The sequence below is a fragment of the Patagioenas fasciata genome, chromosome 1 (assembly GCF_037038585.1).
Source record: "Patagioenas fasciata isolate bPatFas1 chromosome 1, bPatFas1.hap1, whole genome shotgun sequence".
NCBI lineage: Eukaryota > Metazoa > Chordata > Aves > Columbiformes > Columbidae > Patagioenas > Patagioenas fasciata.
In genome coordinates this window covers 161,290,326-161,362,414 of record NC_092520.1, presented here as the reverse complement: position 1 = coordinate 161,362,414, position 72,089 = coordinate 161,290,326, and positions in this window count along the sequence as shown.

Below are 72,089 nucleotides of genomic sequence, written 5' to 3'. Positions count from 1 at the left end.
TGCTAAAGAAACTGCATTCTTGACTACAGTGGCAGCTGGGTTTTGTCACTGAATACTGTGTTGGCAGCATACTAATGACTCATTTCTGACTGCCGACAGCTTCTCGAGTGACTTTGTACAGTGATTTAAAGCCTGCTGCCAAGCCCCTGGGAGTCACTTTGCCAGACATGGGACCTGTTTGAAGTCAGTGGGAATTATGCTGGGGAGTACAACAGGACCACGTTTTGGGCTAACCAGCACTGCAATCAACTTCAGTGAGGCTGGGATCAGGCAGATAACCTGAATTTGTTTTCTCACCTGAGAAACAGGTGATGCAAAAAGGCTGCATTTGTGTTTGCAGCTGGGTTAAAACTTGGGGTGTTGTTGTTTTCTGTTTTTGTTTTGTTTTGTTTTTTTCGAAGGTGGGAAAGGGAAAACTGAGGGAGGTTATTTAAGTTATGAATGGTGAAATACAGATGCAACTCACAGAAAACCTCTCTTTCACCCACGAAGACAAGAAGATAGTGACATGGGCTACCACAGAGTCATCCCCATCCTGGACTTGCCATTTTATCCAGTGCATGAGGGGTGTGCAGGTGTGGTGTGGTGGACGTGAGATGGTAATAGTCTCTTAAATAGTATCTTACTTGTTCTTACAGGGAGTCAGTATACACATAGGGGTTGAGGGGAAGGCATATCAGCAACTGCTGGTTGGTCAGATTTTTCTTCCTAGCTCCTTCCCAGGACAGAGTCTGCCAATATCTCCATCCTCTTAATACTCACAGTTCGTAACTGCACATGCTTGTTCTCTAAAGGACAAAAAAGAGCCCTGATATGAGTAGATACAACTCCCTGGAAGCCGTGTTACAACTCGAAGGGGCCCAAACACAACATTGGAGCAAGATGTTCCAGTCAAACATGAGTGCTCTTTTTATTTAAAAGGTAATTAATACACAAAAATAACTCTGCATCCAGCTGCCTTGGTGGTACAAAACAGCAATAACAATAAAATGAGGCCAGCACCACCTGCAATTCTGAGAGTAGACTATATTTGATATCTGTATATATTCCTTTCCTTTGTATATTCTGTATGTATCTCTTTTAAGGGAAAGAAAAATCCAGGCGTAAATGCCTTTGAGGCAGTGGAAAGCTCAAGTTCTCTTGCACTTTTAAAAGGAATTGGACTTTGGGTCCCAAAAGTTTAGAGTTTGTTAATAATGTTTGGGGTTTTTTTGGTGGTGGTGGTGGATTTTTATATCATAATATGGATATTCTCTTTCTTCAGGACTTCAGAAAAAAACCCTGAAGCATGTTTATTTCCCACAGCTATATATAATGAGAAGTAAGTTATTCAAGACCTGGACTCAGATAATTTCATGTTGGAGGCTTAATGCTAATTATTGTATCTAACTTTCACCTGGTGTAAATACAGCAGCCTGGTGACTTCTAGAGCTGACCTCATGCAAAGTACCAAGCAACCTGTCCCACTAAAGCCTGTTAACGTGATAGACACTGCCTCTTTAACGTGGCTTGTGTTGCATTAGTTATAGCATCATAGAATAGTTTGGGTTGGAAGAGACCTCCAAAGGTCATTTAGTCCAACCCCTCTGCAATGAGCAGGGACATCTTCAACTAGATCAGGCTGCTCAGGTCCAGCCTGCCCTTGAATGTCTCCAGGGATGGGGCATCTACCACCTCTCTGGGCAACCTGGGCCAGAGTTTTACCACTCTCACTGTAAAAAAAATTCTTCCTCACATCTGGCCTGAGTTTCCACTCTTTTAGTTTAAAACCCCTTCTCCTATCACAACAGGCCCTGCTAAAAAGTCTGTCCCCATCTTTCTTGTAGGCCCCTTTTAAGTACTGAAAGGCCACAATAAGGTCTCTCCAGAGCCTTCTCTTCTCCAGGCTAAACAACCCCAACTCTCTCAGCCTGTCCTCTAAGGATAGATGTTCCATCCCTCTAGCTAGTTAGCTAACCCTCCTGGAGCTGAATCTCACCTCTGTGTTGCATGACTAAGGTAAACTGTGCATTGATGCAGAAGATAAATGCGTGGCAGCACCCAGTATTTGCGAGGTGCCTATAAAATAACTCATCACTCCGCAAGGCTCTCACCCTGGCAACGCATCCCCCTGCCACTTCAGTCTGCAAATGCGTCCCCCTGTACCCCGGTGAAGACAGATGTCTGGCTCTCAGGAGGTGCAGGTAGAGTTGTGAATGTGCCCCAGTCTCTCGTGAGATCTGAGAATATCCTCAGTCCACATGGACACGAAGGCCTTGGGTGCAGAGCGATTTTGGTGGGACCAGTCGGCACAGATCAAGGCAGTGCCAGGAAGCGCTGGCTGCCATCTGCTTCCGCCGGGCCTGAGGCATCAGCTGCCCAGGAGACAGCGTTGGCACTTGCATTCGAAGCAAACATGGGCTTTTGTTTCCAAAAGCAAATAACCTTATCTCTGGGAACCTCTGTTTCACACAGTTATTTGAACAAAACAGGAAGTCTGTGTTTTTTTACTTTGGTATTAAAATGAGCATTTGGGCTGTTTTTCCGGATGCTTGATGCATTAGTGAAATCGACAAGCTTCGTATTTTTTTAAAAAGAAATTTTCCACTAGATTCATGCTGCTCTATTATATTTACATACTTGTAATTACGTGTACTTATATCGCTCTCTCTATATATACATATGATTATATTAGTGCACAGAGAGATCACAGAATCATAGAACGATTTAGAGATATATATATATACTTCTACTTATTCATACTAATAGATAGACCTGCAATATTTACTCCCTTATGTTAAAGCAAGTCACATAGAAAATCCGTAGGTGCAGAACATCTCTGGAGGTTCATAACTCATGGTGAGGAAGGAAACAAAAGAGAAGGGAGAAGGTAAAAGGAAGAAAAAAAGAACACAGAAATTTCTGCATTAAATTTGTTGCCTTCAACAAAAGGCACCAGCACTGCAAGAACAGATCAGAGGAGAGTTGGAGAAGACAAGGCTTTGGCTCAAAGTAGATAACCAAGCTGAGACAGGCAGGAGCAGACTGGAAATTTCTGTAGGCAAGATGAGAGCAGCACTACAGCAAGAAATTACTCCCCTGGAGCCATTGGGGTCCATTGAGGTGCCTCCTTCGGCAGCCTTGGGGAAGCAGGAAATAAATCTCACAGGTTGGAGAGGGAGAATTTGCAAAGAATGGTTTTCCTCCCGCTCACCCCTGCAGAAAGGTGGCTTTGCACCTTCCCCAACTTGGGCCATAGGCTAAAAGCTACCACTGAAGCCACAGAAGACAAGATTAGGTGTGACAAAGGTGTCAATGGTTTGTACAGGTTGAAAAGTGCAGTAGAGAGCTTCATCAAGTAAAAGTAAACCCAGAAAATACCAGCAGAAGAAGTGTCCTGGGTTTTAAAATCCCTAGCAGTTTTCCAGTGGATCCTTTTGCATTTTCACCTCATTAACTTTTAAAGTTAATTTTCCATTAACCTGAGTCAAAATTGTTGCAGGGTAACTACGGGCTCAGGAAGTCAGTTCTGCTGGTCCATGTTTGTGTTATTTTTATACCTCAGCAGATTACAAAAAGGCTTCTTTTCTGATGTTTCTCTGCAGAAATCTTTAGGAGTGATTACAATCCAACAGCAATTGCTCTTCCTTATCCAACACATCTGGAAATCAGTCATGCCCTCTAAGCACTGTATTCCACAAAAACAACAGTAAAATCATAACTTCTCAATCTGAACATCAGTATCTTAGGGCAGGGGTGGTAATGTATTTGCTCAATGCCTCTGTTACAAACCTCTGGCTGTAAAATGCTGATGGCTGTGCCAGATATACCCATCAGACATGAAATTTTTCATGTTGAGTGTCTGTCTGAAGCTGATTTTTCATTTTTAAATTTCTGCCAAAGTAGTTCCACTGTTTTCAAGAATGGAGGCAGAGAGGAACATAGTATTTTGCCTGTGTTAACACATCCTGGCAGAACTGTATACTTGTGCAAGTGAGGCACAGGCGAGGCCAGCATACTCAGGGAGCCACACTGGTGTCTGGCACTTCAGGGTCCTTTTACTGCTGGCAAATACCAGCAAAACCCAGATATATGCCAGCACAAAGCGTCTTGACCCGGCTCTGTGTATGAGCAAGAGGATGTCGAACACGGTGCTGCCAGCAATCCTGTCAGCTCAAGTGACAGAGGTCCCTTCATTTGAGCTCTCAACTCCCCCTTGGGAGGTCTCCGTGGAACCACGCACAGCACAATTTGTGGCCTGGGGATGGGCTAGATTCCTGTTTTTTGACCCCAGAAAATGGCAGGCAGTTCCATTTTAAGAGTGCCAGGTTTGCAAAGCCTGGGTAACCTTACTGCAGATCTCTGGGACACTCTGATAGAGCCTTTAATTACATGGTCACACAGTGTTTCCCCTCCACAGGACTCCTGTGTCTTTCAGGGCTCGGGATGGCTGGTGTTTTTCTAATGAGCAGCTGTTCAATATTTGGTTTTCTCCTCCTTTCTCAGTATGTGGTTCTACAGACATTATTGAAGCCTGGCTATGAACACAGAATTATTAATTTCTTTGTAAGCTTTTCTTTTTGCAGTGCTCCTTGTTTAATACCTCTTTGCTTCAGAAATGTGATTTTGCAAGACTCAGGTGAGGGTGGGAGTGGAGAAACAAAGAGTAAGGCAAAGAAAGCCATTCAACTAACGTGAGGGGACTTGATTTCAGATGTGTGCCTTTCAAAGTAAATATAGCAGTAAATCTAAGCATTTAGCTGTTTATCTAATTGTGAGTCTGTGGGGGACAGCATGCACTGGGGTGCACTTGCTGGCAGCAGGAGGGATGTATGTGACTGTGGCGATGATAGGTGAGCAGCCCTGTGTCCCCTTGGATGGGGTGGTGGTGGTGAATGGTTTCCGACTCTCTTTACCTGCTCTCTTCCCACTTGTAAACCTGGCACATTTGAGCCAATTCCAGATCTTCACAAGGGTGAGAAGGAAGGAGGTGACAACTGTAATAAATTCAGTAATTTATGGCTGCTCTCGTAGTGCATGCTAATAAAGTAAATGGTATTTGAAGTTATGTGCTGATAACACTTGGATTAGACTGTTCAAAACAGGCTGTTTAATCAAATCTACTTATTGTTATCGAGCTTTAAGATTAACAAGTTCTTGCAGTTTGCAAAACTGAACTGGAAGTGTTTTAATTTTGTTTTGGATGAAGTCCAATAACTGTTTGAAGGGTGGAGCTGCAGAGAGCAATACTGGCTGATTCCAGGTGACTAAACTCCTGAAGGTAGATCAGGTCACCAGCAGTCCCTGGCAACTGCTTAATATGATTATGAGTTAGGTCTAGTTTTCAGAGTTTCTTGAAACAAAGCAAACACATATCAATCCAAGCAAGGTTGCAGACTCTTGCTGGCTTTCATGCATTCACTCACTTTGTCTTCACAGATAAGATTTGTCTTCAGGAATTCCACGTCACTGAAACCAAAGGGTAAGTCTATAGCAAGAAAGACTTACCATTGGCAGAGGAGGATTGGGTTAAGGAACATTTAAATGAACTAGACACACAGAAGTCTACAGGACCTGACAGATGCAGCTGTAAATGCTGAGAGAGCTGCCAATGCCACTGCAAGGCTACTTCCAATCATCGAGGGGTCACAGCAATTGGGGAAGGTTACTGAGCACTGGAAGAGAGCAAATATCCTGCCTTCTTCAAGAATGGCAAGAAGGAAGGTGCAGGGAACTATAGACCATTGCCTGATCCCTGGCAAAGTGATGGAGCAAAGCTTTCTGGGAATCATTTCCAAATGTATGGAGGACAAGAAAGTGACTGGGAGTAGAGAGTATGGATTTGCAAAGGGAACATTATGCCTGACCATCCTAGTAGCCTTCTACAGTGAATTGACTGGTTTTGTGGATGAGCAGAGAGGAATATGTTGCTTATCTTGACTTTAGCAGGGCTTTCAACACTCTCTCCCATAACAGACAAATTGATGAAGTACAGGCTACATAAAAGGACAGTGATGAGGGGATAGGGCTAGATGGTCTCCAGAGGCCAGTCTCAGTCTCAGCTATTCTGTGGTTCTGAAACGGGTGCAGGCTTTGATCACCCAGATTAATACAAGTGATTATATTTGCTTTTCAACAGGCAAGTTTTAAAATTTAAAATACTTTTCTGAGTGCATCCAGGGTAATTAGATCAGTTGCCTGAGCCGCCACTAAATTTTGCTTTGACTTTTTCCCTTGATGGAAATTATGATAAAACCTTAAGTGAAGAATGAGGGTGGCTAACACTATCAGTCATTGGCAATGCAGCCTTCTCCAGCATCCAAGACTAGCAACTGCTTTTCAGGGTGCAGCACCCTGGGCTGTTAACCCCATCTGAAAATCCAGGGTGGTACCTGAATGAGAACACCCTACAGCCAGCTCCCATGGGTATGGGTGCAGCATGAAGCTGCTTGTAGCTCTCTGCTCTCAATGAATACTGGCTGATGGGTTGGATGCAGGCTGGGAATTGGGTCAACCCTGATCTCTTTTCATATACTGTGCCACACTCCAGGTGAATTCAAGAGAAATGGGGGCATTTTTCTGGTTTGAGGGAGGCTGAGGGGCTTCCTGCTCTTGGTGGGGGGAGAAAGCTGCCAGCACACATCCGCCCCTGACATGGGCTGCAGCAGCTGGGAAGCCACTCATGCCAGGGATGGTGCCCTGGGACTGAATTTTACTCATGATCTGCAAAGTGTAGACAAGCAAGGTGAGATCAGAAAATGGCTGCAAAGGAATGGAAACACCAGCTGGAGCTGAGAGGAGAAAGTCTGACCGGATATCTGCACCCCGACAGCGAGCTGTTGGCTTTTCTCCCCAGCTGTGATAGAAAGAGAGATGTTGAGCGGGAGCTCCCCAGGATGGTGGTTACTATGGCTACCCCCACACCGTCCATCCAGGCATCCATCTGCTTGGCTCACAGGGCTGGAAAAGATACACTGCTGCTTTTGAAAGCTGATGGTAATCTATCCTCCCTGGCTGGACAGGGATGATATCCTCCTCTGAGATCAATTTTGTCCAGCGTTTTTTAAGCTATGAAAACCATTCTTACAGCAAAGTCATGCTGACAAAGACGGTGTTGTTTCCTTTTAATAGTTGTCTTATTGTTACTGAGTAAGGGGTACAATGATAACAGAGAGGTACCAGTAGGTCCCCAGCACACTGAAGCACCCACCATCTTTAGTGGGAATTTAACCCTTCAGATTTACTTGGGAGATTGAGTAGTCCTGCCAGCATGCTGTGGTGCTGGTTTGACATGCTCACAGAGAATGGAATAGAAGTTGGATATGCACAAGCTAGTGTCTGCATCTGTTTCTTCATGAGCCTTTTGGATGGCCACATACAGCAACTGTGGGATAAGTATATAGGTATTTTCTTCCTGCTGTAAAGTACTTGCTACTCTGCATAATTTTGCTGACAAGTAGGACCCATGGGAAGAAGTGTCACATATTGTGGATGATAGTATCAAGCAATGGTCTTGAAGCAGATGTTTCAGAAAAGCTGATCTAGGAAAACATTAAAAAAAAAGAAAAAGAAAAAAAGTGTTTAAATTTTAAAGAGCAAACAAACAAAACCAACCAACCAACAAACAAACAAAACCAACCAAAAAACCCGACTCTTTGCTGGGGAGATGATCAGATAGAGTTTACATATTCTTCCACTTGAGTGATCCTCTGTGTGAAATGGTCTTTCATTTAGAGACTGGTCTGGGATGAAGAAGATTCAGCCCAATATTGATTATCTTGCTCCTGGGCAGTTTTTAGGCCTCATCATTCAATACTACTGTGAATGTCTCATTAACAGTTTTACATGGCTATTCCTCCTTGGAAAAGTCCTGCAAAAGCAGAATTCCTGATGGACACACAGTTGACATTTGTGGACTATATGGGGACTATATTGTGCTATGCAGGTAAATATGAAAATCACAAATATGTATACAGTGCAGGCTTGTAGTGTGCATATTGTATACATCTTTTTGAGTTGTGTTCCTTGAATTCAGAGTGCAGTTTTGTTTACTTCTTGGAGCATCACTGCAGTTAAATACAGCAGTGGCTTCTTCCTCCCATTGCTGCTGTGCATTGGGGTGGTTGGGAGCTCCAGGAAGCTGAAATCGATTACTCTGTTTCCTCTGTTAGCTGTGTCACACAGAAGAAGCAATCATTTCACAAGTTAGTAATTCATCTTATCATTCTCCTTCCTGCCAATTTTATCTAAGCCCTCTGTCTTCTAGGAAACTGCAGTCTGTTATATTAGCAAGACAGGCTGTCCAACCCTGATTGATAAAGGTGTGGACTACAGGACTTACAAGCAATTTTAGCTAGAAAGGCTTTGTAACCAAAGCAAATAGGATGTAATGTGTTTAGAGCAGACAACGATTCACAACCCAGGCATAGAAGTGCATGTATGCATGTGTATATTTAAGTACACACATTTAGTTCTTCTTGTCAGCATAAATCCACTAAAAGAAACGTTCCCTCTCCTGATCTTTGGTGTAGCAGATGCTGGGCTGCAGGCAGTATTGCCTTTCTAGGGGAGGGTGGATTTGAGTTCCTAATCTTGCAGCCTTAGTCTGATTGTTTGGGGATGCTGAAAGGCAAGATGAACGGTATGCTCTTCCTACAGCCTGTCCTTCACATTCTGACTTTCCTGTTCACTCATTCCATATATATAAAGGGGTTAGAATACATTACCATTATTTTCAGATCTCTAATTTTTGACTTGGAAAATTGTTGGTTTCGGCTTCTCTGCCAGATGGCTGGGGAAAGAGCAGTCTGTGCTTTGTGCTAAATGTTTGTGTGAGAATCTGAGGAAGCAGAGTTCAATTAGCATAAAAATCCACTGTGGTCTTCCAGAATCGGGGAATGAGAAGTTAATGAAACAGAATGAGCAATCACCTGCCTAAAATATAATAATTAACTGCAGCTGTAAATCAGAGCAGCTCAGTGTATGGTACCTATCTAAGTCCACAAGCCTCAGAAGTGATTAGCCATCATGGATGACAGAAATGAAGCACTACTCTGGCTCTGATGTCAGGCATTTTGACTCCATCATCTATATGGGAAAGATTATAACATGCCTTCAGGAAAACCACCATCTACTGCATGAATCCAACTTCTGTCCTGGAAACTGTTTGGAAAAATCAAGAGGAAAAGGCACTCTGAACAGCAGATCCATGTCCACTCAAGTCCTAATGTAATCTACTCAGATAATAAGTGCATGCTTTTGATTTGAAAATGTGATGCTCTTCACCAAAGTTTGTTCCATTATTTGTGACCTCCCACAAAATTCATTTGTGATAACCAGGAGTGGATTTACTGGAGAGAGGATAGGGGCTGTGCCCCATATTCCCTGTATATGGCATGCCATCTGGGCTCTTGTGGGGAGGAACAGGCTGTATAAAGGGCCGCTGGAGGAGGACTTTGCACTTAGGCCTTTCAGCTCATCAAGGCTCCCAAAGAAAGACCTTCATAACTACTCTGCCTCCAGAGTAGGCTGCAGGCAGAAGCTGTGTGGGCTGAGCTTTTGGAGAGATCCAGTATGGAGAGAGGAACTGGGCAGTAGGTGCCTCCAAGGGGGGGTGTGATGTTGCTGAGGGCTAGGTGTAGAGGTGTAGCCCCTTTGTGCTCATGGGTAGGTATAGAGGTTGTCGTGTCTCTACAGCTATCAGAACAGCACACCTGCTACATCCAGTTCTACAATATACTTTTGCTTTTTAGAGGTGAGCAAAATTTGTGTGCAGTGTCCCCCAAGCCTTCTCTTACTGTTTTAGCTCAGAGGATACAAAATTTCTACATCCCTAACACAGATTTACTCTCAACAGCACCAGTGCTGCTTTGTCCCTTTCCTAATTTTAAAATTGATGCCTCTTGCCAGCCTTCCTCTGAACACGTACACACCAGAGTCCAGAGCTTCACCACAAATATTTCAATGGAGACACTGTTCTAGGGATACCCCATGGGGAATATACTTCTGTTGACATTTAGCATATCTCACAAGCTTTCCTGGGTTTTGCGAAACTATGAAGGGAATGTGCTATGCACAGAGCAATTTGAAACAATACAGTTGTCTCCATTTTAAAGGCAGGAAGTGAAAATGCAATATTAACTTCCCTGCAATTGCCGGTCAAGGTAGGGATCGTGTAACAGCGTTAGCTGGAATTTAACCACAGTTAATGAAAATGTCTCCATGCACTAGAAAAATGCCATCAGATTTCCAGTGACACAAGCAAAAAAGGTTGGGAGTGTCAGATCAGCTGAAATGCAAACCCATTGGAGTAGTCATTGCACAAACTCAGACAGAAATAAGGGAGAATTAATCAGGAGAAGGGACAGGGCACTCTCTGCATGGGGGTGTGCTGCCCATCATGGCGGGGAAGAGCCACACAGGTGTTCAGCTCCCCATTCGTATCATGGCTGGAACAAGCTTTAGTGGGAAAAAGTCCCTGGCCTGAGGGACATTTATAAAAGCCAGGAGAAACACCATTGCTGAGGAGGATTACCACCACTTTGCCTTTAGATTGCACCCCTGGGACATAGGTTAATAACTTACCCAAGGTAACAAATAAGCCTGGAGGCAAGCCCAGCAACTAAAACCCACAACCCAGCTCAGCACCACAGCTCTTCCCTTTCTGCTGGGATATGTGAGGTCCATGCCTCTGCCAGGGCTACTCTGCCCTGGGGTGACCATGGGCACAGGCAGTGCTGGCACTGCAGAGGGGGTGGGTAAGGAGACAGAGACAGGTTTCTATATTTTATGTACTTAGCACTTAGCTCAGAAATTACTCTTGAGATTAATAGTATCCAACAAATGTGCATTGCTGAGGAAATGGGCAGTAAATGGAAATGTGATGCTCAACCGGACAAATTCCTCTGTTGTTTCTCTTTTCCTTCAGCTAGGCTCTTAGCTCAGGTAAGTTAGTGTAATGTATACAGGTCTGAGATGCTCCTTCAGAGCCACAGCTGGCGGGAAAACAGGAAAAGAGAAAGGGCTGCAGTTCTAGAGGAGGAACAATTCAGCAGTATCTTTAGACACATTTATTGGAGCACTGTTCTTCTCTCTGTGGGACCCACATTTCACCATCCTTCAGCTCTAGCCACATCAGCTGAAGGTTTGAGTCACTCTTCATCTCTGGTTACCTTTGTGAATGAGTGTTGAAAACTTCTAAAAGTGCTTATAGAAAAATCAGACCTAACTTTTAATCTCAGAAATAAATCCATAAATGTCTGTAATCTTATTCTGCTAACATGTTTCATTTGAGGGGGGGACAAGAAAGAAAGTTAATATCTCTTCTAATTGTCCCTTTGCTTTTTTGCACTTTCTTTCTGAAAAACATCATCAATAAAGAAAACGTAAGACAAAGTCTTTGGAGGAAAAAAAATACATATTAAATAAGTTCCATCATTTCTTCGATTGCTGGAAAGCCCTGACTGCCCAAAAGCTGCAGTCTGTAGCAGGAGTCCAAGATAGCGCATTTTATCGAGTACATACTCTGGGTTTTAACTGATCTCTTAACTCCCTGATATTCTCCTTATGACACGTGATTTATGCCCTTGTACATCACTCTGAAATTTGACATAGTGCTTCTTTTCCTCCTGTGCAAGTTTCATCTTCTTTTATAAAAGTCATCTTCAGATTTATAAAAACCAGCTATAAAATAGTTTGGGCCCTGGTTTTAGGCATTTCAAGGTCAGATGCTTAATCCTTCTGAAAGCAGAGGGGATTACACATGAGCAGAGACATCTGTTCATGTGTGAGCAGCCACACCTGGCATCTTCAGGCTGCCTCCCGCCCAGGCCTCCATGGGGTTCTCAGATCATCTCCTCCATGGCCTCTCTCATGTCCCATGCTTGATTTTTTTTCTTTTTTTTTTTTTTTCTTTTTTTAAGGCATTCTGTAGAGCATATCTTCCAGGTCAGTCCTCACACAGAAGAGAGCTAAGAATGAGATTGGCTGTGTCTTCCCATTTTGCCCATTATATTGGTTAAAGCAGTGTACTGGGACAAATGAAGGTGAGGTGTTCTGCCCTGTTTGAAGCACACGTCATCATCCATTTGGCAGTCTGACCTACACAGGGCTTTGGAGTAATTTTGAGGTGTGTTTTCCTGAATTTTCCTGATCAGATCTGATTTTCTTTGAATGATTCACAGTATTGTGGGTTTGACTTTGCTTTTCTCCTCCAACTACCAGCTGAGTCCTCCTGCATCACTGTGGTGAGGGATGCTACTGGAGGCTTGTGCCACACAGCACCGATGGAGCTTACTCACGTATCTCCAGAAGTTCCACCTCTCCCCATATTCTCCAGCAGCCTGCCTGGATTGCCTGTCTTCTGCAGATTCCACTTGTAGGTATTTCAGTTTTGCTGCACATTGTTGAGGAATATCTCATGGCTTAGGGCTTTGAGGATGCCTGTTGTGGAGTGGGATGCATGTGGGAAATTAGGAAGTGCATTGCTGAAAGTGGCAACTCCTAAAAATCTCCTGTGAGTCCTGCCTCTGGAATTTTATTGCCTTTGAAGAGCATTCCCATTGATGGATGCACTACTCACTCCTTCGTTTCCAGTGTCCAACTGAAAGTGGCGTCTTCTTTCCAAAGCCCCATACCATTCTTGACTGTCTGTACAATCTGTAATGTAAGGGAACTCTGAATCAGCCTGTTCAAGTGATGAGCTTATGCCCTGGAGTACAATGAAGACTGAGCACTGTTTGCTTGAATAGCTGCTTAAGTTATTAATAGTCTTAAAAAACATCCTGGAAATTCTTTTCGGTCCATTCTTAGTACTCGTTGACCTCAGACTGGCAACCACATGAAAAAAAGTTGGGAGGGGAAGCACGGATTAATACAAGAAAATAGAAACCACATGGCTGAGGGAGGGAAGATCAACAAGGCAGTATTAATGAAACAGAGGACTCCTTCTCATCTCTCATCCCACCTCTTCTCCTCCTCAGCATTTTTGATCAGGGATTACTCTTTTCTAACTGTTGTTCTTTCTTATTCCTGTAAAAGGGCGAGTCTGTTGTGTTGATGTGTTTTTCTCCAAGCAAAAACCCAGCAGAGATGATATTTTTACTCTTATTAATTATTGCCATTATTAATCAGAAGGAAGGCCTGTCTGATCCTTGATGTTGCATTCTCAGATGTCTCATCTCATCCACTTGGCCTTGTCAGTAGGTTTCAGGGGGATTCTGAGGCATTTTGGTATCTTGAAGAACTGGGCCTGAATGAAGTCAGATTACATCTAATCCTGTTGAAAGACATTGAAAAGATATTTTGCATTATGAAAGCTGCACATTTGTACTACAATTGAATAGTAATAATGACAGCTTAACTAATAAAGATAGCATTTCAAAATACATTTTTCTTTTGCAGCCCAGCCTATAATTCTTAAATGGCTTCCCATCAAAGCTTTGAAAGCTAAAGATTATTATTTGTCAGCTATCAGAAATCATATGTTAAAAGTCTGATCTGTGTTTTGTGCTGTGTGCACTACAGAGCTAACAGCTACAGAAATATTGCTGCAGAAATATTGCTTTGGAGGCTTTGCACATACTGTATAACTGCAGGGAATTTGCTGACCCTGACCATAAAGTGGCAGGAAATTTCTATTTAAGCATGCATTTAGAGTATGGTTTTCTGACTGTGCAGCAGAGAGGCCAGTATAGCCCTTATTTAGTGCAAGGATGGGCAGCTGAGCTGCTACCACCACATTATGTGACATCAAGATATAGCTCATACTGGGAAATGATAAAACACCCTGATCCTCTGTGTAATCCTCACTTCCTTTCAATACTGCTGTCTTTTATTAGTGAATGGATCGTGCTAGTAACTTCCTTGTACTACTTTGTAGATGCATCTTTAAACAAATGATGGAGCTCTGATACTGACCTCAGCTTCTCGCAACAGTCTTCTTGCTTGTTTTTGGATTTATGAGTTTACTGGTAGAGCAGGCTGGCAATGGCCATTTTGGTACTGTGCTTTGTTCCTCACATATTTCAGCAATTAAACATTCAATAGCATTGCTTAATGGGAGTATGACTCTTGTAGTCTGAGAATCCTCTTTTATCCTGTATTATCTTCATTTTACCCCTCCAGAGGAGCACAACAAACACGCCCTGGCACCTTTTCCGCCCGGTCTTCAGTCTTTGGTAGTAACGCATGTGTCACCTCTGTGCCTGCCTTTGTTACTCCACAGCAGTATACAGTCAGTGTGTTTTTATACATTCTTGACTTACAGGGAAGATTTATCATAATGATGTCATTTGTTTTGTCATGTGACCAAAAGAGGAACCTTCTGAGATGTTAACTGATCACTATTGGCAGACTGGTTTTTCTGGAAAAATATTGCTCTGAGTTCACTAGCTTAGAAACAGGTGAGACAAAACGTGCCCGTTTAGATTTGTTTCATGGATTTTTTCCGCAATCCAACTTATTGCTTGTACTCTCTTAAAAATGTGAAAATAAAACATCTTTTTATCTTTCAGTGACCTTACATTTTAACAGTAACTATGGTCTTTATAATGAATTTTTGATCTTTTCCACAGTTCTCTAATATGTCAAGCAGAAAATAAAAGAATAAAACAAACCAGCTCAGGCCTCAGGTGATTCCAAGAGCACAAAAGTTGAACTACAGGTTGAATGTGGTGAGGATAGTGAGGTCTTGCTCATCTAGCTCCTTTCCCTGAAAACCAAACATACAGAAAAAAAGTAACCATCCAGCACTATCACATATCAGGACATATCCAGGCAGCACTTGCTTCACTTTTGAACTGTGCACACATCTGGAGTGAGCAGTAAGGACATAGAACATGAACCTAATCAAGGCAGAGGCAGAAGAGCATACAGATCCTTTTATGAGGATTAGCTTTATTTTCATAGAAATTCACATTACTGGCCTTGAGCACCTGAGCTTGTGCTAGCAACCCCAGCCAGATGATTAGAGGATGCATTTTTCTCTTCTTCCAGCTTTGCTGGATAAACCAAAGAGCTCTATTCAAGACTAATTTTCTTTGCTAAAGAGAATTGCTGTTTTCTGATGGCCGTTCAGCACCACCAACGTAGTCAACCTTTTGCCAACGTTGCAGTCAGAGGTCTTAAGAAATCACTCCAAAAGTTGTCATCAGAGAAAAGTGGAGATGGAAGGGAAATATCTGATTTTTTGTGGGTTTTGAATTGCTGTAGATGGCATGACTTTATTTGATCTGATCTTCCCCTGAATGATGGTGATAGATGTTGCATTTGGGATCACCAGGCACTTCAGTGCAAAAGAAGTTGAAGGCAGTGGGTCTCCAACCCTTAGCTTTGGTTTGCTTCAGATCTAAACTCTCTTATTTCTAAGTATAGTAGCTAACAATGTTGAGATTCATTTTCTTCCTTACAAATAATAAAAAAAAAATTTGACAATGTCTTCTGATCCTTATGGGTTTCTTCTAGGTTAGACTCTCCAGCGAAGAACAATAAATTATTACAGTTCTATGCAGCAGAAGTTTTACAAGCACATAAATTGGCATAGCTGTGAGATGTTCTGGATTCCCTAGTTAGGAATTTCAAAACTGATGTTCACAGAGGTCATGGACCTGTTAGCTAATTGAGAACTAGATATCTCAGTGCCATAACTAGCCTAGAAAAAAATGCTGAAGAGAGATGTGCTCAAAGACCTAGTCACATAAATTTTCATGTTGTAAAAAGTTGGAAGGATGCATTAGATCCCATCAGTTTGATGAAACGGTTACAAAACTCTCAAATGTCTAAACAATTATCGGTTGCTTCATTTATTTAGACTGCTTGATTTTACTTCTACAAATAAACTGTTACCCTCATTCCATTACTCTTCTTGCTACACATATAAAACATTCATGTAAGTGGCAACTCATTTTTGTTGAATCTTGGCTCTTGAGAAACAGATCTGGAACACATTTGCAGTGGGAAAGTCCAGCAGAGAGAAATTAGCTGGCTTCACTGGAGCGATGGAGATCAGAACCTTCTTAAAGGAGATCTTTTCACATGAGACCCCTTTCCATTTAAAAGCAGTTTGAACAAAGCCACATATGGGTAAATGAGTACAGAAAAGGCTGTCTAATAGAAAATACTTTAAACAAGTGGACCCACTTTAATTATCTTTTGTTACAAAAGAGAGCCAGTTGTATATTTTAAGTAAGCATGAAGACCTAGATCTAACAGGACTCTCAAGGATGGCAGTGGTCACAGGTGTAACCAGTACCACTGGATTTGAGGTTTTATTTCATGTCTTCAAAACCACTGTTTTTTGGGCAAGAAACTTCTACCTAGGGCAGGAGTTCCATGCATGGCAGACATGTGAGACTTGTGTTGTTGTGTTGTTCTGTGCACTGCACAGGCAACCAGTGTGCACTTACCCAGCTGTACATCTTTAGAAAATGTTTCAGTTAATTGCATTGATCAAAAGGGGCAATGCATGTGGATTTGGTATCTCTAGTGTTCTGCTAACTCATGATGCAGCGAGAAGAGTCAAGTTTCTTTTGAAGTCTGCTCTGCAAATGCAGCCTCTGGTTTCGCTTGTTTTTTATTTTTCTCACTTGTTCTTTCCAATAAGGATTGTGGAGGCCAAATCATGCTCACTTCTACATCCCTGTGACTCTATTGCCATTGAGGACATTGAAACTTAAGTGAGATGGAATGTTGAATCAGGGAGTTCTCTAAAAGTACGTGCCCATCTGAGAAAAGTGAGAGGTGTCTAAAATTAGCATAAGTATTTGAGACATCAGATCAAACACAGTTGTGATAGTAATCTGTCAGATGACCTTGACCTTTGGGTAGGGGCTCAATTTAGTCGTCTGGCTCTTTCTAGCTTTGTATGAAGCCTGGAGTGCCAAAACTCCTGGGCAGATTTACAGCTGCAAAGTATATTTGAAATTATATTTTCTTGCTTCTCTTGCTAATTTCAAATATTCTTCAAATGTGTAGTTTAAACTGCTGGTTTCTTGAACTCAAATTGTTTTGACTGAATTGGGTTAAGAGCCCTTGCACTGGTAACACTAAGGGAATGGTGACCTTGGGCAAGAGGACAGCAGTGACCACCTGGGCCAGGCTGAGAAAGGTAACCTCTTTCCCTGGCACAGCTGGAGCTGGGAAAGGACATCTGTTCACTAACTGACCATGCACTTCTGCTGCACATTAATGAGCTAGAGGTAATTAGGGTGCTGTCGTTAAAGACCTCTTAATCTGAGAGGGGAGTTTGTGAATGGCTGAGGTCAGCGTGTCTTTGACCTGAAATATCTCCTGGTTTCCCATGTCATGCACTAAGACCCACAGGTCGTGCCCAGGGTGCACTGTAATTCCCCATAGCTGCTTTTACTCTGTCTTGGTTCCTCTGATTGCATATTTACATAGTATTTAAAGCTGGCTTCATGCAATGACTGCTCGTGGTTTATGCGTAATGCTAAGTCGTTTTTTCTTCTGGAATTTTTTAATTGTGCAATCAAAGTACTCTTCTGCCTATAAAATCCATAGGAAACCTTGTGAGAAGAACAATTGGTATTCACTCTGCAAATGCTGGTCTTCAATTTAAACAGGTGTCAGGCAAATTCATCTGAAGAAATTTAAAATTTAATGGTGTCTTCACTCATCATTTGTCATTTATGTCATCCCATACAATGAAAAGGCATTGCTGACTCTTTACTGTCGTCGGGAACATTCTCCATTTGAAATTGCTTTAGAGATGACTGAATATTATTTAACCAGAAATCTAAGCAGAAAACCAGTATATTTTCAAGACTGCTGGGAAAACTGATGGGATATCATCTTGTTCTCTTTCAGACTATAAACAAGAAGCAATAAATTAGCTGGACTGATCTCAGCAATAGGAGATAGATTATGCTTTAGTGATTGGAATACGTGACTGTCTTCGAAAGAATGAACACACTTTAAAAAGAAGAAAAAAGCCTGATGCACATGGAAGAGGCTATGTACTTCCATTTAAAATATGCACAGAAAATTGGTAAAGGTAGAAAATATACAAGGCAAAAGACCTGAGGTGAAGTAAACAGTGACAGACAGACTCTTAGATTGATTAGCACATTTAAAAATTACTAATTTCTGACCACACCAATAATGATATACCAAATAAAAAGCTTGAATTACAAATATACAAAACCAGACATGTTGTTACTGGTGAAAGTAATGCTTCAAAGCAATGAGTTTAACAAACCAAGCCAAACATGTAGCATAACGAGCCTTTACTATCACTAATGAAGAATGCAGAAGAAATTACCAAGTAATTAGTAGATAGTAAACAAGGTTCTCTAAACACAGAACTGCCAGTAAAATAAGACACTTCTATTTTTGTTTATCTGAAGCATTGAAAAACGATGAATTGGGTGATTCAAGCCCATGAGATCTTACAGAGACAGTAAGAAGTTTAATTGCCTTCTGGTATCTGAGGTATTTGTGTTGTCCAAAAGGCTTGGAGCTTACTTTAGAAGATAAGAAAGAAGGAAAGGAAAAACCAAAAAGAAGAAAGTGGACTTTCTCCTGTAATCCTTAGTCTCTGGAGCTGAGGTTTCAGGAAAGTAATAAAATATGTGAGGCTTCTGATTAAAACCTACAAGCACTAGCAACAGGTCTGTTACTTGAGCCAGCTGAAGGGAGCAGTTAAGACGGCAAAACAGCTGACAGCTAGGAAATATAAGGTGTCCAAACAGATAGGCAGCACAAGAATCACCATAAACTTTGCTAGCTCTGTAGAAGGCAAAAGTCTCTGTCCTTGCCTCCTCTATCTATAGATATGCACACGTATAGCTGTGTGCTATATATAGATGTATAAATAGCATATATAGATGTGCACACATATAGCTGTGCATGCATGGGATAAAACAGTCTGAAGAGCAGCATAGTCACACTGTGAGGCACCGAGGGCAGGAACTTCAGCAGAGGGAAAGAAACAACTAAGAATATGGCTCACAGGAGAGACAGGGAACCACCACTTTTTAAAGTACAGAGCTGAAAGATTTATTTTACATTTGTAGTGACAACTATGTTAAGAATCCCATCTTCACAGGTTTTGAATGTTTTCCAATGTTTTGAGTGAAATTTTTCCTGAATGTAAAACTACAGCTGAAGAGAAAGCCAGTTTAAGTTAATCTTCTGGCTCACTCATATGCTAAGCACAGTTGTGTGTCTGCTTCTTTGGCTGTTCTTTGGAATAGCCCAAGTTTTCTCCACATTAAGTATATCACCATCAGGTACCACATTTGCCCCCACATCCTGGCAGCACCCCTGGAGAAGCCCACCTCTACATATCCATACTACCACAGCCTACTGCTATACATGAATCCATTTAGAGTGACCCCTGGCACTTTGACACTTCTCAGATCGGGGGAGGGCAGAAGAGACACAGAGGCCTTTCCAGTCTCCCCTTTATTCTTCCAGGAAGAGCCAGCACTTATGTTAGTCACAGCAGGTATGTCACTGGACATTTGGAGGACAGCCATTCCTGAGCTGTGACTGCTGTGTCTGGTCTCTGTTAAAAGCCATAAACACGAAACCCAATTCTTTGATTGTGCACAGTGGCAGTGCAGATCCATGACTCACCACAGTCACAAAACCACAGTTCCTGTGCCAGCAACATGTGGCTTCCTGCACCCCAAAGTGACAGGGGAAAGAGGCAAAGTTGCAGTCAGGCTGTTGACTTACACACGAGATGGCATCTCCATAGCACAGTATCAGCTGTCCATGAGGCTCCCATCGCATTCCCCCTCAGGGAACGGACACAAGGGAGATGGTATTTGACTCTTCTTGCATGACTCAACATGCCCCACCTGCACGGGAGCTCTGGAGCAGGTTTCCGTGGCTGGATGCACCTCCTTGGCTGGGTGCACATCTTCACAGGACACCTATTGTTTCATTGTGCTTCCAGTCATGACAGGTAACCATGGATGTTTTACTGCTGCCAACACTGCATCACCTGGCAAGGTGCCTTCTTCCCTTGCCTTTCTGCTCTCTAGCCAAGCAGATGTGAGCCAATAAGCAGATTTTTTTTCCCTTTCTCCAGATGCTTTGCACTCAAATGGCTGTTTTCCTCAGCAGCCTCTCTTCTCACAAATCTGAGTGCATCCCTACATGCAGCTACTCTAGCCTGTCCTCAGCAAGGTCGACAGTGGCCCATAGCTGTAGTATAGGCACCTGCCCCATTTAATTCAGAGTGGGTGGAGGGGAAAGTGGGTGATCGAGCTGCCGTGGGTGTAATGGTGCTGAACGTCAGTGTAGCATATTTTTCCTATTCCCCCACTCACATACACTGAAGTCACCTGTGAGTTTCATAATGTGGCCAAACTTGAGAGTGTTTTCACAGCTTTAGCCCCCCAAAACAAGGCTATCTCCTCCCCCCTCTATGGCTGGTTGCATTTCAGGTCCCTGTGGCAGAGCAGGGAGATGCTGCAGCTGTTCAAACAAACAACTTATGGGAACGCTAATACAAGCAGGCAAGAGAAGAACGTGCTAGTCCTAATGTTGCTCTTTGGAAATGGCTGAACCATGTGGCTGCAATTTTCCACTGAATTTCAGCTGGAGGTAGTGCCACTCCTTTCTCTTTCAGATTAAAAGATTTCTGCCCTTACTATTAGAGACTGGTAAGGATTTAGGGTTTTTTTGTTTGTTTGATTGATTTGTTTGTTTGTTTGTTTGTGGGGTTTTTTGTTTCTTTTGTGTTTTTGTTTGTTTGTTGTGGTTTGTTTGTTTTGTGTTTGTTTTGTTTGTGGTTTGTTTTTAATTTAAATCTATATAGTAGGATACAGAAACCTGCCATCAGCCCTACCTAAAATGATAAATTATAAGATCCTGTCTAAAATCATTTACTTATTGTACAGCACGCACAATTCCTACCCTGCAGAGTTTACAGCCTCAGCTGTGTTTTGTACTTGTCACAGTGAAGTACTTGGGACTTCTTAGCATGTAAGTGATGTCCAAAAATGGAGTTCCTTGGCAATGCTGAAATATAAGAAACAATAAATGATTCAGGAATACCAGTATAAAAAAATCTCTGTAATCAACCCTTGTAAATTTTAAGACTGAACTCTGAAAATCCGAAGTTACGTAACAATTTTTAAAAGTTCATTATAACCAAAACTACAGGCTTACATCATGTAGATTTTACATGCTATGTTTTTTTTTAATGATTGTTCCACTTGTATAAAGTGGCTGTAAAATGTTATTTTCCCAATATGATAAAAATTAATGTCCTTTTAAGCCAAGGTGAAACGTCTGCCTTCAGACACATTGCTAGAAAATTTGGCCTGCTCTCCATTAATGTAATCTACGTGCCCAGTTCAGACAGTATTAAGAGATATCAGTAGCTCTATATTGCTCCAGGCTTGTTCAGAGAATTTGGGAAGTGAATTTAAAATTATTTCTCCCTCACTTGCAAAAGGGTTTTGGACCTTTGAAAAATACTCAGAATCATAGCTCACTGGTTCAGGGATAAGAGTCGTATCTCTTTAGAAGGTTTTGAACCATTCAATAAGTTTTAAATGCTGTACAGGGAAGGCAATGGGCAGGCTTTATGTCATTAGCAGGCTGCTTCCCAATTCTTAAGGTTATTTGTTGGTTCCGCATCCAGATTTTCCTCACTGGAAGAAAGCAACTGTGACTCTGATGACAGGTTGTGACATGCAGGAAGATCAGCAGAGGTCTCAGGGTTAGCAGGCAAGTTTAATCACAAAAGCAGATGAAAATCAGAATAAAAACATATTGATGGGAGTAACAAAAACAACAACAAAAAAAAGAGTAAAACCAACCAACCAAACAAACAAAATTGTTGTTTGTCAGTTGCAGTGTTCAATAGCTCTCTTTTTTTCCACATGAGTTTATCTATGAAGGTCAGCTTTCTGTATCATCTGCATAGAAGAGGTACTTAGGGCAAGGCAATTCTAAGTTTTCTAAATCATTCAATATCTCTTGACACTTTACTTAATAATTGCTTCAGATGACCCAAGGGTGAAGTCACTACCTGCATTGCTACAACAGCCATAATGGCACACTACTGTCACCTTCATGACTTTATGTACTGCTAAGTTTAATCAAAAACGTCCCACTTCAGTGAGGCCAAAGATGCCAGAAAATAGAGTTTGGGAAATAACAGTATTACTGTGGAAATGTCATCTCCTTTGTGGTTGAAGAAATTCATTAAACAAAGTTATAAAAATCCTCATAAATGTTGGACAGCTTTATGTAAGTGCAGTAAACCAAAGGCATAGGGAGAAGAAGTGAAACTCATTTTGCATTTATGATGAGCAACAAAATTTTAATGCAGATGAGGACAAAATGACCTATAAATGTTAAACACATAGTTCAATACATAATATAGTAGCAGTACCCCTGCTGTGTGGGCACATGCAGTACTGCAACGTTATGGGCAGCATGGCATTGTCAGTGCTGGGTTGAGCAGTGAAAGAGCAATGCACAGTTCTCCTTCCTCCAAATTCAATGTTGGGGCTTGGGGGGTCAGTCAGAAAAAAATGAGAAAAAGAGACATATTTTTGAATCTAATTATTGGAAACTCAATGCCAGTAAGACCGTGTTTACCTCCAGTGACAGTTTTTCTTTCCTAAAGAGCTGAGGTTTACCCTGTGTTGAAAATGAGGACAAGGTCTTTTTGGACCATAGATGCCTTCAGTGTGAAAGCTGCAGGTCTCTCGTCTTTGGCTATGCAGGTGAAATCTCACCTTCAGAGCTCTTCCAAAAAAGTCTCCTCTTTAAAATATGACGATGGTAAAGTGGATCAGCAATTCTCTTCTTGAACACAGAATTATAAAATGGTTAGAGTTGGAAGGGATCTTAAGGACCATCCATTTCCCACCCCCCTGCTATGGGCAGGGGCATCTTCCACTCAACCAGGTTGCTCAAATCTCCATCCAACCTGGTCTTGAACACTTCCAGGGATGGGGCACCTACAGCTTCTCTGGGCAGCTTGTTGCAGTGCCTTACCACTCTCATGGTGAAGAAATTCTTCCTTATAACTAATCTAAGTCTCCTAACTTTCAGTTTAAAGCCATTACACATTGTCCTGTTGTTACATGCCGTTGTAAAGCTATGTTAATGTAAACCATGTAGAAAATAATATTAGAAATGTTTCTCTTTTGATAACAAGTTTCCTTATCCTGTTGACCCTTGATCAAAGGTTTATTTTGGCATACGCATGACATGTGCCTAGGTTTCATCCTTCAGTTCAGAATGTGACCAATGCTGCTCAAGACAATGTTGCTGGAGGTTAATTTACATCAGGTTTTATTTCTGTCTGTAGTAGACACTGATGTGCAGAGAAGCTTCTGGTGATGATCCTGCCCTCCCTTTACTACTGATTTCCAAGGCAAACTGTAACTTTTGGCTTGCTACCCTGCCCTAGTGTTAGGAGAAGCCGAGCCAGGGGCTGCTCTGTGTAACCCATTGCAGGGTATGGGCCATGACGTGGGAGCTCGGGGGGCTGAAAGCACTGCTGTCCCAGCTGTCCACCCTGCTCTTGGCATACAGACAGCTGGACGTGAGCTGCCCACGAGCTGCTGAGGTATCGCTGACTGTGAAGTGCCTCTCTCTAAGCCGTGGCAGTTGGGCAGCTGCTGGGGGAGCAGCTCGGTCAGCTGTGCCACGGCTGGGGCAGACAGACAGACGGCACCAGCAGCCCGGCAGCTGTAGATGCCCATGGGTCGCGGACCTTGCAAACCTCCTCTGTGCATTAAAGCTGACCAGTCAGCACAGAATGAATGTGGGCTTCCCCATTTGTTTCGCTTCCTTGCTCTTGTACTACAATCCTTTTCTGTCATTTCCACTGTCGCAAATAATTTATGAGCAATAATTTTTGTGTGTAAATCAAGGTAAAATTAGGCTGTGGCAGCACGGATGAAAGGAAGACAAAGAAAGACAGCAGGAACCGATTTGATGCTGTAATATCAGCAAGCCTGCTCGATCTCTAGGCAGATCACTGGAGACCGTGTTACACTGACTCATCACTCTGTTTGCGACTCTGAGGAGGTTTGCAGCTGATTGGGCAAGTTCATAGAGCAGCAAAAAAAAATCTTGAACAAAGAAGAAAAGAAATCCATGCCAAAGGAAGACTGGCTTTGATATCTCATTTCCATACTGAAATTTAGAGCTGTTATGGAATTATGTTTTCTTTAATGTTGTCTTAATGTCTACAACCACATTCAATTAGATGTGCAGACTGGTGTAAGCTCCAATATGCTTGATAATGAGTTTCCTCATCCTGTTCACCCTTGAACACATGTTTATTTTGACATATGTGTGAGATTTCTCCAAAACCCACCCATGTCCTGATCACTAGTGTACTCTTTCAGGTGTGAGACTGCACATCCATCAGCTAGGGTGACCCTAGCTCTCAAGCCTCTCTGACTGTGACATTGCTGCAAACACAGCTGTGATCCCATCAGAAGGCTCAGCGACAGGTTGGACCTCAGGTGTCTTGAGGTGTCCAGACAGTCCTGGGCATTCAGGCAGAGCATCATCTTCACTGACGCTGGCCTTGGAGATCTTTGCAGGGGACTTTTTAGGCATGGAAGTATCCACACATTGAGTGGGGAGCCCAGGGCTGGGTTAGGGTGGCATTCCAACAGACTTTAGTTTTCTACTGTTTAATGTTCTCTTTACTTTAGTGCTGTACCTTTTAATGTGGGGCAAGTAACAACTTCTGTGCTGCATAGGTGGTAGGGTTACAGATTTAGACACACATCTGGTCAAAGACCTCTGCCATTGGTCTCATAGTGTCCTGCACACCGGTGTAAGGCCCCATGGCCCACATCAGAAAAACAGGCTGCAGCTTTTGTAGAGGAGCAGTATTGTGATGTGCTCAGCATGATGCTGCAACAGATAGGACGGCTCATGTTGGCGTGGCTGTGCACAGCTCAATACGTATGTCCCTAATCCAGCCTGTTAGGTGGGTGCTTGGATCTCCGGCCTCAGAGTCCAGTCTGACCTACCACGCAGAAATACCCACCTCCATGTTCTTGGATCACTCTCCTCTGACTAAGCACTCAATCTTTTGCGTTTCAAAACCGATGCTGGAGGACACCACACGCGTTCTTGGCATCTCACCTCTTCTTTTTTGTACATATCTTACTTAAACCTGAACACGTGAAATGAGCTGCTGCTAGTAGTTTTTTCAGTCTGTGGAAGACTATGTGATAGGGAAGCAGTGATGCATGAATTGCTTTCCTTTTAGGTAGCTCTACCGGTGGAGATGTTTTTCTTCCATTTTTCTTTATTTTTTTTCTTCAATTTTTTTGTTCAATTCTTGGATTTTATCCAGCTGTCAATGGACCAGGAAACTGAATGTCAACACACCAGACTTTCAAATCATTAAATTATTGTGTTTATTTTTGTATTTCACTGCAGTTTGATTCAGCTTAATCTCTGACCTAAAGCAGAAAGTACAAGAGGAATTGCTTGAAGTGAATACGGGTTTCTAGGTCAAACAGACCTTAGGGACTGAAATTACATGGATGCATCCTATTTGTCCCAGCTGTTGAGTTCTGTGTTTGTTTTGTAATGACTATTTGTGTTCTAGTAGCTCCCCTCAGGCAAGAAGATGCTGAAGCACAAGAAGTCCTGAAGAATTTATAGTCTCCTTGTGGCTGAGGTGCAATAAGTTAATGACACAAGCAATACAAAGGAAGGTGGGAGGAATGGCAGGGATAACAAAACAGGATTGCGTGGTTATATAGGTGATGTATGTGGGTAGACTGTGGTTGTGAATCACATGCAGAATAGACACTGCTGAAATCCAACGAGCTGACACAGTGTTGCTCACCCTTGTACACCAAGGCTCTTGTGGACAGCAGGTTCAAACACTGAGGGCATGGACCTGGTAACACAGCTCAGGAGAGCTGCAGGAAGCTGACAATGGACCCCTCGCTTATAAAGATGCTCTAAGAGATCTGGGAAGAAGGTGACACTTCCAAATCAAATGGTGGCTTTCCATGAAGTCTTTTGGGGAGGTACTACTGACATGAGTGGGGAAGAGGGCAAGCTACCAAATGACCTTATTTTTTGACCTATGAGACTATTTTTCCTGTTGCTCTGTTTACTGGCTAATGATATAAAGTCAACACTGCCTTTTATGTGTGCCACAATATTATCAATGGTGTACACAATAATTCATTTGGTGGGAGCAGATAATAGTCTAGGACCAATTTTATCTATCCATGCTACAGTCTATAAAATGGCTGCTGCTGATTCATACTGCAGTTGTCTGCCTTCTAGTGTTTTGCCAACGTTTGCCTATATAGTGCTTCCCTGAATGTGGACTCATATTGATATGTGAAGCCATATGAAACCATAATCAGGAAGTTTTATATCCTTACATAATCTCTGATGTCCGTGGCAATCTTTGTTGTTGAAACTCTTGCATGTATGAGCCATAGCTAGTCATGGTCCATTAGGAGGAGTATAAAGGCACAGCATCAGTCCAGAAGAGTTTTGTCAGATTAGATTTGACATGAAATGATGCAGAGAGATGTGATGTCAAACAAGGAAGAAGTAGGGGAAGGTCTTTATACAAACCAGTAAGTATCTGCCTTGCTTGTTTTTAGAAAATACGCACCACATGTGCTTGTGAAGTCCTTGTAGCAACTTTTGCAAGTTTCGGCAACACCGCCCTAGCTAGGAACCCAGTGGGAAGGGACTGCTACTGATGGTCCTGAGCTTCTCTCTCCTTGGCAATATAGTCTTCTGTTTCTTTCTCTTTATTTATCTATCTGGGGCAAACAGTGTTTGTGTAATAACAACTACTTCTTGCCAAATTCTAAAGCCCATGTATTGACTTTTCCACTCTCTGTGCGGAGAGACAAGTATGAGGATAGGTGCACAGTAAGGGCTGTTCAGATTTAGACTCATCCAGAGTGTATTTTGCTTCCGGGCTTGAGGGCAGGGAGAAGCTGTTGGTCTTTTTCTTGCAGGTGTATGGAGCGTGTTCAAAAGGTGCTTGCATGCTTGACAGATGCTTTCCTTTTCTTGTTTGCTTTCATTATTAAAAATAAATAGCAGCAAAACACCAAGGGTCAGAGTGCCTGTTTACATTTCAAAATTCAAAGATACAAATGTGATTTCTTCCCACTTTGAAAGGACTAAAAAGAATTTATAAGAAATTCACTCATTTTGCATCTTTTAAAAATATTATCAGTTGTTACTGTCTCCCTCCTTGATTTTTGCAAAGCTTTAAAGTGAACCCACCAGAATACCCAGCGCAGCAGAGTTTATGCCTTGTCATTGGTGCTGTGCCACTCTGGCAGGTTGAGTTGCAGCTCCAGCTGCAGGCTGAGCCCCATCCCATTACCATCGAGTGTTTCCGGCACCCAGATTTGATTTCCATGCTTGAGTAAATCCACCCACATGCCAGACTAAGTCCCTCTGTGCCTGACATTTCTGTTCTGAGAAGGCTCCAGGCTTCAGGAGCTGCCTGGGAAAATACACAAATATGATTCAGCCGTGCAGGTCTGCTTCCTCACCATTTGTGTTAGCAGAAGGGAAAGCCAGAGGGGAATTCAAAAGCAGTCCCGCTGTGCTGAAAATACACTTGGAGAGATCACGAGTTACAGCCTTGTAGCTGGACACAGTCAGTCTAAAACATTTTCATTTTAGGGAATCACACCAGAAACTAAAATAGCACATTAACAATAAAAATACACTAATCAGATTTCCATGCTGTGAAGAGCATGGCAGTAGCTACTTGGGGGCTGCTCCCTGAGCTGCTTTGGTGTCTGTGTGAAATGAGACCATTATTGGCAGACTTCTGCAGAGCTTGCTGTTAAATGACCATGGTGTCTTTTGGACACGTCCAGCACCTGCAAGAAAAAGCCAGAGCTAAAGACCCAAGTGTCTGGAGAACAGCACAGATATACATCCTCCTGGTGCTGCCTGCCTCTGGGAAGCAGGGATTTAGGAACTGATATGCTGTGGCTCAGGTCTGAGAGATATGTTTGCTTTGGGGCATTATTATAAAGGCTAAAATATCTAACATAATAGGTCGTCAGACCAAAGAGTTCTCTTACAGGGTGGATACTGCAGGCCATTTAAAAGTCTTTCATCAGACTCAGAGGGGTTTAATTTTAAGATCACCTGACGTTAAACAACCAGACTAGTGAAGTGGGGGAAATGTAGGCTGTTTTCTTATATAAAAATCCAGACAGTTGCACATATCATGAGGCAAAGTGCAAATGCTGCTTCATTTCCTTGGTTTATTTTTCATAAGGGGAAAAATAAATCTGATGCAGTTGCTATCTCTTTCCTATTGTACCATTAATGTACCAGACCGGGAGATGAGCAATTCATTCCTATCCCTCATTCCAAAACTGTAGGCTGTGTCTCTGAGAGAGTCAAATCACTCCTCCAGCCCTTTGTGTGTTTAGCCTCTGATTTTCGGGAGAACAGTTGATGCAAGGCAAGTGTTGAAGTCCTCTCTGGGCCTTTGAAACCCTTCTCTGGGGAAAGGACTGAAAAAGCCCTGGCTGAGGACTGTGTACTGATGTGTTTGCAAGGCTGTAGCACAAATAGCCTCCAGTGTTCACTGGGCCTTCAGGTGTTACTGCTAGGCTATAGAATCATCGTGACAGTCCTCCTTTTCTGTGCTCAAGTGGAAAGAATAACTGGGATTGACAGTGAAAATGGGAAAAGTGGGAGGGTAAAAAAGGGAGAAGTACACCAAAAGGAGAGAGAGGTTATGAAAGAATGACCCAGGATGAGAACAGCAAACAGAAAGAAAGGGCTTTGTGTGCAGGAAATGAAGCAACAGCACAATGTGAAAAATAGGTCTTAAAAAATAGATGTCTATTAACAGGTGGAATAGAGCAGGTGAAGCAAAAGTACAATGGAACGGTTCATGAGGGAACAGTGAAAAGACAGAGTGAAGGGAACAGTGTGTACTGATAGCTGAGCACTCAGGAAAATGCAAATGATGGTGTTTAAGAAATCTTTCTGTGTTGCTTGGAACGAAGATGCTTTTGGCTCTGCTGCAGGAGTGGGAGTGAAAGCCAATCTTCATTGATCTGCTCCAGTGATGCAGAATGACTCTAAGGGAATGTATCAATTAAGAAAATACTGAAATTACTAGTACAGCATTTTACGTATCTTAGGTTCCACCAAAACAGGGTGCATTGGAAAAAAAATGAACTTTGATACTGGCACTACCACAATCCACTGAGCCCTTTGTGGAAGAGGGTAGGAAAAGGTATTTCACAATGGTGCATGTTCTGTGGATCTTAATGATGGCCAATGTGTTATTAAAATGCTAGGCTTTGGTTGCCAGGGCTTGCCTCCCACAGTGGCAGTGTACACCAGTGCTTCATGAATTTGATAACCTTTTTCCCCATTAAAATGTATGCCAAACTCCTACCAGTTAATTTCCGTAAGGCATGAGCAAAAAGCCACAGCCCATGGTATGAAATCTCAAATATGGAACAAGACTGGTCATAAGAGGAAAACTGCAATGTTTACAGGCTGGTGATGACACAGGCTTTAAAGACAACAGAAAAATATGTAGAAAAAGAATTTACTCTGTCACTTATTGGCTGAAATTTTATGAGCACCTTCAGGTCTGGAAGCCCCTACAACATCTAGTGCAGCACTAGATACTCTTATTTCTCACACAAGATATCTTGTCACCCTGGTTGTGAGTTAAAGTCTTCTCTTCCTGGTGTACTGATGAGAAAAACAAGAGCTGAAAAACACAGATGCCTAATGATAAGCACCTTTCCTCATGTCTGTGAACCTACAGAAGTGCTTCCCACTCTGTGCTGTTATTTACTTAAATGGAGACCCTTCAAAAGGACTTTAAACAAGATTTTCGAAACCAGAAACTTCACTTTCTTTGTCTAAGGCTGTGTCAGATATGATTGGAGATAATTCACTAGATTCTTTAGGTCCATGGCTACTCTATTATCTGGCTTCACCGAAGCAGAAATCAGGAGGCTGAGGAGAGACCTTATCACTGTCTGTAACTACCGGAAAGAAGGTTGGAGTGAGGAGGGTGTCAGCCTCTTTTCTCAGGCAACATGTGATAGGACAAGAGGAAATGGCTTCAAGTTGCACCAAAGGAGGTTTAGATTGTATATTAGGAAAAAAGTCTTCATGGAAAGGGTTGTCAGGCATTGGAACAGGCTGCCCAAGGAAGTGGTTGAGTCACCACCCCTGGAGGTGTTTGAAAGTACATATGAGGTTCTTAGTGACATGGATTAGAGGGACTTGGCAGTGTGAGGTTAACGGTTGGACTCAATGATCTTAAAGGTCTTTTCCCACCTAGATGATTCTATGATTCTGCGATTTAATCTTCCTGCATCTTTGTCCTCTCATGATCCCAACTTCTTGCATTCAAATGGGCTGTAACGAGCACCAGGTATAATGCAGAGTGTTAGGTCAGTAAGGAGCAGAGAGGAGCATTAATGTTATGAGTCCTGCACTAAGACTGCAGTCTGTCATAGCTGTGCCTTTGCGCCTAGTCACATACGCACTCACTTGCATTTTCCTGGCACTGAACAGAGTGGGAAGATCTTGTCAAATAGCTTGATTAAAATTTCTTTCATCTTTGAGGGAGATAAGAGGAGGAGATGGGGATCCAAGTGTTCTTTCTTTTTCTACCATAGCCAAGTAACAATTGTAGATACATCTTCTATTATGCGATTTTTGCCTGATTCAAAAATGAATAGAAAAAAGCACCAGGTGCTGCAATATGCAACAGCATATCCAGATTTATTCTGCTGTGGAAATAAAATAGGGTAATAACAGTCTCAGGGCAATGTGTTATCAGCTTCTAAAATTCCCATGAGGAAATTATGTAAATCTCTATTCAGTCAAAGTCAACAGATTGTAGGAGAGTCAAACAAAGGTAATTCCAGATGAATCAAACGAGGGTAATATATGAGTACAGTGGCTGGAGAAACAGTCTGTCTGCCTTCCTGGTTGCATACATTGTGCTCTGGACTTGCAGAGGCAGTTTAGAGCAAGGGGAGGTAGAGCTGTACAGGTAGGGAAACAGATCCAGAAAGCTGGAAAAGAACTGTGGCGTTTTTTTTTTTTTTCTCTTTTAAACTATCATTTTTGTATTTTTAACTATACATTTGTTAATGAAATGACATTTTAATCCAGAAATGAGAACATTTTTTTTAATGTGAAAACAATAGAAATTGAGGAGCATTTAGAAGGGCAACTGTGTCATGATTTTACTTTTCTAAACCAAAATAATTTGATGAAATAAAAGTCATTAAGTGTATGTGTGTACCCAAACTGGAGGGTTTTGTGCAAAATAAAAATTTCAGTCAAAAGCTCTCTCCAGCCCAGCAGATGATTTATCAATAGAAGAGGCGTTTGCATGGCTGGCTGGAAGTTATGAAAGGGACTCATAGGATACAGGATGGAGACTGTAGAGGAAGGTTTCTCAACAGACCACTGAGAGCAGTGACCCAGCATGGGCTGGAGAAAGATGCAAACAAGTGACAACAATAGAGCTCAGGATTAGGATCTTTTGGCCCATCTGTTTCCTGTAGGTGAATGCAAGAGCTGAGAAGCTCTGGTCAGAGTTAGCCGCCCTGTTTACTCAGCATTGCAGAGGGCAGCCAGCTTTTCAGCTTTGCTTGGGTAACCTGAAATGCAGCCAACACCTAACCAACCTGCCAACGTCATGCTGCCAGGGTGCAGTGTGGAATGTCTCTCAAAAAAGCGTCACTGACACCAGTGATGCCTCACATTCCTGCATGAAATGTTCCTCCATCTCTCCCTGTATCCTCTCAACTCCAGGGCACAGGAACCTCCATGTATTTGCATGGTGCATAGTGGACAATTCCTTTTGCTTTCTAGGTCATTGTCTCAGACAAACACGCTCTCCCCAGTATGGTTTCTAAGAAGATCTCCTTTTTCATATCGTTTCTCCTAGTGGCAAATGGTGGCCTGCTGGTCACTATATTGTCTTAGCTGGTGAGAAGGTATGAGTAGGTTCACCTTCCCCTTTGGAAATGATCCCTAAAAACCTCTGCCTCCTTGTGCTTTCTGCTCAGGAGAGATGAAATCCTCCTGGATACAAAACAAAGCTGCAGGGGAAGGGGCTGTTCTGGTCCTACCCATGTTGTCTGCAATGAAGAACAAGAGGCATCATTATATACTGAAAAAGCTTTCTAGCTGGTGTTTGTACATTCATCCATAGTGACTTTCATTCCTTTGTTGTATTTATAGGTCCCCAGGCTTGGGAATATTGCTTAAATGAGGCAAATGGTAATAGCTGAAGATAAATCCTGACACCTGCTCTCATAAGCTGTAGCTGTCATCTCTGTTCAGCTGTTCTCCATCCTCCTTCACAACGGGCCTGTCCATTGTAATCAACACACAAATTCTCATTGGCTTCATTGGCCAGGTCCAATCTCCCTAGAAAAGCTCAGGAGTAGTAAACCTGCACCACTGACCACAGGGGCATGGGAAAAATATTAATGTTTGTGTATGGTGGTTGGCATTACTGTAGAATGTTTGCTTTTTTTTCTTCTCTTGTTTGACTGCAGGTGGAGGTGTAGACAACATCTCTTGAAGGAGGAGCATGTGCTCTTGTAATATTTAACTTGAGCCCCTTGTATCCATAGGAGGGAATGACCTTTTAACAATGCCTCCCGTCTAGTTTCATTCTCATGGTCAATGAATCACACCACAAGCTTTGATCGACTGAGTGTGAAAATTACACTATAAGGTCATCTGTCTCTTTGAAAAAGCAGCTGTTCCATTTTTTCTGTCTAATTGAGTTTGTCCTGCTGAAAAGGACATAGAGTTTCTTTCATATTTCAAAGTGATGAGTTCTTTGCATAATTTCAGTGAATTTTGAGTAGGAAAGGGACTGCTTCTGCTTATTGCCGCTTCATTCTCAGAGGAAATGTAGCAGGCTGATTTCATTATCGATGAAATGTAACTCATACCAGGCTACTTAATGGCATTCCTGCAGCTACGTGATGTGCAGTGCTGAGAGTCCTCTATATTTCACCTATTGCTGCCAGGCTGGCATTAGCTCGGACTCCTGCAGAGACAGCATTTGCGTTCCCCTGGAGTAAAGAGCAACTCTACAAGAGGCAATTCTCTTGTTCCTGTTTGGTTGACTAACCGGCAAACTGGTGCCTGGTTCTCACATTTCCCTGCAGTATCGTTCTGGGGAGAATGGAGGAGAAAGAAATGTAAACAGAACTTTAAAAGGAACAAAGCAAAAAACCAAACAAACAAAAAAACCCCACCAAAACAAAGAAGAAAAACAAAACACACCAAACAAACAAACAAACAAAACAACCCAAAACCAAACAAACAAAAAGCCCAATCACCCCTCCCCAAATCAAGTAGCTGCTAGAAGGCCCTTGCCTTCCTTATGTGTCAAGAACAGCTTTGAGCATGCAATTTATAGCAGAGAACAACCAAAGCTGAATCACAGAAACATCTGACCACTCTGCCTATACTTAGGCCAGCACACAGATACAAGTGGTGTCAAGGCAAGGTTAAGACTGGGATTCAGGCCATTTTGAGATAAGGAAGCAAAACTGTTTGTCCTAGACTCATAAAAGCAAAACCAGGTCAAATCTAGGAAACTTTTATTTAGCTCATTAAATGAAAGCAATACAGACTATGTCAAAGTACTGGCTACAACTTTCTTTACAGAAGCAAAGTTTTTTCTGCTGAACCTAATCAGCCTCAGTTCCAGTGATTCATATACAAGGTTTCAGTCAGGTGAAATGACCTTGTGTGCAGGCTAGAAAGTGAACAACCCATTGAGCAGAGAAGTACAGGTTTATGTCTATGTGTGCAATAGTATTGTTCCTGCCCGGCAAACACCCTGTTGTTATTCAGAGCAACACTTTTCATACTCAGTAATAGTCGCTATTCTGATCAGCCCTATGATTTAGCAGTGACGGACATGAGGGAGACCACTGTGAAGCCAGCCCTACCATAAGAAGGCACAACAGGTCCTTGTGAAGAGTTCCCCTAGCTCCATGCTGCCTCCAATAGTGAGCAGCTATGGATGCCCAGGAAGAAGCACAAACAACGGGATAAATGATCTTTCCCTGTGATATCAGTCAATTTTTTTTAAAGGCATCACAAACCATTTGGACTGTCATTTTTTAACAGCCACATTTGTTTTATTAGCAACTTCATTGTAAAAAATAATTTAGCTCCTGATCTTACTGCCTATTCTGGCAAATCCCAGCTTCAGCTAGGAGGCAGTTCAGGGCCCAGTCTACATAGAGACCTTTGGAGATGCAGAGTGCCAGGTTCTACTATGATTTTATACTGTTATAATAAACCTATGCTTTTTTGTTATTGTCCTTAGCTTAGATACTTCATGTGTGCTCAGGTATAATGCAAGTATGAGGTTGTTTCATGGAATTGAAGTAGGCTACTAATTCCACCCTGGTTCCTTTAGCCGCATCACCCCTACTGAATTCTCTAGAAGTTTTCTGGAAGGACTGATGGTTGTTGGATATTTTTTGCTAAAATAATATGAACTCTTTTTCAAAATCACTGCATTCTTGAGCAGCCAATAAGCTCTGATGCTCATTAATAGCAAAAACTAGCCTGAGCTTTAATCAAAGGTGTATGAACTCACATCCTGTTGTTTGGCTCTATGATTGCAAAACTAAAATGACTGAACATAATGTGGCAACGTACTTGCTTTAGTAGCATTGCTGCCAACTGTTCTTGGCATAAAATGAGTTGACTCATCTTGAAAATAGGCCTCTGTTACTTAAAACTGGGGCAGAATGCAAATGCCTGCCTTGCTGACCATCACTGACATCATTACCAGTGTTATTTGTGGGGCACTAGTGCACACTCTCAGAAGGGATCTGCAAAAGATGTGTCCCATTAAGCTGATGTATTACATTAAGATGAAATCACTTGTATGATCAGATAAACCTGTAGACTACGAGTAAACCTAATGCAGACTACGAGTGTTTGGGGAGGTCTGTCTGTATAAACAATCTGTCTGAGCTGAGCTCATTCTTCCTGGCAAGAAAAACACTCCATACCCATTTTGCTGGTTCCTTGGGGATGTGCACTCCATTGTCCTAACCTTGAAAATAACAGGTGTGAGGAGACAGAAAGCATGTAAGGGAGAAGAACGGCAGTTTGTATGGGGAGAAGGATTACTAATGAAAAGTGTCCTGAAAAGGCTTGCTCTGGACACTGGATACATTGCTTTTCATTTCTTTGTAATCTTACCTATGTCATACTATGTGAGAGAATAGATTTACATTTTCCCACTCGGTTTTATGCAAAGAGCATGGTAGCTATTAAGTTTTTGACTGATTTTCTTTCATTATTTCATGTCACAAAAGCCTACAAATGTAAGATGATAGTGCAGAAAGTCTGTAATTGGACCTGTGCTAAGTGCTGGTTTGAGATGGATATGGCACACATCACCTCCTCATGCATGGAAGTCGTGCAAGACCTATTCTGGAGACCTATAGAATCCCTTTCTTTCATAGCAAAGCTATACTTCTTCATACTTGTCATTATTCTGATTAATACAATCCTGAGCGAGAAGCAAGGGAGTTGGAAATTACTCTCCATTGTTACTCTATAGCATTGTTATTCTGTAGACTTGCACCCAAATCACTGTCTTAAACTTTGGAAGAGATGTGGTCTTCACTGTGACAAAATCCTCCTGGCACTGTCTGAAAATCCATGATTCTGCATAATAATGATGACAGTAGCAATAGTAGACATATTTCTGCTTCTAATGGAGATTTTGAAAACGAAACAAAACAGAACGCACAAACAAAAATGAGAAAGAAAAAAAAAAGGAAAAAAACAACAAAAAAAGGAAGGACCAAGTAAGGATCCAAATAAAATTTGATTAAAATTATAATTGCCTTGCTCACCCTAGCACCCTCTTGAATTCAGGGCAGCTTTTTGCCACAACCTGGAACTAAGATGACCCAGTAAATCTTTGCTAGCCTTTCCTTTCGTCTTCCCTTTCCTCGTTGCCTGCTCCATCCTTCCAGTATGAGGAAATCTTAGTAGCACTGCCTTGATGCAAACTATTCTTCACATAAAAGGTTTGAGACTGGGAAATGGAAAATAGCTGGACACTTGTCCCTCTGGCTGAAGTGATCGTGTGCTGCAGGAGCTCAGATAACAAGTGACTGCCTTTAAAGGCACTAGTTTCCTAGATAGCTTTTGGTTAGTGCTCCTCATTCAGCTGGCGCTTCATGGAGTGATTGTTGGATGAGTCCCACAGGAGCTGGAGCCTTACTCTCCCCTATTCTTTCTCTTTCTTTTGTGCCCTGTCATGTAGTTTTGAAGCCATACCTGTATTGTGGACTTTTCTGAACAGTGGCTGGGACAGACTGAACTTGATAGCTCAGGATGATCTTTTCAGTCTTCTCTTTCCATCATGCAAAAGTGACTGTGGCAGCAAACAGGGAAAGGCATGGAGAGCAGAAAAGAGGACTGCAAGTGCCAGGATGCTGAGCAGTCCCCCTGGCTTACCTGTGCTTTTGTGGCAATTTCTAGAAAGAGCTTTTGCCTTCTGACTCACAGCTACTGAGGCTAAGTGTGTTGCCTTTTTTTTTTTTTTCTTTTTTTAAAGTTGAATGCAAGACTGTGCTTTTACACTTGTGACATCCCACTGCCTGGAGATTTGGCAGGTGTAAGTTCTGCAGCAATGACCCCAGATAGGCAAACATTGCATGTTTAATAAAGAGTAAAGTCTTGAACACGGATATTTATACTGCATGCCATCATGCACACGGCTGGGCAGAGTCAGCATAATTATATAAACTCTTGGACAACTTTGCCTGATTGAGGACAAAGCCCAGGCAGCTTTTCACTGGGGCTGCAGAACAAACTCAGTCGCCTCAGTAAGGCCAGTGCCACTCTGGCCCCACCAGTCCACCCACCAGAAAGGCACACCAGGGCTTGGCATAGGTCTGCTGGAAGAGACCACCTGCACTGTGGCTGGGCAATTCCTGAAGGGTGAAGAGTGCCTTGTCCCTAGCAAGCACATGGATAAAGTCATCTTCCTGGTGCAGAAGTGTTTGAGGAGTGCAATTACAGCTTGCTGGATGATTCAGAGGTGTTGACACACCATGGCAGCAGGTTAAGACTGATCGCCATAGCTGTTTGCCCCATCTTCCTTCAGAGAGTCATGTCCCCAAAGAGAGGGTGATGGGAAGGCTCATGAGTCAGCTCCTAAACCACCAGAGCCCTCAGGTCGGCATGTTATGGGAAACTGCCATTGACCCGGGGTCACGCTGTTAGGCCATACTGTAAACTGCAGCTGCTTAGGAGCTGATTCACATCCTTTTAATCGCTTTCTGCTGAAACCTTCAGGGATACTTTTGGTGTCCTTGCTTCATCTGCCATTGCTTGTGGGTCAGCCTGAAATCAGGAATGAAGTTCTCCTGCAGAAGCAGAAGAGGGTGCTCCAGTTTACCCACTTGAGCAAAGGTGTTTATTTTCCTTGGTCTAATTGTCCTTATGACTGTCAGTCTGACTGCTAGGTTATGACCTAAAATCTGGGCCTGATGGATGAGCTTTGAAGAAGTTCTGTGTTCTTTAGAAAGGGTCTTTTTATTAAATCAAAATGTAACAGATGTCCAGTCCATTCTTTGAAATTACAACGCAAGACTTGCTTTTGTTGGGCCTTCCTCTGGGCCTTAAGGGATGGGTCTAGAAAAAAAGAAATGGCCTGATTCTCTTCAAACACAATAGATTTCAAGTTGTTGTGTGGTGGGAAGGACCAAACCAAACATTTTTTCTTTATTCTTGATACTACAATGATATTCGAAGACCTCATCTAACAAGAGCCATTGCACAAATATCTAGTCGAAACCCATCTCTCTTGTAAAGAGCTTCAAGTTGACCATGAGCGAGAGCATTATTATTTCACATAAGTGGGATTCTGCAGAGGGAAAGAACCAAAGCATACAGAGAAGGGAATTACTGCTACCTCATACAAGCTAGCTAGTTTGGCTAGTCAAAGAAATTGGCATTTTATGGTGGTGATTAATTTGAATTGAAGACCAGTGTGGAAGACCAGCATTTGTGTCTCTCCATTGGCACAGGAGAATCATGACAAATTGGAAGAATAGTCTTAAATAGCCAGTATGGAGTTCAGTGAGGACATAGGCTTAGGAACAATCTGTTGCAGGATAGGAAATGAATACGTAGGCATCAGTTCTGCTGAAAAAAACATGTGAGTGGCTTGATAATGCATCACAAACTGAAATAAATCCTATACTGATGAGAAAAACCAATCATAAAGTGAGGACACCTAGATGTGAGGTTTTCAGTGTCAAACAGCTAGCATAGTTGTTCCACTTCACTGGAATACTGTGTTGTATACACATATATGTTGAAGAGAGATGGAGGATGCCTAAAAAAAAAGAAACAAAGATGCCCTAGAAAATATAAACATACAACATTTGAAAGAACTGGGACTGCATAGTCCAGAGGAGGAAAATCTGAAGGTAATGTAGGTTGCAGTTTTCAAATATGTAAAAGATCAGCATAAAGAGGGTGGTGGTTGATTTCTTTCCCACACCCATATTCTGTCTTAGGTGAACAAGGAGCAAGATGAGATTACAGTAGAGGAAATACAGCATAGATGTTTGGACTGCAAGGGCAGCAGAGCAATAGACTGAGGATCTTTAATCACCGGCAATTTTTAATGATGAGTCCTTTGCAACCCTGCATTCTAGGAATCTGTGATCTCACACACTTTATGGTGAACTAGCACACATCACCAAATGCCTGGAATAATTGTCAGTAAATGGCAATTTTTCAGCAATGGCAGCTCTTCTTGCTGATGGCTCCAATCTTTGCCAGAACTTCTATCTCTATGTCCCCTGCTCCCACGTTCTTCCCTAGTTGCCAGAAAGAGTGATTCACCCCAGATCACCCCTGTATTTTAGCTTAAAGTGGTTAAACATCTGCTCATGCTGTCCATGTGCATGTGCTGGCCTTGGAGTGGAGACTTGTTGGCGGAACAGCCTCTCTCCATCATGGGTCAGCTTCTCCAGGATAATTTCATCATCTCTTCAAGCAAAATAAAAGTAGTTCTAGAGATGGAACTGAAGGGTGGTTGTTCTAATCTCTCTTTCCTCAACGTAAGCAGCATCTTTACAAGGACAGTGAAGTACTACCAGCTGGAGAATTAATTTAGAAAATCTCCTTTTTCGGAAGAAGCCATTTTCTAACACTACCAAAGAGAAGCTTTTGAAGAACGGCACTAATTTGAAAAGCTTACTGTTTCCTTTTAGGCTGTGGCTTTAGTCTAAATTAAGCCCATCTTCCTGTTGCAGAACAGACATTTTCAAGTGTGCCGACAGCAACAGGGAGATTTTGGATATCAGTGAATCTGTCTGTATCTTATTCGCCTAACAGAATAATTTTGTTGTTCAACATTAAACATCCATATCAGACGGGAAGAATCTGATTCTCCTCATCATTAGGGACAGATCCAGCTGTGCTGGTGGATGGAAGAAAGGGGGAAGGGAGAAATGGGGCAAGCTGTGTAGCTGAAATGGCCACAGCTATGCTGTGCAGTCAAGGGGGCTGTGCAAGCTGCAGTAGCCATGCAAATGCGAGAAGAGGAGATGCCAACCACCCTCACTCCCTCCCCCTTCAGTACATATGCACTTGGTCAGTCCATGTGAACCTCCAGACAACCATCCTGCTATTCACATGTGATAATGCATCTCACTCTACACAACTCCTGTGCTGATGTGGGAGTCCTGCTTCAAAAGACAAGACACTAATTAGACTTTATTCTGGATTTTCATTTTGCCAAGCTTTTGATTTTTCTTGAGGTCTCTTAATGCCAAACTGTTTCAGCCTGTTTTTTTTTCCTTTAGTCTGTGTCCTTGGTTGTGTTTGCCACTTAGGCTGGCATTTCCACAAAATTTGCCGATTTGGAACCTAGCAACAATTTTAGGAGGTGTTTAGGACCCAGAACACCAGCTGAAGTCAGCTGTAACTGAGTGGAGCAGAAACTGGAGCTAATCCATACAAGAACCCTACAGATTGTATCAGGGCTGAGCAGGGCTGTGTCCTCGATGTCCTGTCTCTCTTCAGGCCTAAGGGCTTCTGTCACCTCCCTCCTAGCTCTTAGAATAACTGGATTCAGATGGACAAAGCAGAATGATTTCTTGGGGGCTAGCGATGTAGTGGACGCAGCTATCTGCTAAGCCTCAGCTTGATGTCCTAGACATTTGTCGCAGGGGAGCAAACAACCTCTTTCAGAGGATCGCTTAAGTGTTGAGGCTGGATGCATTTAACTAGCGCAGAGGATCAGTGCCCAATTTCCATTCTCATAAGGAAGGTTTTTTGCTCTTTTCACATTATGTCAACAAACCATGAACCTGTCAAATTCTGCTGTTTCACTGTAATTACCGTGTGGGCATGAAAAATTATCTAAGGAGTCAAAAGCAGAGATGTGGACCCATAAATACATTTGTCAAACTGACCTCAAGCTGGCAGGCAGCATCAGTGCCAAAAAATATTTAGCAGGTGCAAGCATGCCAGCCATTTGTGGTATGCAGTATGCTTCGTTAGCAAGTGGATGGCTCTATGTGCTGTTTTAATATCTGTGGACAATTCTCATGTGCTTCTATTTATTTACCATGGTATTTTGACTGATCTTGTGCAGAGCTGCATTTGACAGTCAGGCACCTCACAAATCTGTTCGCTCTTCCATTTTTCACTTTTGCCTCAACTGCAATGTTTGTACTTTTTCTTTCTTTTTCCAAGTGATTGGAATCTACTCAGACTTCAGAGGATTGAACTTCTGAGGTAAAGAGGATTGAGCTCATGCTAAAAGGCAGTGTACAAACAAGCGAACAAACAGGCCTATTCAGCCAGACCTGATGAAGACCCGTCAGGGAGAAAACAAGGCAATAAAGAGTCAGGATAAGAAATACATGAAGGATAAGCAATTGCAGCAGTTCATCTTCTAATACATTAAAAAAAAAAAAAAATCACAGCTTGAAGCTTGATTAAATGGACAGAGGAAAAATAAAAGATAAATTAAGACTACTTAGTGATAAACACAAAGCCATGAATGTGAGGCTTGCTTACCAGTATTCTTTATATGTCCACATCTTTATATAAGTAAGTTGGTTTTTCAGCTTGGAAGAAGAAGGACAGAAGGGTATTAAAGCACAAGACATCTGAGATAAGAAGGAGGGTGTAAAGCCTGCAGAACACTGATTTTGAGTATGCTCAAGCCTGTGAAGGCTTCAGATAGGTTATTATGAGATGCATAAGAAAATTGGTGCTTGTTCGGGGTTTTTTTGGTGTTAACACAAATAACTTACTTGTCTTCTTGCAAGCCTAAGGGATTTTTGGCACCCATATAGCAGGTTTGATGCTATTAAGAAGGAGAAAAGGGCAGGAGACCCAGCAAGCTACTGGCAGCAAAACAGTCTCAGAGCCAAAGCAAAGGAAGAGGCATGAAAAGCTGTAAAAGCAGATGACTGTAGCCAACACCAACTCCAGCTCATCTTAAATGTCCACAAGGTGCTTCCCAGTAGTGTAATGCTTAGGGTGACTGAGGCTGAAATTCACTGAGCACTTTAACCTGGTATAAGATGACATTCTTGCTGAAAGAAGCTGGTTTTGTGCTTGTTGGCAGGTGCAGTTTCCTTCCCCGTGTGTAGCCAGCAAGAAAGGAAAAGTGGGAACAGAAAAGGAATATCTGGAGAACATGAAAGGTACTCTGTTCAAAATCAAGATCTGATTCTAGCCAACTTGGGAACGAAAGAAGTGCTGCTTCTACATGTACCTCAGCCAATAAAAATGGAGCAAAATGTCTGGCTTAGTGAATTTTATTTACTTTTTCATTATAAAATTGTTTGAGATAATTTTTCCTTGCAGTTTCTCTATGTAAAAAGAGCACAAGACTGATATGCAGTCTTGTGCCACTGGATTTGAAACTGGAGTCAATGGTCCTCAAAGAAACAAAGCTGAAGGCAGGAATGAATGAACATGATTGCAACAAACTGACAAACAATGGAAGAGTGGAGTTCTTATTGTTGCTTAGACCAGATCACTGAAGCCTGGCTTACGTCAGCTCTCTGCTCCCGGCTGCATCTCCCTCACCTCCTCCCCCTCCTCCTGCAGCAACAAAACCATTTCTGAAGCTGCGAGAACAGCACATTGTGGGGAGACCTGTCAGAAACCCCATCCAAGATGTCGTGTATTAATGTCAACTGGACGTGGTTGGTCACGGTCAATGAAAATGCATGGAAGGTAATTTAATCAGTTGAAGGAGAGAAATAAAGAACAAAGCTTTCCCCCCTACATGAGACACACATAAAAAAGCCTTTGGAGCCAGGCCTCCCCCATTACGCTCTGCAGCATGTGGCTGTGGGGGCATGATTCCCTTTCTCCCCCTTCCACCCCCACACTGTCTCCTGCTGGTCTGTATTTCCTCTGCTCTGCAGCCCAGTGCTGCTGGGGCTCAGAGGGGGAATACACACAGCTTTAATGCTGGAGTGGTGTACACCAGCAAGTGGGAGAACCTGAATTTGAGCTCCCTCCCCAAATCCCCTCGCCAGCAGGATCTTGACCATGAGCTCTTCTGCCCATCACTTGGAGGAAAATCAGAAACACTTCTGGCATAGACCCTTGACGGGAGGTTTTCACAGGCTGCTGTAGTGTTCAAATACCTGAATATCTGTAACTCACCTAATTGACATCCAAGTGTCCTTTGGATACTGTCCTGATTATCCACATGGCTTTGATCACATTGGTGGGCTTATGCCCACCTAACTTTGTCTTTTGTGAACATATAAGATATAGAAGACATTTTTACAGAGTATAATTAATGTCATCCATGCCAGCAACTGCAGTGGCATAATTACTGTAATAAAAATCCCATACTTGTTTCTAATTTTAATATTGTCTAATCTCTGACTTTAAAATTGCATAATATGACATTTGGAGTACAAATCACAATTTTTTAGACAAGTTTTTGTCACCATCGGCATTTATAAAGTGTTTTTACACACTTACTTTTTTCATCATATTCTGAAGGCTGTGTAAGAGCTGCATATTTCATTTTCAACAGTTCTGGAGAAAATGTGCTCTTCTATTTCTAAACCTGTCTGCTTCAGAAAGTTGGTATGTGAAATCTGGTGACTGTTTCACAGATGTGGAGCAGGACCTCCTCATCAGCCATTGGATCTGACCAGATGAAATTCATAACATCTGCTGTTCCTAGTCAGACACAGCTTTCTGTTATTCCAGCTGTTGCTGAGCATGCATTAAGCAGTTCCAATTAGTTAAACCTCCTCCTAATGTTACAGCAGCTTGTTTTTTGCTGCAACTGAAGAAATATTTTTCAGACCTTAAAGATTTATTTGTAGCTGTGGTGTTGATACACCCTCTAAAGGGCTTCTAGTTTTTAGGCCAAAATACCAGAAGCCACCAACTGCCAGTAAGAATGCCAAATTGCATAGCACTGCTTGTCTCCAGAATTCAAATAGTGCTGGAAATGAGTAGTGAATTCCCTCTTCTACACTTAGGAAAAATGAATAATGGCAGAGATAAGACTCGAAACAGGCTGCCATAAATTAAGACAGAGAAACCCAAGCCTTTTGCCCTGAGATCTACTAGATAACATTGCTTATTATTGGTTACTTTTAGTTGATCCATCTTTGGTTCAGATACTTTCAGTTCCTACCTTTGTTCATTATTGCAATGCACGTGCAGGGCTCATTTTAGCCGTGCTATAGCACTTTAATTGAGAAAGCAAGGATTGGTGTGGGTTTAAAGCAAGGATAACTGCTGGAACAGACCTTTCAGCAATGTCTCCCCACTCTAATTCAGTGTGACACTCCTGCCCAGCGCCTCGTGGAGCTGAGGAGCTCTGCAGAGACCATCTCCTGGAGGCTTTACGGGTTAGAACCTGTGGCCAGAAGCACCAGAAAAAAACATACCCCTGATTTATAGGAACATGAAGCCTTTTAATAAGGTCATATTTTATTGTTAGCGCCTCTGTCAAGAGGATGAGGCATAATATTTTAATTACCAATATATTTTGTTAATTATGGCATTTCATTATTTTTCTTTGACCTTGTCAACAGGCAACATTCAGATTGTGTATATACGTTAAAAGCATCAATGTCCCTCTTTTTAGTGATTTGAGCCATCAAGCTGGGGTTGAATAGTCAGGCAATGACTGTGGAATAATGAAAATATCAAAGCAGTGCCATGAACTTCCCCAGTTCATGGAGTATATGAGGCGTTTACTTTCCAACATTTCGTTCCTGTGACAACAGGATGGCACCGACCTTCTTTTTGCACAAAGACCTGCACAGACAGCAGCGTATAAGCTCAAGCGATTGTCACTGGTGCTGTAGTAAACAAAAGCAGCCAGTAATAAATGGCACAGAAGCATGAGGTCGGAGGATGTGGCTTTCTGTGGATTGTCAGAGAACTGGCAGGACTCTCCGTGATGTGGGAGAGCACCAAGCACCATACAGGGGTCTCTTACAACCCAACTGCACATATAAAAGAATTTTGCTACAGTGCCTTACCTTGTGCCCCCCTCCCTGCCTGTGTCCAGATCCTCTCCTCCTTTCTCAAGACCTGAAGCTAAGAAAATCCCTGAAAAGTCCCAGGTACCCTTGCCTTTTTTTTTTTTTTTATAGTACTTCTCTGAGAGCACACTGATTTGTGCAATTTTGCTTGAAAATATTTTCCCTGATTATTTTTCTTCTTCATCTTCCTCATTTTTTATGTTGTTTCTTAACCTAGGAAAATCAGTGCCCCTTTCATAAAATGTGATGCTGTCATGGCTTTTCAATAATTTGTCATTCGATACTTTGGTCAGGGTGGCTCATTAACTGTGTGGGAGAGGCGGTATCTTCTTCCTTGTGTGAGTTATGTAGGGGAAAAAAGACAAAAACATCTAGCATCTGTTACGGTTTTCCTTCCCAGCATTTAGGATTCTAAATAGCTATTAGCACACATTTTTCTGCATTTTTTACAAAGTACAAATAGACAAATAAACACATAAACTTGACTGTTGGTCTCACTTACTGCAGTCTTATTGAGCTAATTAAAAATGAAACAATGCAATGATAACGTTAAGGTTATAATTAAGCCAGAATCTATAAATCAGTGGGTTCAAATTATCCAGCCAGTAAATTCATCAAGCGTGTAATGAAATCAAACCATGAAGTTAACAGTAGAAGCAATGGGGTTGTATTAGTTTGTCTTCAGAGGGTTTAAGGTGGAGCCAGCTCCCTTGCAGTGCAAGCCACCAGCAGTGACAGCCCATAAGGTGGGTGCCCTGAGCCCACTCACAGGGAGGAACCATTGACATGAAGCAGCTGGACCACCACAGCATTTGCATCAGTTTCCTTAGACCCTGGTGAAGTGATGGTTCCCAGTTTGGGATGACCCTGCATTGCTTTGCACAGTCTCCTTCACATGTTTTTCTTCTGTTTTCTCCCTTTCAATACAAAAACGCAAGCTTTCCTCAGGAGCAAAACAATCAATGTTTGTATTAGCTTTCAGATAATGCTACTTTTTAGTCCAGATGCTAATGACTAGCTTGATGGCACGTTAGTGTTTATTTCTGGGAATCTATCCTTATGTAACACATACCGACATGCACACTTAATGAAGGTGTCTCTTCATTAAACCAAGGCAAACTGATGAGTCTGTATTCCTCCTGCTTGGAGACTCAGGACTCATGAGCTCTCCCATGGCAGCCACTGGAACTGGGAGACAGAAGCTCTGCTAAGGTTAATTTCTCAGTGAACTGGCTATGCCAGAGGACAACGTCATTCATTTATTCTACCTAGAACAGGGATGGGGTGCTCAGTTGTAGATGTTGTTGATTGATGATATAAGCAATGGAGACAACAGTTTCTCTTCTGCGTGCCTTTTGCTTTTATAGGGATTGATTCCAGTTTTGTTGAGGGCATTCTTAGACACATTTCCTATTTTCAGCACTCTTGTCTATGAGCCTGATCACAGGTTCTGCTTAGGTGTCACTCACCCCAGTATTTTACCTCTCCCTTCCCCTCACCTTTAGCCAGTGATCGAGCCAGGCTGGGTGTGAGTCCTTGGTGTCAGTGGTGACCTCTCTGGCTAACCTGACTCAATGTTGGTGGTAGCATCTCCAGCTAACCTGGCTCTGTCCGCTTCCCCATGGCTGCGCATGGCATGGTAACAGCCCTCAGAAAACAGAAAAGCCAGCAATGAGGGGCTGAGGCCACATTGGGCAGTGTTGGGGAGGAAGGGGCTGTGGTGGCATGGCCATGTAGCAGATCAAAAGGAGAGCATGGAGGAGGTTATATCGCAAGTGCTTCTGTGGTCTATTAGTGAACTAGAGAGAGCAGGTTCAAGGGTGCAGAAAAAAGTGGGCAGAGATGGAAAACATGCTCCTAGCTCCTGTTGTACCCTGGGGTAACAGTTGGAGGTGTTTTCCAAGAACATAGTAGAGAAGCTCTCCTGGGACCAATCAGAGCCCTCATGGTTCCTCTCTGCACAAGGTGAACAGCCTTTTGTCCAATGTGCTGCACCACCTGTCCTGTTCTTCAGTTCTGACTCACATTTTAAATCCAATGACTATCCCTTTAGTTGCCCCTATTTTTAGTTTAGTTTATTTTGGTTCAAACCATAATGCAGAAGGATATTTGCCTTGGGAGTGTCCTCTTTCCACCCCATCATTGCCACTCCCCCAACAGCTGCTTTCTAATCTCCCTGTTTTGTTTTTAATCTCCTTTTGGGGGTATAGTGATACTATTTACCACCCTTTCAACAAGGCAGCTATTACCAATGCAAAAGTATGTGTTGTTTGCATTCTTCACGAGGAGGAGCTATGCAGAGCCAAATGTAGTCTTGGGAGAGGCAAAAATAACTCCAGCCCAATATATGATTCAGGTTATTGCAAGGGAAAATGATGCTTCGCTGATGACAATGACACATGAAAAAGTACTCTTGTGCATATTGGTAAATGTCTGGGCATCTGTATGCAAAAGTTACTTCTTCAACAAGGGAAAATGACAAGTCCTGCACCTGGAGAGGAACAACCCCATGCACCAACATAAGTTGGGGGCCAATCAGCTGGAAAGCAGCTTTGCCAAGGAGGTCTTGGGGTTCTGGTGGACAACATGAACCATCAACATGCCTTCACAGCAAAAAAGGCCAATGGTACTCTGGATTGCATCAGCAAAAGCATTGCCAGCAGGTCAAGGGAGGTGATCCTTCCCCTCTGCTCAGTGCTGGTTAGACCACACCTGGAGTGTTGTGTCCTGTTTGGGCCTCCCAGTACAAGAGAGACATGGACATACTGGACTAAGTCCAGAGAAGTGCCACTAAGATGGCACAGACTAAAACATCTTTCCTATGAGGACACTAAGATAATTAACAGACTGAAACATCTTTCCTATGAGGAGAAGAGGCTGTGAGTGTTGGGACTGTTCAGCCTGGAGAAAAGAAGGTTCAGGGGGGAGCTCATCAATGTGTATCAATACCTGATGGGAGAGAATGAAGGTGATGGAGCAAGACTCTTCTCAGCAGTGCCTAGTGACAGGGCAAGAGGCAATCTTCACAAATTACATGTGAAATTCCATATGAACACAAGAAAACTTTTTTTTTTTTACTGTGAGGGTGGTCAAACACCTCCCATAGAGGTTGTGGAGTCTCCATCCTTGGAGAAATTCAAAACCCAGCTGGTTGTGTCCCTGAGCAAACTGCTCTAGCTGTTTCTGCTCAAGCAGGGGGCTTGGACCAGATGACCTTCAAAGGCCCTTCCAATCTCAATCATTCTGTGATGCTGTGATTCTGCCTGGTTACCACAAGCATCACAGGCCCAAGGAGTTTCACTTTTTTAGACAAATGACTTATTTCCTTATGTTCTTGTAATCACTCCCTTCATTTATGGTTTCTTTAATTTTGCAATCAGCTCAGCTGGTAGCAAGGTGTTTTAAAAAAGGTCTCCAGTGATAAAAGAGAAAAAAAGTACACATCTCTGCATGTCTTATTTCTCTCACAAGATGACAAAAAATGCCAGGCTCTGATAGCATGCTTAGAAAATGTATAGGGTAGAAAGCACTACTGCAAATATTGTACAGATCAAATACATCTCACAGCCAACACATCTACTTTGCAGAGGTTATTCAGGCAAGAATCATGTCCAAATCAGTGGCATTTGACAGGAACAAGAAGCAGGTCCTTGCAGTTATTTTTCAGCATAGTCTGACATTAAACCTAGTTCATGAAGCCAATCTGGACTGACACCTAGTCTGGTAATTTTTAAAGCAACAAAATAAGGGCTTAATCACTTTAATATTAGAATCTGTTTTATGCCAGTAATGCCATTTCCACTAACAGAACAGGGTTTTGAAGATGCAGTGGCCTAATACCAGTGATCTCCAAGGTAATGTGAAGCAGAACACCATCTAAACAGCTGAACATCTCCTCTGGGCAGAGTGCAGAATCTGTTATCACCACCAGTGCTGCTGGTATTTGCATAAACAAAAATTGGGGACACCTGAAAAAGAAGAATCTCAGAAGAATAGGAAGATATTAAAAAAATCTTAAATTACTAATAGAATAAGCTAAGTCAGGTTCACAGTTGAAATTAGTCTGGTACTATGATGAAAAAAGTGTGAGTAACTAGAAAAGACAATTTAAGGCCCCTGCAGGGTCTTGTCCAGAGTTTATTTCTAAATGTGTCAAAGTGACCAGCTTATAAATTTAGTAAAGCTTTTGAACTAAAAAAAAAAAAAACAAAACCAACAATTAATATCTCAGTTTATTCTCAAAGCTAAGCAGCATTTTCTACTGAAAAACAAAATAAATGTATGCATTAAAGGGTATGTGGCTGGTGTGGCTGGTGTTGGGAAAAAATGTAAAGTTTTCTATACTAGAGTAATTAAGGAGGAATATTCTACATTAATATAATTTATTCTTTCAGAGGAATATTCCTTTCAGGGGAATATTGTATCATCTGGCATCCTCATTATGTCTTTTAGAATAAAAGAGAGATAAAAACCAAATATGTGGACATTAAGTTAGCTCATGGCTTTTGTTAGTCAATATAAACATTGGGAAGTCTGAATATTTATTAGACTCTCCTAGATGTGGGAAAAAGGACTAAAATCTCTAGAAGAAATATTTTCTAGACTCCATAATCAAATCAGCTTTGTTGGCTAGAGCTCTGGCTGTTATTTGCTGCTGTATGTAAGAAAGTCCATCTCTTCACTAGTGCCAAGGTTTGTTACCAGACACATGAATGCACCGTTTATAAAATAAGGTAAAACCAGAGGAGAGGGGCTGATCTAAATCAGGAGTCCCTCTACTTTGAGTGTCTGATTTATGTCAGTGACTGGGAGCTCCTGCTGATTGTGTCAAATCCCTTGCAATGCTGGCTCTGTAAAATGCAGGATTTGTTCCCAGAAGGGCAGAGCAGTCCAGGCAGATGGAATGAAGACCAGCTGTGCTGAGAGCCATTAGGGTTAGGAATACACAGCCCTTAGGCTACCAGGGAAGAGCTGAAATCCCCGTTTTTCAATGCCCACAAAGTATTAGCTCCTATTTTGAGGCCAGGCTGAGAGAGTTGGGGTTGTTCAGCCTGGTGAAGAGAAGGCTCTGGGGACACCTTATTGAAGCCTTTCAGTACTTAAAAGGGGCCTATAAGAAAGATGTGGACAGACTGTTTAGCAGGGCCTGTTGCAACAGGACAAGGGGTAACAGTTTTAAAACAAAAGAGTGAGACTCAGGAAGGAATTTTTTCACAACGAGGGTGGTGGAACATTGGCATAGGTTTTGTAGAGAGGTGGTAGATGCCCCATCCCTGGAGACATTCAAGGCCAGGCTGGAGGGGACTCTGAGCAACCTGACCTAGTTGAAGATGTCCCTGCCCATTGCAGGGGGTTGGAGTATATGACCTTTGAAGGTCCATTCCAATACAAACTATTCTATGCTTTTCTGGCAGTTACAAAATATTAATCAGAGTACCTATACTAAAAGAAGTTGAAAGATAGCAACAATACAATCTATATAGTGTTCTGCATTCCACTATCTTTAGCTACTTTAAATCAGCGAGCATTTCCTCCCCATTTTCTGCTGTCACCAGTGATGTACAGTCATCACAGCAGTGGTTGCTAATGGTGACTGCTGTGGTTCGAATAGATCAAGGCACTTCCCAGAGCGCTGTTGCTGCTGTGCTCATTCATCTGCTTCGGGGCTCACAGTTCACTGGCTGCTGGCTTTGAGGTCGCTGAGAGGAATATTTGCTTTTCTTCCTTTGTTCTATCAAGGTTATTTTCTGGCTCTTCCAGATTATCATTGTGTCTTATAATGAAGTAGAACAAAATAAACCTGTGACTTCAAGCAACTGCAGAGCTGTCTGTATTCTTCCAGGGCGATATAACAAAGGGTAGGAGCTCAAAATACCACACAAAAACCTGATTTTTGAGACGTGGGAAAAGGCTGATAGTGATATACTGGGGCAGTCCTACTTCTAGGACAAAGAGGAGCCTTTCCTATCCCCTGTCACAAGTTTCTTGCTTGATCATTGTCCTATATCCAGAGCTGCTTGCTATAAGACTAATACTTGTAAAATTGCTTTGAGTCCTTGAACTTATTCCAGAAGCATAAACTAATATTGCCTCTCTGTCATATATACAGAAAAAAGTAATGAAAGGTGGGGGTGGATAATGCATCCAGTAGTGCAAATACCTTAGTGTATTGGACTTAGTACATCTTCAGTTCTGTATTTTTATTTTCCATAGTGGGTTTCTAAATGCTAGAGATGAAAAAATTTCTCTCTTCACTTTTTTTTTTGCACTTATAGGACAAAATTCAAGACATGCTTTCACTCAGCCTTCCTTTCTCTCACATACAAGGAGACAGGCATACAAAACTCCAGGGTCTGATGGAGGAGGCATTCAGTGTTAATTAGATGTGTTATGTTTCACAGTATTGGCACAGTCGAAGAACCAGTACAGATGTGCTCTATTGACAGGAGAGATTTTTCTTACTTTGCATCGAAGACATTTACACTGGAGTTTACAAAAGGATTTAAGAGGGTTAGGTGCCCAAATCCCATCACAGCCTAGGTGGAATTAGGAATCTTGCTGCCTCCAATTCTGTTGCATAAAATGGTCCACGCATGAATACATTTCACTGCTGTCACCAGCTTTAATGTGTCCCCGGGAGCAATGACAGCACTTGAAATACTGAGCTGACCTCTTCCTGGTCCAGAGCCTTTTTGCTCCAGTGAGTTTTTCTGATGCACCGAGTCTGATATAAATCATCTGTAGTGCCTTTGTACTGCTTCTTTCAACTAATTTTTTTCCAGTGTGCACGTGTGTGAGAGTGGAAGAGTGACAGGGAGCAACAAGGAGACTGAAGGATCCAGGAAGGAAGGGCAGATGCCTGAGCAAAGGAAAGACTGAGCACACAGGGGCTCTGCAGCGCAGCTCTGGGAAGGCCAGGGGAAAGCATGACTTCAGAACCAGGTCAATGAATATTTTATAAAGGCAATAGTCCTTCCACTGCAAGGATATGGATTTCATAACATGTTAAGGTACAGTTCTCTCTGCATGGACCAGCAGGCTCCTGAGCAAGAGAGCAACCCCCCTTTACTGTGTTTAATAAGATACAGGAAGGCATTCAAAAGAGAGTGTTTTCAAACTGATACAGTTTGAAAGATTTGTCCAGCTGATTGTAATTTATGCATCTCCTGCTTCAAATTCCTTAAATGTAATAAAGCAAAGGCAGAGATAGGAGACTGAAGAGTGGAGGGATGCAATTAAGGGAGGTGAAGTGCTCTGTCCATAGGGTTGTACTGTGCCCCTCTCTCTGCCTGGACCTCCATGCCAAGTTAATGTCCTCAGGCTCATGTACAGATACAGCAGAGCTGAACAATGCCCACAGCATCCCACCAGCCTCCTGCAATTACAACTACAATGACTTCATTGTGGCTTTGCAGCTTCTTCAGCCTTCATATGCACACTTCTGCATGCACAGCACATGTGTTTCTATTGCTCTGCAGGTTGGAGGTCATCTGAAGAGGTGCCTGAGGGCCTCAGACTGCCAAAAGTAGCCCAAAGCTATATTTGCCCTTGTACAAACTTAGCACAGCTGGTAATTCTAAGTGCTTCTATATAAAAAAAAAAATTGAAATACAAAAAAATTGAAAAAAAAATTGAAAAAAATTGAAAAAAAAATTGAAAAAAATTGAAATACAAAAGGTGACTGCTTTCAGACGAATTCACATTGGCCTGGCATGCCTGGCAGTCATTGTCGGAAGTTAAAAACTCTTTTCCAATCACAGGGGCTAATTTCAGCAGGCAGGCAGCCTGCCTTCCCCAGGAGGTTCCAACTCCCACTTCTTATTCTCTCTCCCCAAATTAGTGGGGAGACAATGTTACAAACTCAGGCACAGGGACATGGGGATGGAGCTGGCACTCCCAGCATCTGCAGGTAGGGATGTCCCTGTGTGCTGTCCACAGAGTTCCTGGAGCAGCTCAAAATGTTAGGTCTGATGCTAATAGCTCCTTTAATTGGGCACAAGTGGGTTACTGGGCATTGCAGAGCAGGCTGGTGGGCAAACACCTCTGAGAGCAGAGACCTGGTGTCTAGGTGACCCTCAGCTCAGGGGGACTTGAAATAGCCTCACTGGCTCCTGAGTGGGATGTTAAGAACCAGGCAGCAGAGGTGGGAAGGAGATGCTGGGACACAAGATGCTTGAAAGCAGCTCTGCAGAGAGGGATCTGGGGGTTCTGATCGACGGCAAGTTGAACATGAGCCAACAGTGTCGCTGGCAGCCAAGAGGGCCAACTGTGTCCTTGGATGCATCCAGCACAGCATTGCCCGCCGAGTGAGGGAGGTGATTGTCCTGCTCTGCTCTGCACTGGTGCAGCCTCACATGGAGCACTGGGTGCAGTTCTGGGCACCACAGCATGAAAAAGATATTAAGTTACTGGAGAATGTCCAGAAGAGGGCCATGAAGTTGGTGAAGGGTTTGGAGAGGAAGTCATATGAGGAACAGCTCAAGTCACTTGATTTGTTCGGCCTGGAGCAGAGGAAACTAAGAGGAGACCTCATTGCAGTCTACAGCTTCCTCACAAGGGGAGGAGAAGGCGCAGGTGCTGATCTCTTCTCTCTGGCAATGTATGACAGAACCCAAGGGAATGGCAGGAAGATGTGCCAGAGGAGGTTTAGGCTGGACAGTTGGAAAAGGTTCTTCACCCAGAGGATGGTGGAGCACTGGAACAGGCTCCCCAGGGAGGCAGTCATGACCCCAAACCTGGCAGTATTAAGGAAGTGATTGGACAATGCCCTCAGACACATGATGTGAATTTTGTGATTGTCCTATGCAGGGACAGGAGTTGGACTCAATGATCCTTGTGGGTCCCTTCCAACTCAGGATATTCTATGATTCTATGAGACCAAAGGACAGATAGCCCAGTGATCTTTGTTTAAAACTTGCTTTATATAATCTGTTTTTCACGGCACATTCTTGATCTCAAATACAGCCTACTTGAGAAGCCAAAAAGAAGCTCTACTAGCACAAATCAATACTTGCACTACTGCTTCATATTTTACTGCTCGTGTGTAGTAACTAAATTACTTACCTTGAGTGCTAAGCCTGCCACAATTTAGGCCCACTCTGCTAAACTTTTTGCATTTTTCATTGCTCTCCTGATGATCTTCTAGGCTGACACACAAAACCTTTCTATCAGGCCAGTCATGGTCTTTGAAACAGATTTTGTTAGCTGTGCCAAACCATACCCTGACTGGTTATGCATTGTCTCTGTCACGAACTGTTCGCATTACAAAGCAGACTTGTCATTTGAAAATGTGTCAGCTTCCATATCTGCAGATGTAGAAGGTGTGTTTTCATGAATAATTCAAACCTTCAATGAGGCTGGAGGGAATACACCTTACTAATGTGCATAGAGCCCTGAAGCACCCTGAACTTCAGTTTTGGTATTAGAAAAGCATAAGCTGATTTGACTTTGATTTGATACTAGAGGAGCATTTTATTTGTTCAAATACTTAGGAAATTCAAAGCTCACAGAACCCAAAGCACCTCCTTGTGCGCAGGACTTTAGATATGAGCCTCCCCAGGTGCACAGAGCTTACACCACTCTATAGCGCTACTGAGAGGGATTTGTGCGACTCAGATGGCGCTGAGAGCAGTGGCTGGATGCAGACACAGCTCATGTCCTTTACATAAGCAGTTGGTTGTTCAGAAAGCTTCCCTTTGAAGAATATTTTGACCATGTAAACATTTGCTGTGTCCAACAGGGCTGAAATTGCGCCTTTCCTGATGAATATGTCCAAGGCAACATTCTAATTGTTGTTCGCTTTCAAACCCAGAGGTCATCCTAGCTCCTGGTGTTGAGCTGCAAGGCCAAAACATGCCCACTTGCTCTTCTTGTTCACGGACAGCCACACCAAAGATGCTGAGGACAATCATGTCTGTCATGTCTAGGAGGAAAATAAGGACATAATCCAGTATGCAAAGGGAGTTTTTAATTGATTACAAATACTTCAGATCAATTCTTAATATACTTGTTGTTTGTCATAGTCTTGCCTTGTGTGTTCCATGTTTTGCACTATTTTCAAAACCCTTTTTATACTCTACAGCATAACAAATGCTTTGAAAGCTCAGTTATTATTGCAGAACTGTAGGTCTATCAGCTCTACCCTCCCCACCTTCTGATTTTGCAGCATCACCAGTTTTGCTAGAAGTTATGCATTTGCTCACGTCATTCACACATGTGAAATTTGCAAGACTGGCACACAGTGTGGTAAAATTAGCTTACAGTTTCAATGCAGACGTCCCAGTATCACATGGCTTATTTATCCTGACCACTGAGGCCTTCTCAGCACAGTGCAGAAGACCAGCACAGGAAGCTTTTGTTGTCTGATTTTGAACAATTTGCAAATACTGAGGGTCAAAATTCAATAGGTGAAAAATATATTGTTCTCAATTAGCATAAGTCTACCACAGCTGTTCTTTTTTATCTGATTGTTAATCCCTGGAAGTATGAATTATAAAACACTTTAGCAATGCAGAAATATCCATTTCTCTGTAGCCAGAACTCTGAAAGCAGCCAGCAGAACACTAGTAGTCATGCCTTCATAAGCATAATAAATTACCATGTAAGCAGCTATCTAACCAGAAGCTTTGAGAATACATTTAAGTTTTGACATTAAATTTAATCACACGTCTTATCCAGAGAGTAATACCTAGAGGATCAGATTTACATAACATGAAAATCAGTCAATACTCAAAACTGTGCATGAATGCTTGCATCAGAAATCACTTGCTTCTCTAGAGACAGTGTGACTGAGTATTTACACAGTTAAATTGGATTTCTCACCCTTCTTGTTGAACTGCGGAAATGTGCTATTAAGTATTTGTTTAGATACTTATAAACATACCTAAAGCTGTGTACACAGCTAGCCCATGGAAACCATGCCAGTCTCATGCTGCTTTTTCCTTTGTGTCGGCTGTGTTTTCCCATCTCTTGTTTCTCAGCTCAATCTAAAATTGTAATCTTGTAGGTGGGTGATTACCTTTAACACCTACTGCCACTAGCACAGTATAATATATATATAATATATAATTTGAGTCCTTAGGACTATTCTAGCACAAATGTTTAAAGAACAAGCCCTAGTGAGAAATTAAGAGTGCTGGGAAATTATTTCCCCTCTCAAAGATAACTACAGCAAAAAGTAGAAGGGCTTGGCTTTCCCTAGCTGGTCTGTCCTTAAAGAAAAGAGCCTTTCGAGGAGGAGTATATTTAGTCTGCTTTGCTTGGCAATCTTCTGCTGAGGAAGGTCTTTCCAGTGTCTCTAGAGAAGCAGCTGGTCCCTGGGAAGAACAAATCTCAGGACAACCAACCTTGCTGATGACAATTGCAATTTGTTAAGATGAGGCTCAGTGGAGATTTTCATACTGCTTGAGGAGAATTACATCTTTGGAAAGCTACATTAGGAACCTAAATAAGTTTATGATCAAGGTTGCAGGTTACCTACCACTCAGACTAAATTGAGACAGCGTTAGGCAGGCCTCATCGTGCCTGAAAATGGAACTTGGATTCACAGATATGGTTTAGGGAACTGAAAGGAGGCGCAATGATTTAGAAATGATGTCCACCCTTCCCTAATTTTGGTTTATGGAACTATTTCCAGGAACCCACCAAAATGAAAGCCTCTTATAACAAGAAGTGTAGTATTTTATGTTTGCAAAATCTTTTGGCCTCTTTTTTTAAAACAAAATCTTTTTTCCTTGCAGCCATCCACAGCATCAAATTGAAATCCACCATAATCGGATGGCAACTCTAAAATCTGCAAAGCAGTATGACCGTGGAGCAGATCCCAACTTAGCTGGCTTCCCCCTGTATGGAACACACAGCACTGGAGAACAGGGAGCCCCTCTTCTCCTGCTGCTTCTTCATGTAGGGCCAGCTGATGGGAACAGGGTGCCCCGGGAAGCAAGGGGAACTCAGAATAACCCATAGCTGTGCCTCTAGGTTTCCTGACTGTAGCTACTATGGAGCAAGGGGGTATAGAATGCAAGCTTTCTCAATCCATCCAGCAGATGTAACACCTCCAGAAACTTTCACCCCTACCCAGTATCTTTTCCCAGTGTCACATATGCAAATTGAGGCTTTAGAGAATATGCACGTATAAGAATTCCTCTATAAAGATACACGTGGTGTTGCTCTGGGTCACTGTGCTGCAGTAGCAATTAGGCAATATGAAATTACATTGCTTATCTCTCAGCTGAGGGAAGGAGCTACAGAAGCCAGATATCATTACACACAGGGATTAAGGACGTGACCCCAAATGAAGCCCATTCTTTTCCTCAGCAGCTCAAAAGTCATCAATCTTAAAAATCAATATGTACTACTGAATTATGAATAGTTTGCAGCTGGAAAGTTTGAGAAATATTGATGTGGCTGCTGAGCAGTTGGTACCATAATATTAATGTGAGCTATGAATTTAATTAGAGATACACGTAGCACAAAATTGACAAAGACAAGGTTAAAGTATTCCTTACTGCCTTTCAGAAAGAATCAGGTGATTCACTTTAAGTTTCAGATTTTATATTTTGTAGGTAGGTTAAAAAATGCAATAACGAAATAAACTAATAATTCCAAAGCTAAAAAGCTGTGTACAAAGAAGGCATCCTTTTTTTGTCCACAAGGACAAAGCATTGATATGATTAAATTTGATTTTTCTTTGATCTCTATGTCCTTCCACCAATTGAGGTAACTTCCATTTTTCATTTCTCTATTCAGACTTCTTCCTGTTCCCTAATTATATTTTCTTTTTCTTTCAGTCTTGCATGAATATATGTTTTCCCAATCTTTCAATATCTCTATCTTAACCACACATATGTATAGCCCCTCTGTTAAAGAATACGTATCATGCCCCTCCACCCCTTTCTGATACAGGAGAGGAGCTTCTTTTTTAAAACAGAAAAGTCAATGGCAAGTAATTGTTGTACTTGGTTCTTTGAGTTACTGGTGGACAGTGGGAGAGGCTTTTCCTGGGAGGCACAATTACTGGCACCACATAGCACGAGTCCTACCAGCTGTGGCGTGGCCCTGCTGCCTGGCGAGAACAAAGATGTGAGCACACACTGTACATGCCCCAGCCCATGAATACCTTAAGTTGTTACAGTAGAGATGATAGGAGGAAATTAGATTACAAATGGATACTTGTTTTCTTACCATTGCCCACAATAAGCATATTTGTGATTCAGTGGTGTAAGAAATTGTGGATGTTCAAGAAAAGCCTGTTTGTATCTCAAGCATGGCGGACAACGGGTGAAATTCAGCCCCATGTTGAACACATTGGAGTCAATGGAGTTTCTTCTTCTTTGAGCTGTTATAATATTTAAGGCCAGATGTCTTGTCTGTACCTCCAGATTACTCCCACGGAGCAGCCCATGGTGGGTGCGCTGTCAGCTCACCAGTCGTGCTGGTTCTGTTTTGCCCAACATGGCACACCAGGCAGCACCCACTGTGGTAGGAGGGACACTTCTGGGACACCTCAATGTCATCTTTCTATGTGATACACCCACCCTGCAAGGGCTCACCAGCCTCCAAGGACAGTTTGGCCCAGGACCTGCTAAATACCACCTGGAGATTCATGCATAAGGGAAGACAAGTTGTGTTTTCTGCAAGTTCCCAGTGCCCTTGCAGGGCTTATTTGGAAGGATCCAAGCTGTGTTTGCACCCTGCATGGAACAAGGGAGAAAAAAGCCCCTTATTTGGACTGAACTGACCTCTCTGCCACTTTCTGTGCTGAATTCCCCTCTCCTCTGGCTACCGTATCATAGGAGCTGGGCTTTGTCAGAGCTACAACTCACCCTGCAGCCAGAGGAGGGATGTCTTGCTTTGGTTCACAGGAATAATACCCAGATGGGCACACACCCAAATAACATCTGAAGTCCCTGCAGGCCCGCTGTTGGAGTCTTGTCCCCATGTTCCATCACAGTGGAGGTACAGCATCCTTTTGAATGGATGTGGTTACCAGCTAATACCCAGTTTGCAATGCACAGATGCTTCTATCACAACGGTGATCTGTGCCACCCTGTGCAATTTAGTCTGATCTTATTTTACACTGTGCAGATCCACTCTGCGTCCTTCATTACCTGCCCACGTACTTGAGTGCTGGACACTCAGGTGTTCAGGATCCATCAAAGGACACAAGTCAACATATTCAAAAAGGTTTTGTTGTTTCTTCTTTCAAACATGAATCTCAAAATTAATGGATCCAATAAGGTTTATTTTTTGTTTCTTTCTTTCTTTCTTTTTGTTTGTTTGTTTGTTTGTTTTTGTTTTTGTTTTTTGGTTTATTTTTGCTTTGTTTTTTTTTTTCCCCTCACTATTTCCCTGCAGCAGATCACAACAGATGTCAGGACATGCAATATCCACTTTCATGGCCATGGGATTACAAAAGACCATAACTCTGTGTTTTCAGGTTCACGAACAGGGCACCTGGGAATTCACAGCTAGTTGCAGCTTGAAGAGTGGGGAAGTGCAGACAGCTACTTTACAAGTCACTACTGAGACAGGATTATTTTAATGAGGTAGAAATACAGCTTTTAAAGTCCAACAATGAGTATAGCCAGAGAGAATACACAGGAAGAATGAAACAGTGATTTGAGTACAGTTGTGCACCTGCTTTGTTTCCCAGTGTATGTTTACCTGAAGTGTGATAAAATATTTTAAAAATCTTGCCTTTGAAAATCAGAGTCCTACATGATTTCCCGCAAGCCAAGCAATGTGAAATGATCTCTACCACTCAGGCGTCCAGCTTTGGTGGGGTTATTACTGAGTTCACAACACAGATGGGCAGTCTTGTTATATAGAACAAATGGGAATTGTCTTTATTACAGTATTTAATTGGCCATCTCCAGATGATATGACTTAGGGAAAGGCATGCTCCTCCATAATAAATATTGATGCTGGAGAATGACTGCAAAGCTTTCTAAGAGTTGTCCTTTTGTCTGAGGACTGACTCTTCTCATTGGAGCACACTTCCCTCCCATCCCCTACCTTTTCAAAAGGAGCAGCTTCCCCTCCTCTCCCTCTGCCCCTCATGTGCTTTAATTAGTGTTTGACATCATTGACCGCTAATTCTGCACAATGTTGAGCGCAGAAGATGTCAGAACTGCAAATAAGCAATATGCCAGCATACCAAAGAAGGAAGAGCTTCCACCCAGTTCCCTACAACACCATTGTTCTAGCCCCTCTCTTCTTTATCCAGCTGAGCCAGCACAGGGGGAGCCCCCTGCACACAACCCACCCATGGCTAAGCCCTGAGCATGGGCTGTGCTCAACATCTGCTGTGTACTGAGCCCCAGAATATCCCTTCCTCCTCAGACAGTCTGCTTTCATGGGGAGGACAGGACCCTCCTGTCTCTGCTGCTTATACAGAGGTCCAGGTAACCATGTAGAAAGCAGGAGGATGTTTTGATGCTCCCAAGGGATAGGAGGGACCTCAACCCCCATGCTTCAGCAAGGAGGCAAGCTGCTCTGCACCATCCAGCTCTGGTGGTTCCCAGCACAGGAGCAGTTCCTGGGAGTTTCCTTTTTAAAGAAAAAAGGCCCAGTGCTTGGGGATGCTGGCACTGCCAGCACCAGACAGCAGCTGTGCTCTGGCATCAGATTTTTTGACTTCTGTGCCTGCAACTCTCTTGCAGCCCTCAGCTGAGTGCCATGACTGGAGTTTTCATTTGCTTTTATGCAGCTGCGCCCTCTGAGCAACTCGGGATCATCGTTTCAGGAATACCTGTGCTTTATTGTATGTGTCCTTGGCTGAAAGAGTATGTATAGAGCCAAGGGGGAGCCACTCTCTCTGCTGCTAATTGCCTGCTACTGCTGAGTACTGGAGTGCAGCCCAGCAGAATTAACCTACAAGATCACAAATTATGCACATTGCAGCTAGGAGTATAATTGCACTACTATTATGTACCCTATTTCTGTAAGATATCATTATTTTACTGTTTAGAAGTGTGCCCTTAGCAGCAGCTATAAATATACTTGCATTCCACAGCAGGTTAATTAAACTTCAAGTAAAATATTTATTGAATAACTTATTAATTGAGTATAACTACCATGTTACATGAAAAATTGTTTAGAGATGTGGAATTATATCTTAGACTTGTGTAGTTACAGCTCATGAAACTAATTTTATGTGGCATGTTGAGAATAAATCATACTCTTCTTTTAAGCCCTCTGATTTTTAAGCCCTCCTACCTTATGAAACATGACTATTTGTTTAGATAGTATTTTAAAATATAGATGATAAATTAAAATTATGCATAAGCACTTTCCAGGTTACTTTTTGAAGCAGCAGAGGTGAAGCAGGAGGTGCGGCATCTTGATCTCTGTAGCATCGAAGCACTTTATCTGCTTTTGTGGGGGAAGTATTTGGTATGCACAGTGCACTGGGGAGCAAATGACAAAGAAGAATCTTTTGCTGCAGGACTCATAAATTTTGTTCCAAAAGCCCTCCTCTCACTGACATCCTCGCAAACAAGCTGGGCCTGTTTTGTTGGAAGCATCCTCAGGATTGCACAGCTTTTGGCTGCCAGCCTCTCCCTCCCCTCCTATCACCTCAGCATCACTCCAGCTTGCCCTTTCTTACTCTCATCTCTCCTTTTACCTTTTCTCTTTTTTTCTGCTGCCACACTACTCTCTTAACCAAACTTAACTTGTCAATGCTGATGATAAAAATTAAAGCAGAGGAAACAAATACCACCACCCCTACCAAAACCGTTGGCAGGTAGCTGAGCTACTCCTACAATTTCCCCTGCTTCGTTTGACAGGATTGTATTTGCAGATGTATTACCCATAGGCTACTCATGAAAAGAGACACAAAAGCAATAAAATCACTGAATGCTGCAATTCAACAGCCACGTGAGTAATTACATCTGTAGGGTTAGACCTTTTCCTTTCCACCTCCAAGCACAGAATCGCGCTATTCTTGGTGCCGGTCCAGGTTTATAAAGTTTATTTTGAAAGCATTACTGGGAGTTATCTCATATAAACGTTGCTGCTTATCAGCTGCCACACTTTTAATGGTGAGGGATGTCCACAGGAATTAACACCGTTTGCACAGAAGAAGTGTGGGCACCGCATTTGCAGCTTGCCAAGCTGCACCAGATTGCATGTGAGTGGTGATGTTCTCCAGACAGACAGACACACACACACACACACACACAAGCACACACTCGCTCTCCCTCCTGTAAAAGATGTCAGTACCACTCTGTAAAACTCAAAACAGAGTGTTTTGCTTGCCTCTGGCTTGGGATTCCACCCTGCCCCTCTCAATGGCATCAAGACAAACAATAAAATGACCTTTATAATGAGAAAAAAATGACAGGCAATTTGTATCCTAGAAGGGAAAATATGATGCTATTACTGCTTCTTTCTTGTTATGCTTAATAGATTAACTATGCCTGTAATTTAGTAAAAGGCTGTTTGTGGAGGGCGTGTGACAGGGAACAGATGCAGTGAATACTGTTTTTAAATTCTCCTCTTTATTCAGTTACTGAGACTCTGAAAGAGATTTCCCCCCAGATCTCCCCGGGTTTGATTACTGCATTATGGTATTTTCACATACTTTAGGCTGTAGTCATGCTACAGTGCAGATTTTGTTGAAAATCCCCCTTTTCATCAGGCTTTTTCCATTACTTAATACGAAGGGCCCTTTTCCTGAAATGCTTTGTCACAAACTGGTGGCAGAGATAGATTTACTCATGTTTCATTTGTACTTCTGTGAGTGCCTCCAGAATATTTAGAAACCAAATTTAGGTAAGTAAGCATCAACCCCCCAATTTTTATCAAAACCTTTGTGCCTTTGAGATCAATGGAAAGTCCCTCTTTCAGCAGGGCCAAGGCTTTCTCCTTAGATCTTTTTGGCTCTCAGAAAGTATGAGGTTGGCTCTTTGGGTCCTTCAGCAGTACTCCTTGCAGAGTGTATTTTATTTTATGAAGATTTGTGCCTCTCTGATCCCTTGGTACCTATTTCCATTGCAGTAAAATGATTCTTACCCAAGAAGCCCATCAAGAGGCTTCACTCCCTGCCTGGTTTCCCCTAAATTTAAAGGGAGAAAGGTATCAGTGTGTTTCTGACTAGATGTGAGAGCTGTTCAGTGGGAAAGAAGTTTTTGGTATGGGAAGTACTGAGATTCCCTGGTGAATAACTTGATCTTCTTCACACCAGAGCAGGAGAAGAGAAAGGGGATCATTAGGACTGTAAGTAAGTGTCATTGGTTTATGCAGTTATTAGATGCTACTTGAGCACTGTGAGAAGAAAAGTGTGTTTGCTTTCCACGCACAGATGCAGAATTGCTTGTGAGGGTCCCCATGTAGCCATGACTTTGCTTGTGCAGTGCTGTGGTCAGTGAGGAGGAGCTGGATATTCCATTCCTGCGATGAAGAGCACCCTTGGGAGCTGGTCAGGAAAGAGAAAACTCATCTGAGCTACTTTCTCCTCACCCCATTTCAGCTTTACAATCCACATGGGTGACAGACAGCTTGCTGAAGACAGGCAGCAGTGTTGCAGCAGTTGTAAAAATTAATTTAGATAAATGCATGATAATTGTCTTTCTCTTTGGACATGTTGTCAGATGGGTCCTGGTCTGAATCAGGCTCTCTGCAATGGTCTTACAGTGCTCGGACCTATGGGGACCTGGCGGTCACAGCCCACCCACCTGCCACAAGCATGGCTGCCATCCAGAGCGAGGATGCAGCATTTGTACCTGTGGTTGACCTGGCTTCACCTGGCTAACTAAGGCACAAGCATCAGGGTGGTATCAAGCCCCCTTGTGTTTTGCAAGAAAGGGGGAGTTGTCTTTTTCCTCTCTTCCCAGCTAAGGAGAGGAAATCAGAAGGCATGAGGAGCCTGAGAATTGGGCCCTTTAGCTGCACCGTAGGGACTGAAAGCTTTTGTTTCCCCCTAATCCAAAGGAGCTGAAACTGGAGACTCCCAGGTGTGGAAACCAAGCAGCAATGGTGTGGTATAGCTGCTTGACCCCAGGGCGTTTGTCCTTCTTGTCAGGCGACTGTAAAGTAAGCGTGGTTGATTGCTTTCTGTCTCTAGCTTATGTTCCTCCGGGGTGTTGTCAACTGCGGTCTCATGGTTGGCTCTCTCTGCATTTTGCTGAGGAAAGCCAGGCTCCAAACTGAACTAACCATAACAGAGCACCTACCTGCAAAAAGGTGTGGTTTGTGTTTCTTCCACCTCCCTTCATCCTCATCTGCTTTCCAGTGCTGCGTTTTCAAGCCCCTTTCCAGTAAGGCACACCAGCAGTGGGCACACCTGGGTGGACACAGCTCAGCCCGACATTGATCTCATCTAGATGCACTCACAAGTGAGGGTGGTACAGCAGTCCTTGAAGACCTTCTGTCAACCTATTTTCTTTTCAGTACAGCTTTCCTGAGATGGATAACCCACCAGTCTGGGCCCTGGCTGCTTCCAGCCCATTCAGGATTTCCCACTTCTGGATTGTGGGGTCTATGGCAGCGTCTCATGCAACATCATCACTCACCCCCAGCCAGAGCTTCTGCGCTTGATGTTTCCTCCCAAGTTCTTCCTGCTCTCAGCAGGTACTTGGTTCTCGTGGTAAAGTAGGAGAAAGGAAAAACAATTGCCTTTTCCTTCTCTTAAAGATGCTGTTTGACAGGACCGCAACATATCTGTCTGCCTCTCTTGAGAACTGGGAAGATGAACTGTCACGTTGGGATCTCTCTTGTGCTTAGAGCTTGTAGAAAACTATTTTATTGCTTTGTGATTTTCTTCTGAAAATAAAGCTGATGGTTTCAGGTGGTGAAGTTTACTGATCTCAAAAAAGATTCATTAAGATGTATTGAAATTTTAATGTCAGACACAAAGGCAGGAAAGAGACAGAATGATGTGGCACCTGCAGGGCATCTTCTACCCCTTTGTTTCAGCTTGATGGGGGACTGAGGGATGCAGTAAATTTCAGAGCTCTGTCTTTCAGTCCTATGTTGTATCACTTGAAGGACACTCAGAACAGCAGTTGCAAGTCCTGAGATGTGCAGTTGTCAGCAAGTGCATCCTGCTCTCATTTAGGCTTGGGTTCTGCGCCGGGGCCTCCAGAGAAATTCCAGCTGTGATGGGAAGAGGGCAAGAGGCAAGAGGTGAAGTCAGGAATGGGGAGAGGTGGGGAAGGGATGGGGGAAGCAGCAGGAGTTTGGCAGTGCCAAAGGAGGAGAGGGGTGAAAAGCCTAGGAGAGCAAGGCTTTTGCTGTGCGCCATTGTGCTGAACTCAGCATGCCACGATTTATGCTGGTGGGGTAATGCCAGTTCATTTATAAGATCTGCTGACTGAAGGATTTTGAATGTATATATATATGTATATATATATATAGCTTTTGGCTTCTAGGGTGTTTTTCCCAAATAGCTGAACAGACAGAGAAGCCCTCACAACCAAGGGGTATTTATACATTCAGATGTGCCCACTGATGGTTTCCTAATCATAATGTAGCACTCTGCACATTTGTGTGATAATTATGGATAGGAATCAGTTACATTTGGGGAAAAGGGAGCTATCAGAGCAGGCAGAATAATGACAAAATGAGAAAACATGACAAAGGGGAGAAAAAAAGAAGGAAAATGTGAACTGTATTACCACAGTAGTTAACAGCTTCATCACACACGTTGGTAAAAAAAGTTTAAAAAAGCAAAGCAGCCCCACTGCCAGGGTGAATCAAACCCTATTTTGGCTGGGAAGGGCCTGGAGTTCAAGACTGAAAATAGCAAGAAGCTGTTTTGTCCCAGACCTCTGTCTTACCCTCATGCCCTGTGTCAGGCCACGCCACGTCGCCCAGCAGAAGCAGTGTGTCGCTGCCACATCCTCCGTCTCTGGTCGCCCCTTCTCACCCTTTCATCTGCACTGTGTTCTCCAGTGAGCAGGTAATACTTGGTCTTCTCATCCCACAGGAATTCCTTTCATCCCAGTGTAGGAAAAGAAGCATACATCCTTAAGTAAAGAGATAATGTACTTAAATAATATTGGTATGTTTTTAAAAGAAAATTCCACATGCCAGTCTCACTCCTCCTGCCCATGTATTATCTACATCCTGCATGAATCACACACAGCACAAAAGGACCCCTGTCTGATTTTCCTCAGCTCTGTCATAACAGAAGGTTAATGAGAGCGAAAAACATAAACCTAAAAATCCTGCTAGCTAATGTCATTTAAGTATTTAGCTCAGAAAAATCGCAATGTACCTTTCCAAGCAAATGCAAATGAGCTTGATTAAAAAATCCTGCAGAAGGCTGGCATATTTGTTCAGGCCAATGAAATTCTAAGTACTGTCATAATACCTGCCTTATAAAAATGCATGTATTTCTTCAGCTGTGTGTATTTAAACCTCTTAGCAGTTCTAATGAGCTTTCAGAATAAAGCTACTACAGCAATCAGCTCTGTGTAACAAGCAACATTTAAATATTAAAAACGTAAATTAGCGAAGCTGGTTAATTACAATTTTCCAAATATTGCAAAAGTGCAAGTAAGACTATTAACTGCTTTGAAATTCAGATATCAGTTCCTCCCACTCAGGGAACATCTAGTTCAGTAGCAAAGATGAAGTTACAGAACAGTCTCTTGAGCTAGCCAAAACAATATCTGCTCACCAGAACAAAAAAAAAAGGCCCCGCATTTCAGATGTCATTCAAGAATGTTAAAACTATACAAAAAGCTTTGAGAAAGGGTGTTTATTGTTTTCTGGGGTTTTTTTTTTTTTTTTTTGTTGTTGTTGTTGTTGTTGTTGTTTTTTTTTCAGCTCAGAGTGTACCAGTTTGTGGAAATGCAAATGTCTTCCAGGAATCATCGATTCCAGTGAAGCACAAGCAGATGTCTACCAGAAAATCTGACTGGCTTCTTCCCTGCTCCCTGTGCTCATGCCTAAGGATACTCCGACATGGGGTGCCATGGCTGGCTGTGCCAGGAGCTGAACAGGCTGGGTCCCACTTCTGCAGCCTCCTGTGCCCATAAGAAGCCATCACAGAGCACATGAAGAAACGTTTGTGTTGGGTTTAGCCACAGCTAAAAATGCGCAGCAGGCAGCAGTTGAGCTGTGGTTGCTTCTGTCCCAACATCTTCATAACAGCTTGCAGTAGCCTCTGTTCAGCATGATCTGGACAGGCTGGAGGACTGGGCAGAGAAGAACCCAATGAAATTCAACAAAGGCAAGTGTAGGGTCTTGCACCTAGGGAGGAATAACCCCAGGCACCAGTACAGGTTAGGTGTTGGCATGCTGGAAAGGTGCACTGCAGAGAAGGACCTAGAAGACCTGGCAGACAAAAGGTTGACTATGAGCCAGCAATGTGTCCTGTGGCCAAAAAGGTAAATGGTATCCTGGGTGAACGAGGAAGAGTGTGATCAGCAGGTAGAGGGAGGTTCTCCTCCCCTTCTACTCTGCTCTGATGAGGTCACATCTGGAACACTGTGTCCAGTTCAGGGCTCCCCCATTGTAAGAAGGACAAGGAATAACTGTAGGGAGTCCACTGGCGGGTTATGAAGATGATGAGGGGTCTGGAGCACCTTTCTTATGAGGAGAGACTGAGAGAGCTGGATCTATTCAGCCTGGAGAAGAGAAGGCTGAGAGGGAATCTTATCAATGTTTCTATATAACTCAAGGGTGGGTGTTAAGAGGATGAGACCAGACCCCTTTCAGTAGTGCCCAATGATAGGATGAGGGGCAATGGGCACAGACTGAAACAGAGTAAGTTCCATCTGAGTATAAAAAGATATTTTTTTTTACTTTGAGGGTGCCAGAGCACTGGAACAGGCTGCCCAGGGAGGTTGTGGAGTTTCCTTCTCTGGAGACATTCAAGACCTGCCTGGACACATTCCTGTGCGATCTGCTTTGGGTGTACCTGCTTTACCAGGTGGGTTAATGCAGACAATCTCCTGAGGTCCCTTCCAATCCCAACCATTCTGTGACAAAAGTGACCCAGGCAAAAAATGTAATATCAGCAGAGTATTCGCAAAAGCCAATAGACAAGGAAATTGTCTTCATTTTCCCTCAGAGAGCATGGGTGATTGTAGGCTGGCACTCAAACCTGTGAACCCATTTCCTTTAGTAGCAAAAAATTGGACAGAATCGTCTTAGAAGTCACCCACTAGGAATGTCCCCAGAGTGGCAACCTGGCCCTTAAACCCCTCTCTGCTCTGCTTACTGCAGTCAGCTACTGCGCGCACCTCCATTTACTGAAATGGGTATGGGCACGGAGTAAATGGCCTAGCAAGAAGGTGGAAAATGGATCCAAAATTATAAATGCTCACATATCTGAGTGCATCATTTGCCTGTACAGCTTCAAACTGGAGGGAAAAGAAGGGATGCAGAAAATTGCTCCTCCTCAGTCTTCAATGGAACTGACCAAAACCACAAGGAAGGTATCCCTTTTAAAAGAGCTCTGAATGTTTTCAGTTTCAATACTGAAAAAAATTACCTATTCCCTTATTTTTTATTTTATGCATTGCTGTAATTCAAAAGCTTATAAGAGATAATGTTTCACAAAAGTGTGGAAAATGTCTGTTTGATTATTTTAGACTCCCTCACAAGAGTAAACAGGTAGGTTTTGTTGTTGGTCAAGGAAACCACTTTTCAGTGCCAGTTCTGCAGCAGTTGTATGAGCATTTATTTTTTCTATGTCATCTCAGGATTTTGCATGTTGTCTTTGTTTTCTTTTAAGTAATCTGTGATTTTCCATTTGTAGCTTTGACCCACCCTGGTATTGACTAAAATCTTGGCTGGACAGTTCAGCTCTCTCTAAGGTGAAATGAAGCTGAAAGCTGTTTCTGGAAGACATTATGTATTAGAAGCTATCAACACTTGGTGATATCTTTTCAATTGTAAACGCTTTTTTGGCTTAAGTTGGAGTTAACTTCAGGCAAACATCTCTCCAAACTAAGCCAGCAAATGAAAAGGTTTGCTCAGTTGGCTTTCAGATGCTTAATAAGAATTGATCTGAATAACACTTGTGTCACTCAATCATACTGTAGACTTGGAAAATTTTTACCTTTAACATCTAAAACCACATAATACTTTGAAACAGCCAACAGAATATCTTCCTTATACTAGCTTGAGTAATCCTTCAGCTGAATTAATAGCTAGTTAGTTACAATGGTAATCTCTTATTTATATTAGCTTAGTGTTTGGGGGTTCCCAGTCTTGGGAGAACCCCCAGTATGTGGCACTGCACATAGTATAAGGGATTGTCTTCCCAGTAAAGGTTATAAACTCTTTGGGACTAGACCAAGCAAAGGAATTTGTGTTGTGTCCTTTTCATGGATGGGAAAAAGAGACTTAATCGTACGAGAACATTTTAAACAGAAAGTCTGTATCAGACCTGGAAGCAACCCAGTTCTCTTGAATCTTACTGTCCTAAACATCTCTCATCTCTACATGTCTGCTAGACTTTACCTTGCTAATACTTGGAAATGAACATATATGTGAATCTCTCTTTTTTTTTCCTTAGCAATGCTTTTGTCATGATTTGGTTTTGTTGTTGTTCCTGGGTGCTTGAGGAAAGAATACATTGGTTGTAGAATAACACTGTTGAGACACTGGATCAGCTTTAATTTCACAGCATTTAGAAGCAGGTTGCTGTAGCCAGAAGTCTCTTATCTGCAGAGAAGTGATTTTAAATATTATCTTTGTGGTTACTTCAAACTGTGAGGCAAGAAGGCCTGTTAACTGATGTAAAGTTCAAAAGGACTAGAGTCAAAAGGGAAGTAATTGGGGTTTATAAAAGCAAAAGCTGCAACAATAATGTTGATTTCTCTGCGGAACAGATTTTATCTAGCCTTCTCAGTCAGTTCCTTTTAAAAGGATAACCTCAAATATGTTCTCTGCGATGACAGTGCTTCAGCGCCAAACCTCAGCAGCAAGCAGATATCAGCAAGATCTCTATATGCAGGAGTGGTATTTGTATGAAAGCACCCCCCACTCAACATCTAAGTTCTTAAAAAAACAAACCATCACCTTATTTGACCATGGTGATACAATGTCAGCATCCTAACGGTGCTCTTTGTGCCTTAAGAGTTAGCAGCAGATAGAAGCAACAAAACCTTAAAAAAGCCCATCAGTAGGAGGGAGAAATGCAGAGATGGACATCCAGTGGTTCTTTGAAGAATTCCAGAGCAAACTAACCTGCTGACTGGTGCAAGCTGAAATTGTGGTTCACCTTCCTTTCACTTGCCCACTTGCTTTTACTGACTTGAGTATGATTTCCTTTTCCAGGACAGACAATTGAGTGGATCCACAACTACTTGCCGTATAATTCATGTTTGTGATTCTTGGCCAAGACCAAAATTGTGGCTTCATCCAAAATACCCCTGGGTTTCTTTACAGTTGTATTAGGTTAGATTCTCTTTTATTTTCTATTTCTGTCTGAGGAAAGCATATAATGCCTGAAAATTACAAACCACACAAGTTCTTTGGGACAATTCCTGCATGATTTTGAGCAGTGAGTACTTTAAGTTCATTTCTTTTGGAGGTGGAGGGGGTAATTGCTGGTTCAAAGTCACAGACATTTGCTGTGGTTTCATGTTTAAAACGAATGTGGAGTTTCTCTGCCCATGGCATTTTTCTGCCTGAAGAAGTTACCCTTCAACATACATGCACATGGCATTTCACTGCTTCAGCAGAGCAGCTGCTTTTGAAGGATTTTGTGTTTTCAGAGGGGTGACTGTATGTAAGTAATAACAGCTCCTCAGTCAACAGGACAATGAGCAGAGCACAAACACATCAAGCTCTATTCCTTACCAGCTTTTTCTCTCATAGCAATTCCAAGTCAGCAATCTACAAGGAGGACCCTTAATTTTCCTGAGCCTGATTGATGGCCTGCCATCAGTGGGCTCAGGGTGTTTACACTTTTTTTTGCTGTTTAGGTCTTTTGAGTCACAAAGTGCAGGCTAGCTCCAAAGCCCGTCATCTTATGCTTTGCTTAAACTTATGTTTATGATACTAGTGCTATCTCTTTGCTGAAAGGAGAGTAGGATGGGTATAGAAACCCATTGCTACCTTAATGAGATATTTGAATTACTTTGAATGGGGTCAAGCACAGTGTGTGTGATTGCCCACCCCACATCCTAAAAAGAAAAAACTTGCTGGCTGTATGTGTGGCAGAGCACATAGTTTATAGGCTCCCAGATAAAATTATTTCCTCTCTTTTTCCATCTCTGAGGGGCAGGAAAATCGGAAGGCATGGGAGAACCATGGAAGTCAGCTGCTTTATCCTCTTTGGGAAGAAGCCTGGAAGTTCCTATGTTGAAACAAGAATGGAGGACAAGCTGGGGACCTCGGTCCTTGGTGATGCCCTGGGGACCACATTGGCAGTGCCAACGTGCCCCTTGCAGTCCCATGATGGAGAGTACAGCTGTGCTGTGCAGCTAAGCCTGAGGTCACAAAGGGTACCCAGCATTGCTGTGCAGGGACAGGTCCACTCTGCAGAATGCACAAGCTCTATTTTCCCTCTCTTAAGGCTCTGCCATTGTGCAAACGGTATCTATAAAGGGATTAAATACTTCCAAATCATGTCAGCACCTGACATCACTTTCCAACCCACAGCAGCACAGTGCTCTCAGAGCAAGAGAGAAAACATCCATGCCCAGAATATTAAAATCTCTGTTACATGTCGTTTGGGACAGGTTGGTGAATGCACTGTAGAAATGGTGGAGAGAGGAGAGGAGAGGAGAGAGAGGAGAGGAGAGGAGAGGAGAGGAGAGGAGAGGAGAGGAGAGGAGAGGAGAGGAGAGGAGAGGAGAGGAGAGGAGAGGAGAGGAGAGGAGAGGAGAGGAGAGGAGAGGAGAGGAGAGGAGGGGAGAGGAGGGGAGAGGAGGGGAGAGGAGGGGAGAGGAGGGGAGAGGAGGGGAGAGGAGGGGAGGGGAGGGGAGGGGAGGGGAGGGGAGGGGAGGGGAGGGGAGGGGAGGGGAGGGGAGGGGAGGGGAGGGGAGGGGAGGGGAGGGGAGAAATTCTGCTATAGTTATTTTGTGGGGATTTTTAGGACCCAACAGAAGAACTGAGATGTGCAGTAGCAACTGGATCACTGAGGAAATAAATAGGATGCTGTAGAAATACATGATGAGTAGAGAGAAGAGGGGAATTGGTCTTGTATGTTGTAGATTAACTTGAATAATGGGGTCACATACTGCAAGCTTTGTAGTCCAATTTCATTTCCTTCACACATCATTCAGTTGTGTAAAACCTATACATCTAGTTATTTACCTACTTCTAAATTTCCTTCTATTCTGCTGCAGCCATTGATGGCTCTTATCTCATTACCATATGCTTCTCCGGGTGAGGAACCTTTCTTTGTGGGCAAGATTACCTTGGCAACAAAACAAAAACAAATGAGAAAGGAGAAAGATGTATCATTCAATATGGCTGTGTCAAAGATAATACTTGTTTTTTTAATAATTTTTTTCCATAAAAGCAATTTTCATACTCTACAGTAAAGGTAGCTTGCAGTTGGGATTTGTTACATGGTACATTTTTCAAACAAATATTCACAGAAAAAGGTGGGTTTGTTTAAGTAACTGCAGG